Source organism: Sciurus carolinensis, chromosome 2 (assembly GCF_902686445.1).
Source record: "Sciurus carolinensis chromosome 2, mSciCar1.2, whole genome shotgun sequence".
NCBI classification, from domain to species: domain Eukaryota; kingdom Metazoa; phylum Chordata; class Mammalia; order Rodentia; family Sciuridae; genus Sciurus; species Sciurus carolinensis.
This window is the reverse complement of record NC_062214.1, coordinates 169224793-169296881: the sequence shown is the minus strand read 5'-3', so window position 1 is coordinate 169296881 and position 72089 is coordinate 169224793. Positions and strand designations below refer to the sequence as shown.

General features: G+C 39.1%; 2 protein-coding genes and 2 pseudogenes across 2 annotated transcripts; 1 reads left to right on the top strand and 3 right to left on the bottom strand.

Moving 5' to 3' along the window:
* Nucleotides 1-13819: 13819 nt before the first annotated feature.
* LOC124978032 (60S ribosomal protein L7-like) lies at nucleotides 13820-14575 on the bottom strand (annotated as a pseudogene).
* Nucleotides 14576-30638: 16063 nt separating this feature from the next.
* Nucleotides 30639-32819, top strand: Adam21 (ADAM metallopeptidase domain 21). The gene is given in 17 exon segments (XM_053743348.1): nucleotides 30639-30667; nucleotides 30669-30767; nucleotides 30769-30859; nucleotides 30861-31068; nucleotides 31071-31223; nucleotides 31226-31413; nucleotides 31415-31477; nucleotides 31479-31965; nucleotides 31968-32123; nucleotides 32126-32152; nucleotides 32155-32238; nucleotides 32241-32300; nucleotides 32303-32449; nucleotides 32452-32623; nucleotides 32625-32694; nucleotides 32696-32752; nucleotides 32754-32819. Coding segments are annotated over 17 exon segments (2157 nt in total).
* A 5477-nt stretch (nucleotides 32820-38296) lies between these two features.
* LOC124976621 (disintegrin and metalloproteinase domain-containing protein 21-like) lies at nucleotides 38297-69327 on the bottom strand. Its single transcript, XM_047539399.1, has 2 exons — nucleotides 67122-69327; nucleotides 38297-38484 (listed from the first exon to the last, which is right to left on the bottom strand). The coding sequence occupies exons 1-2, from the start codon at nucleotides 69325-69327 to the stop codon at nucleotides 38297-38299; spliced, it is 2394 nt and encodes a 797-aa protein (XP_047395355.1).
* Nucleotides 52329-52428, bottom strand: LOC124978394 (uncharacterized; annotated as a pseudogene).
* Nucleotides 69328-72089: the final 2762 nt, after the last annotated feature.

The following is a 72089-nucleotide window of genomic DNA, read 5'->3' as shown; positions in this document are numbered from 1 at the left end:
TGGTTGTGTGCAGCCTGTTCATTGGCCCCCTCTAACACGAAGGCTCTCCAGTCTAAATATTTACCCGGGGAAACACAAGCTTTCACTAAACTGGCCCACTCCGAGGGGGTCATGCAGAATCTATTGAGCCCCTCTATTTGGGCGATAGTAAAAGCAGCATCCACACCGTAAGTGCGGACAGATTCTGCTATATTCTTTATCATTTTAAATTCTATGGGTTCTTGATGTCTTCCCCCATCATTGTCCTGGAATACAGGACAGGCAAACCCCAACTCTACATGGGCAGCCCTCCAAGCTGCAGAGTTAAATGTTCTACCCGTGCTCGGAACCCCTCCCACATACGGGGGAGGATCATAGGCCAGAGCTGGCTTCTGTTCTTCCTCATAGTCCTTTTGTCTAAAATCTTTTTGCCTCTTAGTTCCCCCTTCTTTTATCTTCACCTTCCGTAAGTGCTGCGTTAGCTGTTTCACTTTCTCATCACCGTCTGATTCTGACTCCCCTGTTTCTTCTGGTGTTCTAAGGGCTTTTAAATCTGGGTACAGTCTCCTCTTTGGAATAGTTCCATAAACCTGCTCTCCTGCACTATGTTTCACTCCTTTCTCCAATTGTCCCTGCTCCTGAAGGAAATCCAAATCTTTCCCCAACTTATCCCAGCTGGCAGGAGTCAAGCTTCTGGAGACAGCAAACCATGGGGCTGCCTTATCAATTCTTACAAGGAATGTTTCTAAAGTACTGCGTTTAACCTTGAGCTCTTTAGAGCGCAACAAAAAATCTAAAGGCTGTACTAATGAACTAGATGGAGAATTGCCCATAATGAAAGCAGCATTCAGAGCAAGCAGAATGAAAGCGAAAACAAAATATTTTTCTTTGTTGATCGACGTCGATTAAATCTTTGTTGATCGACTATGCAAAGTCGATTAAATCCTAGTCCACAGACTAACCTTTGCTGATCGACTATACAAAGTCGATTAAATCCTAGTCCACAGACCCCACTTACCTGTGGTACTTACCGGTGCACCCCCTGACCACTGAAAGTTCTGATTCCCGGGTTTCGGCACCACTTGTCGTGTCCCTCGCCCGCAAGAAAGCACGACACAGGAATCTTCCTTCAGCAGTTTAATAAGGACCTTAATATTATAAAACCATGGTTTTTCTTCTTCTTCCTCTTGAGCCGAATTCATACACTTTTATACTCTTGCAATAGCCAATCTACTCCTGCCACTTGGCCTATGTTCATAGGTGCTCCCACTTGCAACAGTTGGCTTAACCAAATATGGGCTTGTTTTCCTAGAAAGCACTTCAGGAAACCAGCACCATCTTATCATGGTGGTGAGGCGGCTCGCCACAACCTATTCTTTGCTCTTGTGTGTAAGTTGCATTGTCTCCACTATTCTGAGATTAGAGGCTCGCTTTTAGTGGCTTCAGACTCTGATGCAGCTGCAGGGAGAGAACTGGCATAGGGACCCTCTTGCCCTGGCACAAGATGGGTGTTCTAGTGGTTAAAACTGCAATGAGTGATGAGTTGGGATAGTATGTCCCTGGAAAAGAAATTATTGGCAGATGAGATATGTGAAGTGTTTGAGGTGTTTTCACTGTTGTTTTTTGTTTGTTTTGTTTTATTGTTTTTTTTTTGTTTTTTTGTTTTTGTTTTGGTATGGGGGTTAAACTCAGGGGCACTCAACCCCTGAGCCACATCCCCAGCCCTATTTTGTATTTTATTTAGAGACAGGGTCTCACTGAGTTGCTTAGCACCTTGCTTTTGCTGAGACTGGCTTTGAACTCGCATTTCTCCTGCCTCAGCCTCCCAAGCTGCTGGGACCACAGGCATGTGCCACCATGCCCAGCTGTATGTTCATTTTCTATGCTATAAAATTACCACAAACTTAGCAGCTTAAAATTACATACATTTATTTCCTTACAGTTTCCCTGGGTGAGGAATCTGAGCATGGGTTAGCTAGGTCTTTGTCTCAGGGTCCTACAAGACTACAGTGAAGGTGCCAGCCAAGCCGCAATCTCAGCAAAGGCTGTACTGGGGAGATACCTACTTCCAAGCTAATTGCATGTTTTGTTTTCTCACAGCTATAGAACTCATGGAAAATGATTTCTTTAAAGCCAGAAACAGAGGACAAGTGCATGTTGCTTTAAGCCTCACCTCTGTATATTTTTTAGTCCACAGTGATGTTCTACTACTGGGAGATGGGACCTAGTTGAGAGTTTCTTAGTTCACTGGGGACATGCTCTTGGAAGGTAGTTCTCATAGGGTCCCTTGAGTTCTCATGAGAGTGTTGTTATAAAAGGATCAAGCCTGGTTCCACTGAGCTCTCTCTGCTCCTGGCTTAAGATGAAAACACTTTCTCGCACCTGAAACATGCTCCTGCCATTAGTGTATTCCATGACATGAGGTAATGCTGTTGAGTTGAGGCCTTGTTTGTGTTATACCATTTGGACTTTTCAGTTTCCAAAACTCTGAGCTAAAATAAACCTTTTTTCTTCCTAAATGGTCTGTGTCAGGTATTTCATTATAGTAATGAAAAGCTTATTAATATACTGACTCAGGAAAATCTTCTTTTTGTTTTCTACAAATATTTATTATTATTATTATTATTATTATTATTATTATTATTAACCCTATTAGTTATTAATGGATTTCACTGACATTTCCATACATGCATAATTGTGCTTTGGTTGTATCCTTCTTTTCTGTTATCCTTTCTTATTCTTTTCTCTTCCCCCTTCCTTCCAGTCCCCTTTGCCCTTCCCTAGTAGTCTGTTACTTGCAGATCATCTTTTTAAAATTCTAGATTCCACATATGAGAGAAAATGAGGTGATCTTCATTTTTCTGTGTCTGACTGTATTTCACTTAACATGATGATCTCTAGTTCCATCTATTTTTTTCTATGAATGACATGATATTCTTTTTTTAAAAAATATTTTTATTTGTAAATGGACACAATACCTCTATTTTATTTATTTATTTTTATGTGGTGCTGAGGATCTAGCCCTGTGCCTCATGCATTCTAGACAAGTGCTCAGCCACTGAGCTACAGCTCAGTGCCACTGAGCAACAACGCCTGTGCCCTTGTTTTATTTTTTATGATTAGATAATACTCCATTGTGTGTATATACCATATTATCTTTATCCATTCATTTGTTGACAGACCCCTAGGCTACAAGGTTATAGTGAATAGTGCTACAATAAAAGAGTATGCAGGTGTCTCTTTTATATGATGACTTCATTTCCATCAAGTGTGTATCCAGGAGTGGGATAGCTAAATCACATGGAAGTTCTATTTTTAGTTTTTTGAGGAACCTCTATACTCTTTTCCATAATAGCTATATTGTGGTTTGGATCTCCAATGTGCCCCAAAAGCTGATGCAATGTAGTCATTAATATTCAGCGGTGAGATGATTGGATCATGAGAATTCTGACCTCATCAGTGAATTAATCCATTTGATGGATTAGTAATTTTTTTTCAATTTTCTTGGATGTATTTGTTTTAAGAGCAGTGAGCCTAGTCATACTGTCAATAATCTAAGAGAAATGAATGAGTTTGGCTCTAATAAAGACCATAGTTTCACTGGTCATGGTGGTGCATGCCTGTAATTCCAGTAGCTCAGGAACCTGAGGCAGGAGGCTGTTGAGTTCAACACCAGTCTCAGCAACTTAGTGAGGCCCTAAGCAATTAAATGAGACCCTGTCTCAAAATAAAAACTAAAAAGGACTGTGGATGTGACTCAGTAGTTAAGCACCCCTGGGTTTAATCCCTAGTACAAACAAAACAAATGCAAAACAAAACACTATAGTTTCTAGTTCCATTCAAAGTTTGCAGTATGTCTCCCCATGAACATATGTCTTTCATGTGTCATAGTTGACATAGCAGGTTAAAAACCAGCTAACATCAGGTGTTTGGGTTTTTTTTATTGGTTCTTTTAGTTATACTGACTTTATGATGTCCACTGGTAAATAGATGATCTGGAGACTCATGCTAAGTGAAAGAAGCTAACCCCCCAAAACCAAAAGTTGAATGTTTTCTCTGATATGTGAATGCTAATACACAATAAGCAGAGGGGTGGGGATAGAAGTTCAGTGAATTAGACAAATGGATTAGTAATTTTAATGGATTTACGGGAAGGTGGTAAAAACTATAGGCAAGTGGAGGAGTGTCTTAAAGCGATAGATCACTTCTGGGAGGTATGTCCTTGGTCACTATATCTGTTCCTGTACCCTTCTTGTATCTTCCTGTCTCTCTTCCTCTCTCCTTCCTGGCTGCCATAACTGACTTTACTTCATTTGGAGACTTTTTATCATTACCTTAATCTTGTTACTTATTATCGAACTAGTTAGACTTTTTTATGTCCTCTTCAATTTTGTTAGGTCATATTGTCCAGAAATCTGTCCATTTCTTCTAGATTTTCCATTTTATTGACATACAGTTTTTCAAACTATTCCCTAATGATTCTTTGAAATTTCAGTCTTGTTTTTCATCTTTAATTTTATTTATTTGGATCATCTCTCTCTAGGTTAATTTAGCTAAGGATTTTTCAGTTTTTTTCATCTTTTCAAAGAACTAACTCTTAATTTCATTGATCCTTTGTATTGTTCTTTTAGTCTCTATTTCATTTATTTCTACTTTGATCTCCATTATTACTTCTATTGATTTTGAGTTTAGTTTGTTTTTGTTTTCCTAAGACCTTGAGATACATCAATAGGCTTTTTATTGAGACCTATTGTTTTTTTTTTAATGTATATACTTATTGCTATAAGCGTCCCTCTTAGTATTATGTTTGTTCTATCTTACAGGTTTTGGTATGTTATGTTCCATTTTCATGTGATTTCAATCTTTAAACTTTTCTAATGTTTTCTTTGATTCCTTTGTTGTTCAAGAACATTTTGTTTAATTTTAAATATTTGTTTATTTGACTTTTCTAAAATTCCTCCTGATTTTTATTTCCAATTTGGCAACCTAATGGTCAGAAAAGGCATTTAAAGATGATTTCAGTCATTAAAATTCTTTTAAGACTTGTTTTGTGGCCTAACACATGATTTTTCCTCGATAATGGTCTGTGTGTGCTTGAGAAGAATGTGTATCCTGTCATTTTTGAATGAAATGTTCTGTACGTGTCTAAGAGGTTCATTTGGTCTAAAGTGTAGTTTGAGACCAGTGTTTTCTTATTGATTTCCTGTATGGATGATCTGTTCATTATTGAAAGCCTCTATTATTGTATTGCCAATTATCTATCCCTTCAGATCTATTAATCTTTTAGGTGCTCTAATGTTGAGTGCATATACATTTATAATTGTTATCTCCTCTTGATGATTTAACCCTTTTATCATTATATAATAACCTATTTGTCTCTTTTTACAGTTTTTGACCTAAAGTCTATTTTACTTAAAAAATAAAAAATAACTACTCCTGTTGTTTTTTTAAAATGAGACTTATTTATTTTTAAAATATTTTTTTAGTTGTTGATGGACTGTTTATTCATTAATTTATATGCAGTGTTGAGAATCAAATCCAGTGCCTCACACATGCAAGGCAAGTGCTCTACCACTGAGCCACAACCTCAGCCCCTTGTACTGTTTTTAAAAATTTCCATTTACATGGAATATCTTTTCTGTTCCTTTGCTTTCATCCTATGCCTGTCTTTATAGGTGATTGAGTATCTTGTAGTCAGCATATAGTTAAGTTTTGTTTTTTTCTGATCTTTTCATCACCTGTCTTTGATTGAAGAATTTAATCCATTTATATTTAAGGTAATTATTGATAGGGACTTGCTACTGTCATATTAATAGATTTTTGGGGAGCTGTTTTATAGATCTTTTGTTTCTTTTTTTGTTTGTTTCTTTAATATTCCATAATGGTATGCTTTAATTTTTGTTCTTTCTTTCCTTTTTAATCACATACAATAACTACATCTATGGGTTACAATTTTTCCTATATTGTTCTCCAGCCTCTGATAACAACTGTTTTATTTCTACTTTTATGAAATCTTAGTTTTAGATTCCACATATGGGTGAAGTCAAGTAGTATTTGTCTTTCTGTATCTGGCACATTTCACTTAACATTTTGTCCTCCAGGTTCATCCATGTTCTTGTAAACAATAGAATTTCATTCCTTTTTATTGCTAAATAGTATCTCATTGTGTATATATAACAAATTTCTTTATCCATTCATGTGTCAATGGCACTTATGGTGATTCCATTTCTTGGCTATTGTGAATAGTGCTGCAATAAATATGGGAGTGCAGATATCTCTTCACCATACTGATTTCATGCCCTTTGGGTACATTTCTAGTAGTGGAATTGCTGAATCATATAATAGTTCTATTTTAATTTTTTGAGGAATTGCTGTATTGTTTTTCATAATGGCTATTCTAATTTGCATTCCAACCAGTAGTATATAAAAGCTCTCCTTTCTCCATATCCTTGATAGCATTTACCATTTGTCTTTGATAATACCATTCTAACTAGAGTAAGGTGATATTTCACTGTGGTTTTGATTTCCATTTCCCTGCTGACTATATTAAGAATTTTTAAGTACCTGTTGGTCATTTATATGTCTTGTTTTAAGAGGTATCTAATCAGATATTTTGCCTATTTTATTGTATTATTATTATTGTTATGGACTATTGAGTTCCCTGTATTCTAGATATCAATCCCCTTTTAGATGTACCACTTACAAATATTTTCTCCCATTCTGTAGGTTGTTTCCACACTCTGCGATTGTTTCCTTTGGTGTGCAGAAGTTTTTTTGGTTTAATGTGACCCCATTTTTCTATTTTTGTATTTGTAGCTTATGCTTTTAAGTTACTGAATAAAAATTCATGGTCTAGACCAATATCAAGAGCATTTCTCTTGTTTGCTTCTAATAGTTTTATTTTATTTAAAAAAATTTTAAATTGTTGATGGATCTTTATTTTATTCATTTATTTATATGTGGTGCTGAGAATTGAACCCAGTGCCTCACATATGCTAGGTAAGTGCTCTACCACTGAGCCACAACCTCAGCCCCTAATATTTTCATAGTTTGGGGTTTTACATTTATATCTACAATCCATGTTGAGTTGATATTTTTATATTGTGAGGGATGGAGTCTAGTGTTATGTTTCTACAAATGGCACCAGATATCTGGTTTTCCCAGCAACATTTATTATTTATGTGGGTTTTCCCAGATATGTATTGTTGGCACTTTTGTAAAAAATCATGGACTTAATAATGTGTGGGTTCATTTCAGGATTATCTATTCTGTTCAGTTTGTCTCTGTGTCTGTTTTCATGCCAGTTCCATGCTGTTTTGATTACTATAGTTTTGTAGTATATTTTGAAGTCAAGTATGATGCCTCCAGTTTTTTGCATTTGTTCAAAATTGCTTTAGTTGTCCTATTTTGGGACTTTTATGGTTCCACATAAATCTGAGAAGTTTTTTTTTTATTTCAGTAAAGTATGCCATTTTTTAAAATTTCAGTTTAAGTGTGGTATTTTGTTAGGGATGTGTTAGCAGATATCTTTAGGTTGAATGGACATGGGATGTCTTTCCACTTATTTGTATTCTTTTCAGTTTTCTTCAGTGTTTTGTAGTTGTCATTTTGGAGATCTTTAACCTCTTAAATTTATTACTAGTTTTTTTTTATAGTTAATGTAACTGTTTCCTTTTAAAATTTTCTGTTAATTTACTGTTTTTATATAGAAATGCTACTAATTTTTGCATGTTGATTTTGTATCATTCAACTTTATTAAATTTGCTGATTAATTCTAACAGGGTAATTTTTTATAGAATTTTTAGGGATTTCTACATGTAAGAATCACAATTAGAGACAATTTGATTTCCTTGTTTGCAAGTTTGATGCCTGTTGTTTCACTTACAAAATTTCACTGGGTAAGACTTCCAGTACTATGTTGAATAAAAGTGATGAGAGTAGGAATCCTTGTTTGTTCCGGATTTTGGGGAAAAAGTTTTCAGTTTTTCCCCATTGAATGTGGTCTTAGCTGTGGATTTGGTTTATATGGTTTTCAGTAGGTTAAGGTGTCTTTTTCTTCTATTCTTCATTTGTTGAGAAGGCTTTTGTTATTGCTTTTTGTTCCCAGGATTGAATCAGAAGTGCTTTACCACTGAACTACATCTCCTTATTATTATTATTTTTTAAATTTTGAGAGAATCTTTTTAAGTTGCTTGGGGCCTTGCAGAGTTGCTAAGGTTGGCCTGGAACTTGCAATCCTCCTGCCTCAGCCTCCTGGGTCACTGGGATTACCTGTGTCACCATGCCCTACAAGAGTTTTTAATTATAAAGGGATGTTGAATTTTATCACATGCTTTTTATGTCTATTGAAATGATCACATGGGCTATCCCTTCATTCTACTGATGCAAAATCAGCGTTTATTGATTTGCATATGTTGCTCTGTTCCATGGATTAATCCCATGTGATCATGATGAATCAGCTTTTTAATATGACATTGAATTTGGTTTGCTAGTGTTCTGTTGAAGATACTTTTGTGTTTGTATTCATCAGGGATATTTGCCCATAATTGTGTGTGTTTGTGTGTGTGTGTGTGTGTGTGTGTGTGAACTTGTCTGTTTTTGTTTAAGGGTGTTGCTGACCTCATATCATGAGTTTACTGTTCAACTGAAAAGAACTGCTTCCTTTACTGCAATTTCTTTTTTCTTTCCAATAGTTTGTGAAAATTTGGTATTAGTTCTTGTTTAAATGTTTGGTTGGATTCAGCGGTTGAAGCCCCAGGTCCTGGGCCTTTCTCTCAAGGAGCCCTGGTTTTTTGTTTGCTTGTGTTTCTGTTCATTTGTTTTGTTTTTGTTTATATCTGATGCAATCTTCTTACTCATGATTGATCGTTCAGGTTTTCTGTTTCTTCGTGATTCAATTTTGGTATGTGTTCAGGAATTTTTCCACTTGTTCTAGGTTTTGTAGTTGATGGCCATATAGTTATTCACAACAGTCGCTTATGATCCATATACTTCTGTATTATCAGTTGTAATGTTTCATTTTCCTTTATAATTTTTATTTTACAAGTCCTTTTTTTAAATCTAATTGTCAGTCTTTTCAAGGAACCAACTCTTGTTTTCTTGGTCATTTTGCATTGTTTTTTAAGTCTCTATTTCATTTATTTTTGTTCTGTTACTTGTTATTTCTTTCCTTATATGGATTTTGTTCTTGTGTTTTTAGTTCCTGGAGGTGCAATATTAGTGTGAGATCTTTCTGTTTTTTGATGTAGGCATGTAAAGCTATAAACTCCCCTCCTAGCACTGCTTTTGCTATATTCCATACATTTGAGCATGCTATGTTTTCATTTAACTTGCCTTAAGAAAATTTTAAAATTTTCTTTGTAAGTTCTTCATCAACCTATTGGTTGTTCCTTGATTTCCATGTATTTGCAGAGTTTCCACCATTCCTCTCGTTATTGATATCTAATTTTATTGCCTTGTGGCAGAAAAGTTGCTTTATAGGATTCCAATTTTTTAACACATTTATTGAGACTGGATTTGTGACAGATTTATCCTGGAGACTGTCCCATATACTGTTGAGAATGTGTACTATTTAGATTGGGGATGGAACATTCTATAAATGTGTATCAGGTCCATTTGTTTTACAGTACAGTATAACTCAGAAGTTTCTTTGTTGATTTTTCTGTGTGTATAATCTATCCATTGCTGATATTGAGGGCGTTGAAGCCCCCCATTATTACTGTATTGCTGTCTATCTCTCCCATGAAGCCTGTTAGTATTCAGTTTTTGTATTTAGGTGCTCTGTGTTGGGTGCATATGTATTTATCATTGTTTTGTCCTCTGCGTGTTTGACTCCTTTATCATTATATAATGCCCTTCTTAATCTCTTTTAATAGTTCTTTTGTTAAAGTTGGATGCATGTACAGCTACTCCTGACACTTTTGGGTTTCCATTTACATGGAATGTTTTTTATATCCTTCATTTTTATCCTATGTATATCCTTCTAGTGAAATGAGTCATTTTCTCCTCCTCTTCCTCCTCCTCTTCTTCTTTTCTTATTCTTCTTCTTTTTCTATTTCTTCTTCTTCTTCTTCCTGTTCTTCTCCTCCTCCTCCTCCTCCTCCCCCTCCCCCTGCCCCCTCCTCCTCCTTCCTGTCACTCTGTCTTTTAATTGGATAATTCAATTCATTTGCATTCAAGATAATCAGTAATAGGTAAGGACCTATTACAGTCATTTTATTACTTGTTTCCTAGTTGTTTTGAAGATAATATCCTGTTTTCTTCTTCTTTATCATGTTCCTTTGTGGTTAAATGATTTGCATTAGTAAGATGGTTTGAATTCATTTTATCTGCAGAGTACCTACGTGCTTACTTTGTGGTTAACATGAAGCTTACAAAAAAATCTTAAAACAAGTTACTCTAAACTGACACAACTTTGATAAAAATAAAGGACACAAAACTCAACAACATTTTGAATTTTTGACATATTAGTTTACATCTTTTAATATTGCTTGTCTCTTTGCAAATCATTGCCATTATATTCCTTCTCCTTGGTTTTGTGTTTAATGGTTACCATATTGGAGTATTCTGAATTTGTATACTTCAACCAGTAAATTTTAGTTTTGTTTTCATGTTACACATCAAGGCCCCTATTCTCTCACTTTGGAGAATTCCCTTTGACATTATCTTGTAGGAGGGTCATGTGATGATAAATTTCCTCCTTGTTTTTCTGAAAAAGTCTTTTATCTTTCCTATATTTCTGAAGACTGTATTTTCTGGACACAATATTATTTGTTGGCAGTTTTTTTTCCTTTTATCACTGAATATATCATCCCTTTCCCTATTGACTCACAAGGTTTCTGTGAAGATGTATCTTAACAGGCACATTGGGCATCTTTTACATCTTATTTCCTTCTTTTTATTTTGAGACTTTGAGAAGCCTCTCTGACTTGAAGTTTAGAAAGTTTGATTATGATATGTCTTAGGTTTGTCATATTGGATTACATCTGTTTAGTGACGACTTTTCTGTACCTGAATATTTAAATCTTTCTTTGTGTTTTATTTAATGTGGAAAATAACAATGTACTTTATTTATTATTATTATTTTTTGATTCATTGTACATACATGGGTTATAGCTTTTCATTTCTCTGGTTGTACACAAAGTAGAGTCACACTGTTCTTCATGTTTTGAAAGCTTTCTATATTACTTCCTTGAATAGTTTCTGCCATTTTGTCACTTTTAAAGTCTCTCTTGAACCCAAATGATCCTTATGTTTATCTCTGATGTGTCCTATAGATTCCATCAGTTTTGTTTCTTTTTATTCTCTTTTCTAGTCTGACTATGTATTTTCAACCTCTCTTCAGAATCACTGGTTCTTACTTCTGCTTGATCAATTCTGCCACTGAGGCTCTCCATTGCATTCTTCTTTTTGTTTACTTACTCTTCAGCTCCAGGATTTCTGTTTAATTTAAAAAATTTCAATCTTTTTATTGAATTTCTCTTATAAATTTCTGAATTATTTTTATGTATTCTTTTGGAGTTAGCTGAGTTTCCTCAAGCTGCTACTTATATTCTTGGCATCAAAGCACACATTACCATATCATTAGCGTCAGTCACTGGCACCTAGTTTTGTCCATTTGTTGAGATCTTGGTTCTCTCTTTGCTCTAAATTCTTATGTATACACATCTTTGTCTTCAAGAATTAAGTATTTATCCCATTCTTTGTTGGATAGCTTTGTTTATCTTTATCTTTCCAAGATTCATCTGTCTAGAGGACCTGTGTAGGTTAATTGTTGAGCATTAGATGACACCCTAATTCCAAGTTTGCTGTGGGGTTATACTGATTCTCTGTGGTGTTGTATTCAACCTGGGTGGACCTGAGAGGATCACAAATGGGTACCTAGACCCATTCATGGGAAAGCCTCTTAGTGATTTTTGCCAGCATCTGTGGAGCATGCAACCTGTTTTGTAGTGTTGCTGTTCAGCCTGATTTGGCCTCTTCTCTGACCAAAATAGAGAACAAGAGTGCTCTACACTGAGTGTTGTTAGCCCCACCAGTACTCTGTCTCTAGCTGATTATAGGAGTTTTTTTTTTTTATTGTAAACAAATGGGATACATGTTTCTCTGTTTGTACATGGAGTAAAGGCATACCATTTGTGTAATCATAAATTTACATAGGGTAATGTTGTTTGATTCATTCTGTTATTGATAGGAGTTTTAACCCTGTGAACATTCCTGATGCTTCCTATGGACTGAAAAAGGAATTTTTTTTGACAAAGTAATATAGGATGGTGGGTATTACTGCAGCCTACCTCAATCTCAGTTTTTCCAGTTTAGACACTGTGAGTACAAAGGGGCTTCTCTTCATGGTACCGTTGAGCTTTGAGAAGGTAGATAATGGTTAGAAAGATCCATTTTTCTTACCATCTACTTACAGTGTGTCAGTGCCCTGCAACCCAAGGAATCATCATAGCCTCAGGTTTGAGATCTGGGATTTCCAGATGATAACTGGGCCATTGGTAATTGTAATTGGTTACCTGTCGGGAAGAGTGAAGCCAGATAAATTTTATCTACTATTTTGGTGATAAAGCTCTCCTATTTTCTTATTTTTTAACTCTTGTTCATCTGCTGTAAGTTTTTGCTTTGTGGTTACCATGCGGCTTACATCAAACATCTTATAACAAGCTATTTTAACTGTTAAAACTTAAAGTTAGATTGCATACAAAATGCTAGTTTTACCCTCCTGTTTTATATTTTTATATCATAATTTATTAATTTTTGTATTATTTATCCTTTAACAAATTTTTGTAGCTTTTAATTATTGTAACTTTTTTCTCTTTTAACCTATATACTAATGATATATTTTATACATTAACATAGTAATATTGGAGCATTCTAAATTTGGCTATATACTTAATTTTGCCAGCAGTTTTATAGTTTAATGTGTTTTCATGTTACTAATTAGCATTGTTTTCTTTTAAATTGATGAATTTCCTTTAGCATTGCTTGTAAAGCAGTGCTAGTGATGGTGAACTCCCTCATTTATTTGTCTGGGGAATTCTTTCTACATGTTTTATTTCTGAAAGATAGCTTTTCTACAGGGTTTTTTTTTTCAATAATACTTTGAATATATCATTCCATGTTTTCTTGACCTGAATGGTTTCTGCCGAGAAATGTGTCTTATTGGAGTTGTGTTATATTTTATATGTCTTTCTTTCCTTACTGATTTGAGAATCCTATGTCCTTAATTTTTGACATTTTTATTATGTCTTGGTGTAGTCTTGTTTGGATTGTCCTGAATTGAGGACTCTGTACTTTCTAACTGAAGATTTTTATTATTTATGATGTCTATTCCATTTTCTTTCTTTGTTGTCTGAAATATCCATTGTGTATATTGGTTCCCTTGATCTTTCTTAATTTTTAAATTCATTTTAACTTTTGTTTCTTTGAGCAATTTTAACTTATCTTTGAGCTTGACAATTCTGCTTGATTGTGTCTCTGTTGAAGCTTTCTATAGAATTTTAAAAAAATCATTGTGTTCTATAACTCTAAAAATTCATGGTTTCTTTGTTAAGTTTCTAATTTTATTCATATATTATTTTCTTGTCTTTCATTTAGTTGTTCTTGTTTCATGTAGTGAACTGAACTTCTTTGAGATGATTCATTTTAATTATTTGTTGGGAAGTTTGTAAACCTTCATTTCTTATAGTTAATCACTGGAGTATTATTTTGTTCCTTTGGTTGTGTCATGTTTCCTGAGTGTTCATGATCCTTTTATTTTTTTTTTCTCACCAATACATTGAGAGCAGGTACTGTTTTATTAACTGACCAGATTACAAAAAATATGATGGTTGATATATTAGTTCATCCTTCTAAGAAGTCTGTTGATCTAGTCTTCCCTGTTGCCAGTATCTCCACCTTCTACAAAATGGGTGTTTTTTTTTTTTTTCTTCATTCCACCTCTTGGAGAAGATAATTTGAAGGGCCACAGGAAGTTATTTGCTTCTTTGAAGCATTTTCCAACAGTGTAGATCTCATGAATCAGATCCTCCATGCAGACGATGCCATATTTACCAAGAGATCATGCAATCAAAGTGTTATCTGTCAAGGCAATTTGTTTCTTACTGATTTTGCCATAGCCACACTTGTAGATTAGTTCATTCACTGACTTCAGGTTTGGGTACCCTCATACAATATATGGTTCCATGATCCTCAGCATGTTAATTGAAGCCTTGTTGAGCTTAATGAAGGTGCCATTGAAGATCTGGCAAAGGCCAAGAAGTTGCAACACCTTACGAACCTTTGGGTTCACACCATTGATACCTCTGATCCTGATGTCAAATGCCAGTTTGGGTTCTTCAGGTACATAGAAGTTGCCAGCTTTTCTTGCCATCCTAGTCATTCAAATCTCCATACTGTACATCTGCCTATGTTCATTGTGGTAATGCTTGGTTTTTTTTTCATAGATAAGCTTCTTCCTTGCCTTTTTAAGCATCTTTTGGGCAAACTTCTTCCTCAGGCACTTTACCTTCAGCTCTGCATAATTCCTTCACTTTTTCTTAAGGGTTTCTATCACAGAAGGAAACTTCTTTTTCTTCTCTTCGGCAACCTCCATGGTTCCGGCCAGAAAAAGAGGCTGTTCATGATTCTTTTGGCCAGATGTTGCTATCTGCACATTTGAAGTAAGGACTTGTTTAAATCTTTGCAGACTGGGTTTGGTTGGGAAAGTCTTTTATCATTTAGCCTGTTCAGAGATTCTGAGCAGTTCTTTTGGTATGGTCCATTGGTTGGCTTGCTGCTTAGTTCTCAGGTCTACTGGCCAGGTCAACAGGTCTGGGGATCATTGACCTTGATCCAATCCACCAGGGACAGTTCTTGAACTCAGGTTAGCAGGGATGGGCTTGGATATTGGGTCTACTACTATGACGTGCCTATAGTCTATATTCACATGAGACAGCCTGAGCCTGATTTCACAGGGGCTAACCTGGCATTTTATGGGTCTTAAGGCTGAGCACAGAGGCTGGTCAGGCACTGGGGTGGATCTGATGCTTGTTTTTATGTGGGTAAACTTAGAGTCTGAATCTATAGGAAACAACATGGTGTTGTGGTGGGCCTTAAAGCCTGGATCTGCAGAGGTGGTTCTGGAAACTTAGCCTGTGTGGATGGCCTGGTGCCAAAACCCACTAGGGTCCCTGGACCCTGGGGCTATGGGGACCAGCCTAGAGACCTGGTGCTTTCAGATAAAGAACTAAAAGGGATGACCTGGAACCTGAAGCTATGTGGGCTAAGCTGGAGCCTAGAGCCATGGGGTCTAGCTTGACTCTGGGGTGGGCCTCAAGGCTGGATCCATGTGGATGTGCTTGGTTGTATCCTGGGGTTACAGGGGCCAGCCTGGAAGCTAGTTCAACAATGGCAGTCCTGGAGCCTGGGTCTGTGGTAGCTATGCCTGTGATGGAGTCTATTAGAATGGGCCTTGACTCTGAGTCTGCTGTAACGGGCCTGGGAACTAGTTATTCTGGAGCATGGGACTATGGTGGTCTGCCTGACAGTGGAAAGACCTGGAGATATATCTGGAGGGTCTGGCTTAAAAGCTTATCTGCAGATGATGACTAGCACTGGGGTGGGGCTGGAGATGGCTTAGAATATGAGGCTTCAGGGGCTTGCCCAGTTCTGGAACAGACCTGAAGCCTGGGTCATGTGGGTTGGCCTTGTTTTCATTCAGTCTGGAGTCTGAGGTGGGCTTGGAGCCTGAGTCTGAGGTCTTGGTCTGGATTTGGGGGTCTGTAGTTGCCAACTTGGAGCATAGGTTTGTAGGGACCAGCTTGGAGCTGGGATGAACCTCAGGGCCAGGCCTGCGGATGTAGTTTATGAAGTCTGAGGCTAAGGGGACTGCCTGACAGTGGATTTTACTGGAGTGGGCCTAGCATTGGGATCTAACCCAGTCTGGTACTTGCCTCCCTCTCTTTCACCACTTGGAGGATTTTCTGCTGTCAGCCTGGGGCTAGAAAGAGGTGACATAATAATGTGAAAATGCTCCTTATACTTTCTTCTCTGTGTCTTCTTATTCTGTGCTATGCATATGTCTGTAGTCTCTCACCTTGTTTCCTTGTCTCCTGGATAGTTGTTCAAACTTATGTTTCTTAAAGGGATAGGCATTGGAAAATCATATTCCACCATCTTGCCGATGTCACTCTCAGATTTGTTTTTGATATTAATTCTTTTTTTAAAACTCTTTCCCACCTTTTGTTTCAGTTATGTTTGTAAATTGCTCATTAGAGCAATTTTATTATGTCAGTTTTAAAGTCGATTATCACCAGTATCTGTATTATCTCAGAGTCAGCATCTGTTCATTGTTCATTCTCATTTAAGTTGAGGCTTTCCTGGTTCTTTGTATAAAGTGTATTTTCCATTACATTCTGAATATTTTGGGTGTTATTAAACACCCAGATTTAATAACTAGGTGTTATTAAATTTTTCTTTTTATCAGTAATCCTCCGATGTTGCACTAGTAGTGTAAGTGTATGTCCTGATTTGCCACCTAATGTTTGTTGATATGCCAGGGGTTTGGGCCATCTCATATCTGCTGTTTATATGTGAAAGCTCAGACTCTCCTCTAGGTCTTTGATACCTAGCTGGAAGGTTCAAGGATGACTCATCAAAGCTGCCCTAATGCCCTCTACTGACACTGCAATGAGGACCTCATTGTTACATGTCAGGGATGAAAATCTCAGAGCTCTGTTCTGCTTTCTTTGACACCAGTCCGATTTGGGGGAGCAGAGAGGCACCTTTTTAAACTGGGTGAATTTGGAAATCTAACTCATGTATCTTTGCTTATGAAGGTACGTGTGGAGATACAATTTTCCTTCGATATTTGGCTGGAGAAGCTGGTTGTTTTCTAAATTTTCTGTCTTGCAAGACTGCTTCTTTTGGGGTTCTTTGGCAGGAGTAAGTAAACTTTGCTTAGGGATTTTTGGTATGTGTTGGCAACTATTACAAGCTTCTCCTGACTGCAATAAGGTTAAAAGAAAACCCAGAGAAATCACCAGTGTTAATCCTTAGCTCCCAAGGTACATAGCTTGTCTGCATCCTTTTCCCACCTTTCAAACCCTTCTCATGTTTAAGTTACAATATCTTTATCTGTACCTAGCAGGACTAATAGAAGTATGTCTACCATGTCTGGAACCAGAAGTCCTTTTTAAAATTAATGTTAAAAGTAAAAAATTCTTGAAAAAACCAAAATACTCCTTTCTAAAGTTAGAGAGATCAAGCCAAACATCTTTTGGAAGCGTTCATTGCTTCCAAAACCACAGTTCAGTTAGGCTAAGGTACACATGTCACTAGAAAGTTTTAAAAAAGTAAATGAGAGGAGATCCAAGATGGTGGACTAGAGGGAGGCTGTGTTCCTTGTCGCTCCATAACTCCGATGTCAAGCAGAGGATATCTGTTTCTTCGTTGTCGCCACCCGCAGCAACAATCCCGTGGATATTTATTACCACCTGCAGCAACAATTGCGCGGGTATTTATCGGAGGCGGACTGGGAATAAACTACTTCTATTTCTGTGCTGCTTCCTTGCTTGCTTGCTTATTCCCTAGCTTATTGAGGAAAAAGAGGCTTGCTTGATTTTAGAGGAAGAGAAGCTTTGAGAGAAAGATAGACTTCGCTTATAGAGAAAGTTTTAGAGAAAGACAGGCTTCTACGCTTATCAGAGATCTATTTCTTCTTAGAGTTCTGCTGCTTCTTCTTAGGTCCCACATCCTGTGAACTAGGTGCTATCTATCATGAGGTGCTTCTTAGTGGTGTGTCCCGCATACTGCGATCTGTGATCTATGACCTAGAGGTGTGTTCTCAGTTTTCCACTCTACGATCTGCCTTCTGCTGCTGCCTGCTGCTTACTGCTTGCTGCTTCTTTTCTCTGCTAGCTGCTGCTCCTTACTGCTGCTTCTTTCTCTGCTTGCTGCTGCTTTTCTCCTTCTACCTGCTGCCAGCTTATATTCCCTCCAGGAGGCAGAGGGCGGGGCCCCGCCAGTTGAGATCAGGTGAGGAGCCAGCTGCCCTATCACAGCAAAGGTTAAGATGAGCAGACCCGAGCAAGAGCACTCGGGAACACCTGTGCACGTGTTGTGTGCGTGGACTTAATTGGATACGGCCAATGATAAATCACGTGGGTGTGCTTATATTAATCAACCTCCTCACTGCCGATGTGATCAAAACAACCTCCGGCTGGCCACTAGGCGCCATCCCGGCGCAGCCCACATGGCACAGCCCCCAACACGTGGTAAGGCAGTTTTTGCTGCTTATCGATCCCCTGCTGTTTACCCCATTTGTTTGCTGTGATCACCTGCAGTCTGCCAGCATATCGACATGTTTTTTGAGTGCAGATTGCTCACTGTCAGTCTCCTATCATTCGCCACTTGCCTGCCTCTCACCTGTCCATCACCTGCCTTACTCCTATCCATCACCCAATGCATGCCGACCACCAGTGGAGCACCAGCTGCCTGCTGTTGCCTGGAAGTTCACTGTTACAGTAACTGCAGGTTTGATTACATGTGGCTGCCGCCATTTTGAGACAACAGCCAGGCCCCATAGGACCCCTGGCCAGGCTGACTGAGCCTGGTCTCCAGGATCCCTCAGCCCGACCGATCACTCCCTACCTCTGGGGCCCTCACATCGACTGACTGCTCCCTGCCACCAGGACCCCCAGACCAACTGACTGCGCCCTATCACCGGGATCCCAGACCAACTGATTGCACCTGGCCTCCAGGATGCCACAACCACACCAAACACACCCGACCTCCAGGATACCTGCCTGACCAACTGCATCCCGCCTCCAGAACCTCCTGCTGACCACAGCCACACCCTGAACTGCAGCTCCCCATTTGCCAACACATTTCGAAGCCAGAGCAGCCATCTTGGATAATCCTGGAAGCTAGAGCTCCCATCTTTAGGTGGGGCAAATCCCATCCTGAGACGCCTGCTGGAGGCTTGAAGCTCATTGTCAGGTACCTTTCATGCATCAGGCTACTGAACTCTGGGAGGTTTCATTACTATATGTCTGTTATACTGTAGATTTTCTTTTTTTTTCCTTATTGAAAAAATTTAAGTTTTTATTTCTTTACTTTTCTTGCTCTTTTCCTTTTGTTTACCTGTTCCCTCAGAGTATCTTTCTCCCTTTTTTGCATGCTAACATCCAATTTCTTTTGGTTTCATTCTTACCCTTTCTATTATCTAGAACTTCTGTATATTTTTGCTTATCTCATTAACAGCCACATTCTATATTCCTCTGCATCCTTTTTGTCCTCCATTTGAAACTGCAGACCTTATTCCAAATTTGTTTGTTTTACTGTAGATAATATTTGAACTCATTCTGTTTATTATGACAATTTTGTTATTGTCCTCATAGAGGCTAGGATTGCATAGTGTCTGAATTGGGCACTGCTAATATTGATCTCCCCTTAAAGAAAGGGTTTTGGAAACCTATAAGGGCCACTATAAGCCTATAGGGGGAAATCTGTAATACCCCAGATCTGCACTGCTAGAGGGGAAGATACATGAACAACATGAAAAAACAAGGGAAGAAAATGATCCAAACAAATCTAGATTCTATATTAATACAATCCAATGACAGTATGGTAGAAGAAATGTCAGAAAAGGACTTCAGTTTATACATGATTAAGATGATTTGCAAAGCAAAGGATGAGGTAAGAGAGCAAATGCAGGCAATGAATGATAATACCAATAAGCTGAAAGAACAACTGAGGAAGCAAAAGATCATTTCAACAAAGAGATAGAGATTCTCAAAAAAAACCAAACGGAAATCCTTGAAATGAAGGAAACAATAAACCAAATAAAAAACTCAATGGAAAGCATCACCAAAAGACTAGACCACTTGGAAGACGTAACCTCAGACAATGAAGATAAAATATTTAATCTTGAAACTAAAGTTGCCCAAACAGAGAAGATAGTAAGAAATCATGAACAGAATCTCCAAGAACTATGGGACATCCTGAAAAGACCAAATTTAAGAATTATTGGGATTGAGGAAGGCACAGAGATACAAACCAAAAGAATGAACAACCTATTCAATGAAATAATATCAGAAAATTTCCCAAACCTGAAGAATGAAATGGAAAATCAAATATAAGAGGCTTACAGAACACCAAATGCACAAAATCACAACAGATCCACACCAAGGCACATTATAATGAAAATGCCTAACATTCAAAATAAAGATAGGATTTTGAAGGCCGTGAGAGAAAAGCATCAGATTACATATAGGGGGAGACCAATACAGATAGCAGTCAACTTCTCAACCCAGACTCTAAAAGCTAGAAGGGCCTGGAACAACGTTCTTCTGAAAGAACATGGTTGCCAACCAAGAATCCTATACCCAGCAAAACTAACCTTCAGATTTGAAGAAGAAATAAAATCCTTCCATGATAAACAAAAGTTAAAAGAATTTACAAATAGAAAGCCTGCGCTACAGAATTTTCTCAACAAAATATTCCATGAGGAGGAAATGAAAAACAAAAATGGAGGTCAGCAAAGGGAGGAACTACCTTAGAGAAAAACCACTCAAAGGAGAAACCAAGACAAATTAAAAACCAAAAATAAGCCAAATGACTGGGAATACAAATCATATCTCAATAATAACCCTGAACATTAATGGCCTAAACTCATCAATCAAAAGACATAGACTGGCAGAATGGATTAAAAAGAAAGACCCAACAATATGCTGCCTGCAAGAGACTCATCTCATAGAAAAAGACATCCACAGACTGAAGGTGAAAGGATGGGAAAAAAAACCTACCATGCACATGGACTCAGTAAAAAAGTGGGGGTTTCCATCCTTAAATCAGATAAAGTGGACTTCAAGCCAAAGTTAGTCAGAAGGGATAAAGAAGGACATTTCATACTGCTTAAGGGAACCATAAAGCAGGAAGACATAACGATAGTAAATATTTATGCCCCAAACAATCGTGCATCCCTGTACATCAAACAAATGCTTCTCAATTTCAGGAATCACATAGACCACAACACAATAATTCTGGGTGACTTTAACGCACCGCTGTCACCACTAGATAGATCTTCCAAACAAAAACCAACCAAAGAAACCATAGAACTCAATAACACAATCAATAATCTAGACTTAATAGACATATATAGCATATTCCATCCATCAACCAGTGGATTCACTTTCTTCTCAGCAGCACATGGAACCTTCTCAAAAATAGACCATATGTTATGCCACAAAGCAGCCCTTAGGAAATGCAAAAAAATAGAGATACTGCCTTGTGTTCTATCAGATCATAATGGACTGAGAGGAGAAATCAATGACAAAATAAAAAACAGAAATTACTCCAACACCTGGAGACTAAATAATATGCTATTGAATGAAACATGGATAGCAAAAAACATCAGGGAGGAGATAAAAAAATTCTTCGAGGTCAATGAGAATGACGATACAACATATCAAAATCTCTGGGACACTATGAAAGCGGTACTAAGAGGAAAATTTATTGCATGGAGCGCATTCCAGAAAAGAATGAAAAGTCAACAACTAAATGACCTAACTTTAGAGCTCAAAGCCCTAGAAAAAGAACAGAATAACAGCAAAAGTAGTAGAAGACAGGAAATAATTAAAATCAGAGCTGAAATCAATGAAATTGAAACAAAAGAAACAATTCAAAAAAATGACAAAACAAAAAGTTGGTTCTTTGAAAAAGTAAACAAAATAGACAAACCCTTAGCCACACTAACAAAGAGAAGGAGAGAGAAGACTCAAATTACTAAAATTTGTGATGAAAAAGGAAATATCACACAGACACCACTGAGATATACAGAACATAATGAGAAACTACTTTGAAAATCTGTATTCCAACAAAATAGAAACTACTGAAGACATTGACAAATTTCTAGAGACATATGCTCCTCCCAAACTGAACCAAGAGGACATACACAATTTAAACAGATCAATAACAAGCAATGAAATAGAAGAAGCCATTAAGAATCTACCATCCAAGAAAAGCCCAGGACCAGATGGATTCTCAGCCAAGTTCTACAAGACCTTCAAAGAACTCATTCCAATACTTCTCAAAGTATTCCAGGAAATATAAAAGGAGGGTACCCTACCGAACTCATTCTATGAAGCTAATATCACCCTCATACCCAAACCAGGAAAACACACATCGAGGAAAGAAAATTTTAGACCAATATCCTTGATGAATATAGATGCAAAGATCCTTAACAAAATATTGGCAAATCGTATACAAAAATATATTAAGAAAATCGTGTACCACGATCAAGTGGGGTTCATCCCTGGAATGCAAGAATGGTTTAACATCTGTAAATCAATAAACGTAATCCATCATGTCAATAGACTTAAGGATAAGAATCATATGGTTATTTCAATTGATGCAGAAAAAGCGTTCAACAAAATACAACACCCTTCATGCTCAAAACACTAGAAAAAATAGGGATAGTAGGAAAATACCTGAACACTGTAAAGGCTATTTATGCTAAGTCCATGGCCAACATCATTCTTAATGGAGAAAAACTGAAACCATTCCCTTTAAAAATGGGAACAAGACAGGGATGTCCTCTTTCACCACTTCTATTCAACATTGTCCTTGAAACTCTAGCCAGAGCAATTAGGCAGACCAAAGAAATTAAAGGGATACGAATAGGAAAAGAGGAACTTAAGCTGTCACTATTTGCGGATGACATGATTCTATATTTAGAGGATCCAAAAACCTCCTCCAGAAAACTTCTAGGCCTCATCAATGAATTCAGCAAAATAGCAGGCTATAAAATCAACACACATAAATCTAAAGCATTTTTATACTCACGTGATGAAACAGTTGAAAGGGAAGTGAGGAAAACAACTCCATTTGCAATAGCCTCAAAAAAAAAAAAAAAAAAACCTTGGGAATCAATCTAACCAAAGAGGTAAAAATCTCTACAATGAAAACTACAAAACATTGAAGAAAGAAATTGAGGAAGACCTTAGAAGATGGAAAGATCTCCCATGTTCTTGGATAGGCAGAATTAATATTGTCAAAATGACCATACTACCAAAAGTGCTATACAGATTCAATGCAATTCCAATTAAAATCCCAATGACGTACCTTACAGAAATAGAGCAAGCAATCGTGAAATTCATCTGGAAGAATAAGAAACCCAGAATAGCTAAAGCAATCCTTAGCAGGAAGAATGAAACAGGGGGTATCGCAATACCAGAACTTCAACTATACTACAAAGCAATAGTGACAAAAACGGTATGGTATTGGCACCAAAATAGGTAGATCAATGGTACAGAATAGAGGACACAGACACAAATCCAAATAAATACAATTTTCTAATATTAGGCAAAGGTGCCAAAAATATGCAATGAAGAAAAGATAGCCTCTTCAACAAATGGTGCTGGGAAAACTGGAAATCCATATGCAACCGAATGAAACTAAACCCCTATCTCTCACCCTGCACAAAAATCAACTCACAATGGATCACGGACCTTGAAATCAGACCAGAGATCCTGCATCTTTTTTTTTTTTTTTTTTTTTGAGATTCTGCATCTGATAGAAGAAAAAGTAGGTCCAAATCTTCAACTTGTTAGCTTGGGATCAGACTTCCTTAACAGGACTCCCATAGCACAAGAAATAAAAGCAAGAATCAATAACTGGGATAGATTCAAACTAAATAGCTTTCTCTCAGCAAAGGAAACTATCAACAATGCGAAGAAAGAGCCTACAGAGTGGGAGAAAATCTTTGTCAATCATACTTCAGATAGAGCACTAATCTCCAGAATCTATAAAGAACTCAAAAAACTCTACACCAAGAATACAAATAACCCAATCAACAAATGGGCTAAGGATATGAACAGACAGACACTTTACAGAAGAAGATCTACAAGCATTCAACAAACATATGAAAAAATGTTCACCATCTTTAGTAATAAGAGAAATGCAAATGAAAACTACCCTAAGATTCCATCTCACCCCAATTAGAATGGTGATTATCAAGAATACAAGCAATAATAGGTGTTGGCGAGGATGTGGGGGAAAAGGTACACTCATACATTGCTGGTGGGGCTGCAAATTAGTGCAACCACTCTGGAAAGTAGTGTGGAGATTCCTTAGAAAACTTGGAATGGACCCACCATTTGACCCAGCTATCCCACTCCTTGGCCTATACCCAAAGGACTTAAAATCAGCATACTACAGAGATACAGCCACATCAATGTTCATAGCTGCTCAATTCACAATAGCCAGACTGTGGAACCAACCTAGATGTCCGTCAATTGATGAATGGATAAAGAAACTGTGGTATATATATACAATGGAGTATTACTCAGCCATAAAGAATAATAAAATTATGGAATTTGCAGGCAAATGGATGAAATTGGAGAATATCATGCTAAGTGAGATAAGCCAATCTCAAAAATCCAAAAGGCAAATGATCTCGCTGATAAACGGATGATGACATACAATGAGGGGTGGGAGGGGGGCAAGAATGGAGGAAGGAAGGACTGTATAGAGGGAAAAGAGGGGTGGGAGGGGTGGGGGGAAGGAAAAAATAACGGAATGAATCAACATCATTACCCTATGTAAATGTATGATTACGCAAATGGTATGCTGTTACTCCACGTACAAACAGAAACAACATGTATCCCATTTGTTTACAATAAAAATAAATTTTAAAAAATAAATAAAAATAAATAAATAAATAAGTAAATGAACTTTGTAAGGGTCATAGCAGTCTGTTGATCCATAATTAGCTTTTTATTTCTGTTAATTCATTTAAACTGTATAATGTTTATCACTTGTCACTTGAACATTAATAACTTCACAAATGGACATTTTTGAAATGTTACTTTATTTATATGTAGCATAAATAAAATATTCCATAAATTCTTAACTACCCATTTAAGCATATTTTTAAAAAATAGTCTAATGGGAGATGCAATTTAAAAATTTGTATATAAAACAGAAAGTAGCAAGTTTTCAGATTTTATAATACAAAATGTATTGAACCTGATAATTACAAAGATGGTTAGAGGGTATTAAGTATTAATGTCTATATTATTTCTAAAAAGATTTGATGATAGAGTTGGAATTTGATCTTGCTCTAGAAAATTATAATTTCTTTCAATAGTGAAAAATAATTAGTCTACCCCAGTGTAATAATATGAACAAATTTATGAAGCATAAGTGAATCAACACTCTAGGGGAACATAAGCTGAAGTTAAGAAGGCTATCCAATTCTAATAGTATTGAATTCAGAAATAAAGTCCTATAGAAATGGTAGAGCCAGAGCAAGATGTCAGGTTTTGCTTATGTAGTAGTGAAAAAAAATCCTTGTGGCTAAGCAGCTGAATCTAGTGCTTAATCACCTGAGAGTTCTCTGTGGTCTCAGTTACACATCTTTGTTCATTGACAAGGATTGTATAAATCACCTAGACAGAGAGGACCATGGAAACTACTATTTTTTTCTACTGGTAAGTCATTCATAAGTTTGGCTCTATGCATGAGTTTGGTATCCAGAATAGAGCATTGGATAGTGTGAAAATTCTTAATTTTTTTTTGATTTCCTTTTTAAAGAAGTAGATAACTTGACCATGGATAGCTTTTATGTGGGACTAGAAAAAGTATGTAGCCAGAATTATGCCCCCAAATTTGTAGTATGAGTCTGTGTATTAGACAGTTTTCCATCACTGTAATAAAATACCTGAGATAAGTAACTTAGAAAGAGAAAAGGTTTATTTTGGCTCACAGTTTTGGATGTTTATTTCATGATCAGGTAAACCCACTGTTTTAGGCGTCTGGTGGGCATGCCAGATGGCATTGGCAGGAAGCACACAGCAGAACAAAACCACAAGCCAAGGAGTGAAGAGGACGAGAAAGAAGATAGGCTAGGGTCCCACAATCCCACATAAGGGCAAACCCCCCGTGATCTAAGGACCTTCCTGTAGGTCCAATCTTCAAAATGTTCACAGCACCTCCCAATAGTGTCATCCCGGAGATAATACCTTTAAAACATAAATCTTTAGGGTCATTCAATATCTAAACTATAGCAGTAAGACTTTAGGGGGTTAGAGATTTTAGCATAGTGGTTGAAGTGATGGAACTGGTAACTTCAGCTCGAGAAGAATAGAGAACAAGTGCACGAGATTGAGAGACATGAGAGAAATGAAAGACAACTATTTGAGGAATAGGTAATTGCAGGAACAAGGGAGAGTAGATAGATTTAAATTGTTGGTAAATTGAATAGAATATAAGAATTTCATTCAGGTGTGAGAGATTGTAGTTGTGAGCAAGTAAACTAAAAAGCACTGAAGAAGATTTGAAAAGGTTAAAATGAAAAACTTGATTTTCAGACAAATTGTTTACTTGTGGATATTAGCTAGGATAAGGGTAGGATTTTTGGTGGAGAATAATTTTATCAGTTTAGTGTCAAAGCCTATGACATTTGTGCCAGGGTGATGGGGTGGTTGATGGGAAATGTAAAAATAAGTGTAGTCAGGTGTCAGAGGACGAATGATGTGGTATTGATTCTGTAGGCTGTGGAGGACAGGAGCCTAGACTCCAGATCTGTAGTGTGTGGGCCTCTGGGAATGGGTTTTCTTTAGAGTGAGTCTTCAGGTGAGCAGTAATTTCTACTGAAGCTTCAGTTTAATACATTAAGTAGATGTAGGAAGCGTTCCATAAGGAGGTTGAGGATGAAGTTTGGTCTCGTACTCTCCTTTATTCTGTCTCCCTTCCTCTCTCTCTCTTTCCCTTTGTCATAAAAGGAAGTCTTCAGAGGGCATGGGGAAAGGTGTATGGCGGTGTAGAGGATGTTGAGTCAGGGTAAAGGAAGCATTGCCTAGGAATGGATTCAGAGTCCAGGAGTCCAGGAGCTAATTAATACTAGGTTAGTGACCTTCCTTTTTCATGTATCCTGTTCAAGGCTTTCAGACTGATGTGATTATAAGATGCCATAAGAAACTGTGCTGTGTTCTTTTCATTAAAAATTCTTTGTAGTTGTAAATGGAGAGAATGCCTTTATTTTATTTATTTATTTTTATATGGTGCTAAGGATCAAACCCAGTGCCTCACACATGCTAGACAAGCATTCTGCTGCTGAGCCACAGTCCTCTCTCTTTATATCTTATTTTATTTGTTCTTTTTTAGATATACATGACAATAGAATGCATTTTGGTCTACATACATGGAGTATAACTTATTCTAATTAAGATCCTATTCTTGTAGTTGTACATGATGAGGAGTTACCCTTGTCATATATTCAAATATAAGTATAGGAAAGTTACGTCCAATTAATTCTACTGTCCTTCCTTTTCCTCTTCTCTCTTCCTTCCCTTCATTCCCCTTTGTCTAATCCAATTGACTTCTATTCTTCCCCTCCCCACCCTCTCCATTGATGTGGGTTAGCATCCACATAACAGAGAGAACATTTGGCCTTTTTTGGGGGGGGGATTAGTTTATTTCACTTAATCTCCATTTCTATCCATTTACCAGCAAATGCCTAATTTCATTCTTCTTTATGGCTGAGTAATATTCCATTGTGTGTGTATATACACACATACACACACACACACACACACACACACACACACACCCCACATTTTCTTTACCCATTCATCTGTTGAAGGGCACCTAGGTTGGTTCCAAACTTGGCTATTGTGTGGCTATATCACTGTAGGATGCTGATTTTAAGTCCTTTGGGTATAGACTGAGGAGTGGGATAGCTAGGTCAAATAGTGGTTCCATTTCAAGTTTTCTAAGAAATCTCCATACTGCTTTCTAGAATAGTTGCACCAATTTTCATTCCCACCAGCAATGTATGAGAATACCTTTTTCCCCACATCCTCACCAACATTTATTGTCACTTGTATTCTTGACAACTGTCATTCTGACTGGAGTGAGAATGGAGTCTCAGTGTAGTTTCAATTTGCATTTATCTAATTGCTGTAGATGTTGAAGATTGGTTCATATATTTTTTGACCATTTGTAGTTCTTCTGTGAAGAAGGGTCTCTGGTCTAATACCTAGGTCCTTGATCCACTTTGAGTTGAGAAATCATGTTCTTATGAGAAACTACACTTAACATCTGGCAATAGGTTTATCATAGGAATGGAATCAAGTTTTGGACTTGACCTATCTACAGGATGGGGTGCCCACACACAAAAAAAGACCACAAAATTGCAAATGTAAAAATAATTTAGCAAATAAACATTTAGTTAGCATAAGAAAAATCACAACAAATTATGAATTTAAAAATTTGTAAGGTTAAAACACCATAAATTATCACAAAATTTGAAACTCCCCCAAATACTTACATTAATTCCTGACACATTTCTATATATGCTTTCTTTATACTTTTAAATTATGTACTTAATTGCTTCCCTTATGAGAAGTGCTTTGCTATATTCTCTGTGACACTGTTATATATTAATATAAAATTATTATATATTATATTTTCACTTAGCATGATATTCTCCAGCTTTATCCATTTGCTTGCAAATGACATAATTTCATTCTTCTTTAAGGCTGAGTAATACTCCATTATATATACATACCACATTTTCTTTATCCATTAATTTGTTGAAGGGCACTTAGTTTGGTTCCATAGCTTGGCTATTATGCATTGCACTGCTGTAAACACTGATGTGGCTCTGACGCTGTAGTATGCTGATTTTAGATCTTTGTATATGTACTGAAGAGTGGGATAGTTGGGTCATATGGTGGTTCCATTTCTGGTTTTCTTTTTTTCTTTTTCTTTTTTTCCTGAGGAATCTTCATACTGCTTTCCAGAGTGGTGGCACTAATTTGCAACCACCAGCAATGTATGAGTGTACCTTTTCCCCCACTTTCTTGCCAACACTTATTATTATTATTTGCATTCGTGATAATTGCTGTTCTGATTGGAATGAGATAAAACCTCAATGTAGTTTTAATTTGCATTTCCCTAATTGCTAGAGATGTTGAACATTTTTTCATGTTTTTATTGACCATTTGTATTTCTTCCTTTAGATGTCTGCTTAGTTATTTTGCCCATTTATTAATTAGATTATTCATTTTTTGTGTTAAGCTTTTTGCATTATTTACATATTCTGGATATTAATTCCCTATCTGAGGTACAGGTGGCAAAGATCTTCTCCCATAACGTAGGTTCTCTGCATATTATCATTTCCTTTGCTGGGCAGAAGTTTTTTAACTTGATGCCCTCCCACTTATTGATTTTTTGTTTTATTTCTTATGCTTCAGGAGTCTTGCTAAGGAAGTCAGTTCCTCTGCCAAAATGTTGGAGTATAGGCCTTCATTTTATTGTAGAAGTTGCAGGGTTTCTGGTCTAAGTCTTAGATCTTTGATCTACTTTAAGTTGACTTTCATGCAGGATGAGAGACAGGGGGTCAATTTTCATTCTTCTACATATGGATATCCAGTTTTCCCAGCACCATTTATTTAAAAATGCTATCTTTTCTCCAATGTGTGTTTGGGCAACTTTTTCTAGTATCAGATAACGTACTAATCTCTGTATTCTCTTCTCTTCCAGTTCCAAGCTGGTGTTGCGATAGCTTGGTGGTATAATTTGGGGTCTGGTATTACAATGCCGCCAGCATCGATCTTTTTGCTCAGGATTTCTTTGGCCCGTTCTGAGCATCTTATTTTTCCAAATGAACTGCTTTTTCCAGTTCTGTGAAGAATGTCATTGGTATTTTGATGGGAATTGCATTGAATCTGTACAATGCTTTTGGTAGTAAGGTAATTTTGATAATATGAATTCTGCCTAAGAACCTGAGAGATCTTTCCATCTAAGGTCTTCTTCAATTCCTTTCTTCAGTGTTCTATAGTTTTCATTGTGTAGGTTCTTCACATCCTTCATTAGATAATTCTCAAGGTTTTCTTTTTTGAGGTTATTGTTAATGGAATAGTTTTCCAAATTTCAACAGATTCATTATTAGAGTATAGGAAAGTGATTGATTTATGTATGTTGATCTCGTGTCCTGCTACTTTACTAAATTTATCAGCTCTGGAAGTCTTCTGGACTTTTTGGGTCTTGTAAAGATAAGATCATGTCATCAGCGAACAGATAATTTGAGCTGTTTTAATGACTAAGGAAAGTTAATACACCTGTAGTCAAGGGCCTTGTAGTCTGATAGAGTTATGAATAATGGAGAATATAATAAGATTCTAAATAAAGGAGAACAGTGTTAATCATAAGGCCATGTAAACCAACATAGAATTATTGTGATTGTTTTTGATGTCTCCAGTTTTGTTGTAAACAAATTGGGACACTATCAATAATGTCCTGCATGAGTACAACGGATATAAACCAAATGTTGCACAATTTGAGGTAGAGTCTCTTTATTTTTTCTATTTTTACTGACATTTTCATACTACCTATAAAGATTGAGATAATCATGTAAGTTCCCATCTTCTAATTTCAACCATTGTCAATATATGGCCAGTATCGACTTATCTCTACCCTCCAACTCTCTAATTTCATTTTTTAAAAGCAAATCCAAACCAGTATCCTGATTCATGACTCCACTTTTTTCTTTCTGCTAATCCATTCTTTTTTCTCTCCTGATTTCCTCACCCAGTCCTACCACTTGCCCCAACCTTCTTTTCTTTTATTTATTTTATTGTTTTTATTCTCGCTTTCAGCAGTGCCACCTGATGATCCAACTCTGCCAGGACACGAATCCGGAAAGGCCAGCCCTGCAGGCTGAGAGGCTCCGGGGGAGGAGCCAGACAAGCAGTGCCTCGCGTTCAGTCCTTGTCTGCTCCCGGCAGATGGCTCCGTAATGGTGGGGGTGGGGGATGGAGCATCCATGAGAATCACTCTTCTGCTGCTGTGGCTCAAAGTGTCTCTGTGCCCTTCTGACCTCTCCCAAGCTGGGGCCCACCCAACATCTCAGTTCCCCAGAGGTGGTGATCCCCTTGAAGGTGACCAGCAGGGGCAGAGGTGCAAGGATTCCAGGATGGCTTTCCTACAGCCTGCTATTTGGGGGCCAGAAACACATTGTCCATATTAGGGTCAAGAAGCTCTTGGTTGCTGCACATCTTCCTGTGCTCACCTACACAGAGCAGCATGCCCTCCTGGAAGATCACCCCTCATCCCGGATGACTGTTACTATCATGGTTATGTGGAGGGGGCCCCTGAGTCTCTAGTTGTTTTCAGTACCTGTTTTGGGGGCTTTCGGGGAGTGTTACAAAATAATGACCTCACTTATGAAATCGAACCTGTTAGGCACTCTACCACGTTGAACACCTAGTTTATAGATTACACAGTAACAAGACACAGTTTCCACCCTGTGGTTTAACAGAGAAGGAAATAGCACGCCAACAATTGGAATTTGAAATGATTGAGAGCTCATATCCGAAACAAAATTCTACTGGGGTCTGGTGGACCCACACATGGTTTCTGGAGCTGTTTGTAGTGATAGATCATGATTTCTTTCATTTACTCTCAAAGCAACTTGTCAAAGGTGCAAGAGGATGTAGTTCTTATTGTCCAATTTAGTGGATTCTTTGTATCAGCAGTTGAGCACTTATGTAATTTTGGTTGGCATTGAGATTTGGAATCAAAGAAATGCTTTCCCAATGAAAAACATGAACAGGTTTTAGAAGATTTTCTCAGTGGAAAAAAAGTCAGTCTTTCCCCAGCTAAAGCATGATGCTGCACATATTTTCATAAAAAACTCACATATAACTATACTTGGTCTAGCCTATGTTGCAGGAATATGTCATCCTCCTATTGATTGTGGAGTTGATAATTTCCAAGAAGACCCCTGGTCTCTCTTTGCTAACACTGTGGCCCATGAATTAGGCCACACTTTGGGTATGCAACATGATAAGGCATTCTGTTTTTGTGGGGAAAAAGGTTGCATTATGAGTGCTTTCAGAGTACCAGCAGAGAAATTCACCAACTGCAGTTATACTGATTTTATGAAGACCACTTTAAACCAAGGATCATGCCTGCACAACCATCCAAAACAAGGGAATTCTTTTTGCTGAAGCGCTGTGGAAATGGTGCAGTTGAAAAAGAAGAGGAGTGTGACTGTGGATCCATACAGCAGTGTGAGCAAGATCCTTGTTGTCTGTTGAACTGCACTCTGAGGCCTGGGGCTGCTTGTGCTTTTGGGCTTTGTTGCAAAGACTGCAATTCATACCATCAGGGAGACTCTGTAGACACAGGTCAATGAATGTGACCTTCCAGAGTGGTGTAATGGGACATCCCATGAGTGCCCAGAAGATGAGTATGTGCAGGACGGGATCCCTGTAGTGACAGTGCCTACTGCTATCAAAAGAGATGTAATAACCGTGACCAACAGTGCAGGGGATTTTTGGCAAAGGTGCAAAGAGTGCATCTCAGAATTGCTACCAAAAAATCAACTCCCAGGGAAACCAGTTTGGCCACTGTGGTATAAATGGCACTGTATACCTAAAATGTAATATGTCTGACATCTTTTGTGGAAGAGTTCAGTGTGAAATGTGGACGACATTCCCCACCTCCAGGATCATCATGTTTTGCAGCACACTGACATTGATGGGGTCACCTGCTGGAGTACAGTCCATCATTTAGGGGTGGGTGTACCTGACCTTGGTGAAGTGAAAGATGGCACTGCCTGTGGGACAGGAAAGATCTGCATCCACAAAAGTGTGTCAGTTTGTCTGTCTGTCACAGGACTGCCTTCCTGAGACCTGCAACATGAAGGGGATCTGCAATAACAAAACATCACTGCCACTGTGGTTATGGGCGGTCCCCGCCCAACTGCCTGCATAGCGGCCTACGGAGGTAGTGTTGACAGCGGCCACCATTTGAAAAAAGAAGAGTTTTCGTACCACAAATTGTGATTCTTTTGTTGTCTGTTTTGATTTTTTCTGTTGACTCTTAGGCTTTACATGTCTCCTCGAATTACATTTGTAGTCCCAAGGAGACTAATGCCCGCTCATCAAGTTAAGAAAAGGTCTCCAATTGATGTCCCACACATTAAGTTTTAGTTTCTTGCAGCAGAAATGTTAGCACATTGCCTGAAACTGAGCACATTCCCGAGAGTTTCTGGAAGCATTGTCGTTAAGTATAGGTAATTCCTGACATGTTCTTACCTGCTGTTCATTATTTTAAGCAACAAATAAAGCTCCTGTCCCTCCCACAGGGAACCAAATTAGTCCTTTTTGTGTTTTTTCTCTGCATTCTAATTATACATTTAGAGTTGTACCCATAGATGGGATTTGTTACATATTCACACGCGCACACACTATAACAATATAATTTTGCCAATATCACTCCTCAGCATTTCCCCCGCTACCTGTCTGCCTCTTTTGATTCATGGAAAAGGCAAGAGATAGACATCATTGTGCCCAGGGGTGAGTCTTCCTCTCTGCTGCCATTTAGAAATTTGGGCAAATTATTTAAATTTTCTGGTATTCCGTTTAAAAATCTGGAAAGAGGGATGGTAATAATTGTCCCAACTCATTAGGTTTAGTTGATAACCAACAGGGAGAAGTGAATTCTTATTAAATATAAACAAATTGTTGTTTATTTAATAAAAGCTCCTGACCTTGTTTCCTGTGTGCTTCCTAGACAAGCTTGCCTATTCTTTCTCTTTGCCTTAAGTCGGCAGTTTTGGTATCCTTTTGGAGGATTTGCTTTGAATATCAAAGTATAAACTCCTCAAGGGGTTATTTTAATTTGTTTTACTCACTATCATATCCCCAACGCCAGAATCAGTGCCTAATACACAAATATTCGAGTGAGGTCATGAATTTAAATGGAGTATGAAATTAGGAAAAGTAAAAATAATGCTTTATCTCCCCACCTTAGAGACATCACTCTAGTCCTCTTTCCAAACTACTACGCTTCAACTGTGATTATTTAAGATACACTCATTTAAAATGCTCCCATTTGTACCTGATAAAATTTGCTAGCTGTTTTGTACCCAATTTGTCTTCTCCTCAGTCTATCATCAGCACTTTTTTAAAGCCTACCTTTTGAAAACATAAATCTAATCAGATACCCTTCTCATTAGCCAGATACCTTCTGAATGGCACTCTGTGAAGTGAGCCAAGTGACCTTTTTGGTAGACTTTCCCATTGCACTTCACCCACTTTGCATCTCCACTTGTTTTCTGTTTAGGCTGTGTTTGGCTGCATTATCCTCTGCAAATTTATCTGTACGCCCAATGGCCATTCTCAGACTGTTGTTCACGATTCTCCCCCACTCCTTGGCCCTGGAAAATTCCTGCTTTTGTCTCCATAGAGGTTAGATGTCATATTTGGGAGAGAGTGTTTTCTTTATGCAATGCTAATTGTTCCATAAATGTGCCCCTGTCACTTTGTGGTCACTCTTATGGTTTGAGGCACTGTAGGAAAGACTGAGGAGAGGGCCTAACAATGTACCAGCCAGGGATAGAAAGAAGGAAAGAATTAGGAGTGAAGCCATAGAAACAGGGCAGAATGGGTCAAGAAAATAATCTGATTAAGCTGGGCCCTAAAAGATGCTTCAGAGATTCACATGCTTTAAGTGTGTTTGTATGGAGACAAAAGATCAGTGCTCCAATTGGTTAATTCTTTTTTTTTTTTTAATTATTTGTTGTAAAAAATATTTGAAGTTGAGTTATGGTCAGATTTATCCAATCTAGTCTACTTTCATATTTTCTGGGTTTTTATTTCTGCTTGAGATTACTTTGAAATAATCCATTTTTCCCTTGGGATAATGTTGGCTTCAATCTTTATGCATAAATTTGGAATTTACCTTGCTATAAGCAATGAGGCAGGACTCTAACCACATACTTTTCCAAATCAGTAGTCAGTTTTCCTAATACAACTTATTTAATAAGCCATTTTTCATGGATTTTTCTGATAAATTGGAATTTACTGATAATTTATTAGAATCAATCATTTTACTTGTAAACTTTTATAAGATGCAGCACATTTTGTGGGTGTGTACTTATTTGATATTGGTTGAGTTAATTCAGGCTAGATCAATTTTATCAAGATTACTGAGTAGAATTAACTTACTTATGAGAAACCTTGGGGTCTAATCTACTGCTTTAATTTGTATTCCCCCCAAAAGTTGACCCAGAGACAAGGATTTAGGTAGAGTTAGTTTATTTGGAAATCACACTATAAGATTATACAGGAGAAAACTTTTAAATAAGGGATCACTTAGGATTTAACATCTTTACAAAGATGCCCTGAACTTATCCTAACATGATTCTGAAATTATTGAATCTTTGAGGCTTAGCTATGTCAATAGATTGTAATCATCGAGGTGAAGTTGCTAGAACTCTTTTGGCCCAAATATTATGGAGGTCAGAATACTCAGGGAGGCAGACATTTTAGAATAGATTTATTACAAAAGACTAAAGAAAGGACTACTGACTCTCTTTCTGGAGAGGCACTACTTAGGGGGTACTCTTAGGGGCACTACTGTAAACATTAAGAAATGAACTAGGAAGATGGGTACAGGTATCATTAGGAACCTTATATCACTGTCTTTATCGGCTAGGAATTTTGAGAGGACATGTGTTATAGAACTAGGTTTCCTAGTGTCAGTGGAGGTGATAACATTCCAGAATAGTAGAAATAAAGCTAGTAATCCTTATCAGAAACAAGATGGACATAATTACTGTAATGGGCAACAAGACAGGAAAGGCAAACACTAGGCCCTGACTTAAATGTATTTATGGTCATGCCTTAAAAATTTTGGTATTCCTAGAGTTGAGACGGATGGCCAGACAATGAGAACATTTTTTTTTTTTTTGTCTTTTATAACCAAAATAGTTAAAAAGCTTATGATCAGTAGACTGATGCTACTTTCTGCCATGGACATCTCTTGCCCATTTTTTCAGTCTGAGATCAATCACTGACCTATTGCCTATAGGATTTTGAATGTTTTCCCCTCAAAGAAATGATCAGTGTTTGAGGATTTATCATGTTAAATATTTGAGGAAATAAAAAGAACCACTAGTATTCAATCATGGTGCCTTTGTTCTGATGACCTCATATAATCCTAATCACTTCCCAGAGGACCTACCTCTAAACACCATAGTTGGATTAAACTTCTACCTTCTCAATATCTTACAATGAGGATTAAATTTCAACATGAACTGGGGTCAGAAAAAATAAATAAATAAAAAATAAAAAAAAAGAAACTGGGGTCAGTGGCACATACCTATAATTCCAGTGGCTTGGAAGGCTGAAGCAGGAGGATCGTGAGTTCAAAGCCAGCTACAGCAACTTAGCAAGGCCCTAAGGAACTTGGTGAGACCCTGTCTCTAAATTAAAACAGTAATAATAATAATAAATGGACTAGGATGTGGCTCAGGTGTTAAGTGCCCCTGGGTTCAATCCCCAATACCTAATAAATTTATTTCAACATGAGTTTTGGAGAGGACAGATCACATTCAAACCATGGCATTTGGTTCCTGCCCCACCCTCAAATTCATGTCCTCACATGCAAAGTACAATTGTTCGATCCAACAGTCCCAAAGTATTAGCTCATTTTAGCATTAATTTCAGACTCCAAAATACAAAGTGTCATCTGAGACTCAAGGCAAACTCCTCCAGCTCTGAACCTATATAATCAAAATTACCTACTCCCAATGTACCATGGTGGAACAGGCATAGAGTACACATTCCCATTTCAAAAGGAAGGAATAGGTAAGTACTAAAGAGTAATCAGACCAAAGCAAGATCCAAACCCAATAGGGCAGACATTAATATTTTTTAATATATTGTGTGGGGTTTTTTTCTGATAAAATCTTAAGGGTCCACGTTAGGCATCCTGTGCACACTGCAATGGGAGGTGGGCCTCGAAGGCCTTGGGCATCCCTGTCCCCATGGCCTGGCTGTCTGCATTCCACATTGCTGTTCTGTGACTTATGCCTGTGGCCTTCCAAGGCTGAGGTGGGATGCTTTTGAATACTCTACCTTCCTGAGGTCTCAGGAATGGCAGTCCTACCCACCATGGCTTCACTAGGCATTCTAGTGGAGAACCTCTGGACAGATTGGCCCATATACTGTGTCTCTGCATGGCCTCCCAGTCTTTCCTTTGAAATCTCATTGGAAACTGCCAAGATCCCACACCACTTGCATTTTGTGCATCTGCAGAATCAGAACCCTATGAATGCCAAGGTCTGCCTCTTGCTCCCTTCAAAGTGATGACAAGAAGCCATTTCTAGATTTGTTGAACCGCAGCTGGAGTAGTCATGGAGTAATTTTGTAAAGCATGGAGGCAAATCCTGCTGGCAGAGTCTGAAGTTAATTCAGGGCATTGTGTTGTTTATGGAAAAATACAGAAAGTTATGGCACTGGAAAGAGACAAGCGGCACTTGAAGATATAGAAGAACAAGGTTTATTTCACACTGGTGTGGGTTCAACGGAGTCTCCTCCAAAAGTTGAGTGCAGTCCTTTGTTCTCAGTATATTTTATATAGTACAGACTTCTGGGATTCAAGACTTTCTCATGCAAGTAGCTGTGATTCCCCCCACCCCTTATCTCCAGGCAGCTCGGGTTCCTGCCACAACTGCTAAGCAAGCCCAATTACAGAAGCAGAAACTAGCAGGTTGAAACTATTCACAGAGATAAAAATAAACATCTTAGGAAGGAGTTGAGTTGCCGCCTCATTCCTCCACTTTTTAAAAATATTTTTAGTTGTAGATACCTTTATTTATTTTTATGTGATGCTGAGTTTCGAACCCAGTGCCTCACACATGCTAGGCAGATGCTCTACCACTGAGCCACAACCCCATCCTCCATTCCCCGTTCTTGATGCTCAGGATGCATCTGCAGCCTTCAGAGAGCATCATTTTCTATTTATTGGCATCCTCTCATGAGTAATAGATGAGAGGTTTTCTCTTTTTTAACAACTGTTTTTACTAAATTCCTTATGATGCTGATTAGAAGGAGCAGGAGGAAAGGAATAAGTAGATACCCAGAAGATATAGCCCAAATCTCCCCCATTGTTGTCTTAGTTCCTGTCTAAAAGACCCATTCTCCAAAGAAGTTATCTGTGTCCCTTTCTTTCCAAGTCTGTATAGGCACATGGGCAATTTTCACCATACAATCTGTGATCTCTTCTCTACCTTTCCCTGGGTCATCTATTTGTGAATAAGTTACTCGGTTCCATGCACCTCCCTGGTCGGATCCAGTTACTCGGATATGTGGGTCGCATGAGGAGGTGGAATCTGGTAGGACTGTGAGGGACCAAATTAATAACAGCAAACAATAGCTGTAAGCATACATACTGAGAATAGGAAGACAGTATATAATAGTAAGGAAATATTTGTAGAGAATAAAACAGTTCATTTCTTTCACCAGTCAGTTCCTCAAGCTTCAGCTGCATGTTGACTGACCAGCTTCCAGTGTGACCAGAGCTTGGCTTTGAGATCTTTGTCTCTTGTTTGTAGCATCAGGTGCAGGGGTCTCTCCAGATTAAGGACTGTCTTCCATTTCCCCTGATCCTCAGTTGGGCCAGTGGGTTTGACTCTGGAGTGGTGGATCCAGGTATCTGTTCCTGTTAATTTGAGAGCAGTAGGGGTGGTTAAGATTACAGTGTGGGGCCCCTTCCACAATGATTTTAAGGACTCCTTTTTTCAGTCTTTTATCTGTATTTGGTCCCCAGGTTTATGAAGGTGAAGAGTTATGCCCAAGGATATGGGTATTCTATCTGTGACCCGCTTACGTATTTGTAAGATAGTGAGCCCTAATCTTTGTAGCTGTTTATGTAAATTTAAGTCTCCTGAATCTTTGGTGTCTCCCTTAAGCTGACCAGCAGAGGTGGTTGCCCATACAGGGTTTTAAATGGCAAAAATTCTATGCTTACCTGGGGCAAACATCTTATTTTTAAGAGAGCGATGGGCAGCTCTTTTTTTTTTTCCACCAAAATTTTAAAGCCCTCATCACCTGTTGTATTGTCTTAGCCACGAATGCTGGTCCATTGTCTAACCCTATAGTTAGAGGCTCCCATATCTAGGAATAACGTCCCTCAAAAGAACCTTCGTTACTTTTTTGTCTTTTTAGTTAGGGTTAAAAGACTTCCATTCATCTGAGAAGGTGCAGATGAAAACTAATAAGTATTTATATCCTCGGCTCAGGGTGAGTTCAGTGAAGTTCACTTCTATATCCTCAAACAGGGACAGTCCACAGTGCTGTGTTCCTGCTGGTGTATTAGGTCCCTGGTGAGCATTGTTTTGTAAGCGGATCGTATAGCGCTGGGAGACAGAGGAGCAGAGTGTTGGGAGACGAGCAATGAGGTAGAACTGGCCTAATAAGGTTCCCATGGCAGCTTTCCCCATGTGGGTCAGTTCACGTTGGTGGACCAGTCTGTAAGCTAGTTGTTCTGGAATATAAACTTGGTGGTCTCATGTGAGCCACCGTCTTGTCTTGGCCTTGTTGTCTCCTTTTTTTAAAATCTATTTCCCTTCCTAGGGAGAGTACCTGGGAAGAGCTAGCATTTTCTGGTGGTAGCAAGACTTTGGATTTTTTTTTTTTTTTTTTTTTTTGGTGGCAGCATCAGCATGGAGGTTCCCTTTTGTCACTGGGTCATCTCTCTTTTGATGACACTTGTAGTGGATAACTGTCACCTCCTTTGACTCCCATACTACTTCTAGAAGTTTCAGATTTTCAGCTTGGTTTTTTTTTTTCGGCAGTGCTGGGGATTGAACCCAGGGCCTTATGCTTGCGAGGCACGCACTCTACCAACTGAGCTATATCCCCAATCCTCAGCTTGTTTTTTGATTCCTCTCCCTTCTGCAATAAGGAGTCCTCTTTTCTTGTGTAGGTCTCCAAGGACATGTAGAGAAGCAAAGGCACAACATGAGTTGGTTTAGATGTTGACCCACTGGTCTTGGCTGAGTTCTAATGTCCTAATTAATGTCCATAATTCTGCTCTTTGTACTGATCATCCCTAGGGAAGTGCCTCTGCTTCCACCACGTTAGAGTCAGACACACAGCATACCCAGTCATCCTCTTTTTATTTTCCATAAAACTACTTTTATCAGTAATCAGGATCAAGTCTGTTCTAGAGCAGTCTGTCAGTCAAGTCTGATCTTTTGGAAAATATTTTTTCCAGTCCTTTTAAATAGTTATGGTCAGGGGACCCTGTTTTGCCAAGCAGGAAGGTAACTGGGTTTATAGTTTGTACAACTTCCAGTTTTACCCCTGGATTTTTATATAGCAACCCTTAATATTGAGCCATTTCTGCATTTGTGAGCTAGTGGTGACCTTCTGTTGTTCATTAGGGTTACAACTGAGTATGGGACTTTAACACTGAGGTTTTGTCCCAGTGTTAGGTTGTCAGCTTCCCTTATCAGCAAGACAGTGGCTATCAGTGCTCTGAGGCAGAGCAGCCATCTGGCCATGACAGAGTCAGGTTAAGACTCCCAAGGCTATTCCTTTCTTTTCATGAACAAAGAGGTTGAAAACTCTGGTTACATTGGGAAACCCTAGGGTTGGGACCTTGGAGACTTTGGCCTTGATTATTTGAAACATCAACTCCTAGCTTGGTCCTTTTTCTCTCCTTTTCCGTCATCATACAGGGGTCTGGCCAAGTCCGAGAATCCAGGGACCCATATTTTGCAGAACCCTGTTGCTCCTAGGAATTCTTGGACTTTTTCATGCGTGGTGAAGGTAGGGATGCCACAAATTGCATGTTTTCTTTTAGTCCCCGCATGATGTTAAAACCTAAGTATTAAACCTGCCTCTGACAGATTTGTGCCTGTTCTTTGATACTTTTCTTTTTCTTTTTCTTTTTTTTTTTTTGTGGTGCTGGGGATCGAGCCCAGGGCCTTGTGCTTGGGAGGCAAGCACTCTACCAACTGAGCTATCTCCCCAGCCCATGTTCTTTGATACTTGATAGCCTGCCTACCTCTTATAGCAGGGAAAATGAGGGCCTTTGTTCCTTGTAGGCATTGAGACTGTGTTGAGCTGGCCAACAGAAGGTCATCAACCTATTGTGTAAGACACAGTTTAGTTCCTGACCTGGAAACCAACTGAGTCAGTGGCCAAGGCTATGCCGAAGAGTGTAGGGGAGTTCTTGAACTCCTGAGGGAGTCTCCTCCAAGTGAGTGACTTCTTAGTTCCCATGAGTGGGTTTCATTTGAAGGCAAAAAAATGTTACAGCTGAGTTGTGGAAGGGTCACATTGATACTGATGGCATCATGGTATCTTTTTTGTGCTTTGAAGAAATCTCTACCATATTCCCCCCGATGTTCAGATCCTTTTAGGGTCAAAGTGCATCATCCTGATTTAATGGTTTATATTTATATAACATCATGAGCAGTCATTTTTCCTTTACTTAGAACCTCTATGAAACTAGAAATAGATCCAGGCAAGGCAGGAGAAGGCAGACCCCTAACACAAAAACCACAATACTTATAAGACTCTTGAATTTCCCCAAAAGTTGGAAACCATCTTCCAAATAATTTCTTGGGGTTTTAAAACTGTTCAGGTCTGAACTGGGATGTGGGTGACCTTTTTAACCAACTTGTAGGTCCCTGAGATAGTTCCCCGGTAGGAGAAATGGGTATGATAAAGAAGGGTTGTGGTGATACCTTGGCCTGATCAAGTCACATGAAGACATGGGTTCACAAGGTGAGAGAGTCAGGTCCACAATAGGTGCCAGATCAAACACAACTAATAGTCACAAAGCATCCTGTCAAAAGGAGGTAAAGTTCTGCTAGTAGAAGCTTTTCAACCCAATGCCAACCAGCTGGGGCAGATGCTGATAATCCTAAAGTGAAAACTAAGGTTAAAACTGTGGCAACTGAGATGTGTAAAGCATGGCAGTGTCAAAACATCACAGTAAATAGACAAATATAGAGTAGTCTATTTCTTCCAGTCAACAGTTGCTTTTTCAAGCTTATGCTCTACGTAGATTGGTCAGCTTCCAAAATGACTAAAGCAGGGCTGTTGTCCTCAGGGGCCTCTGGGGTGTCTGTCTCGGGCTAAACCTAATCCTTAGCAAAGCAGTTGACAAAGCTTGATCTAGTGTAGGTGGGTTTCCTAACACAGTTTGCCTAGTTGTAACTTCCAGATGATCTTCAACCCCTTTATCACCAATTGTGTCACTTTAGAATGAATGCCAACACATGTACACCTGTACTTTGGATTTAACTCTCCTTCCAGGTGTTTAAGACCAAGTTGGTCATAATTGACCTTGTTCCTATCTACTGTTAAAAGTCAGCTAAGATCCTTCAGGGGATTTCTCTTGGTGACTAGTGAGAAGCTTCTCAGCTCCTTTATTTTTCTCTACTAGTTGTGTTATCAGTCAGGATCTCAAGGTCTTGTTAACCACATGTGGTTTCTCTTGGAAGCATTAGGGACATTTTCCTTTTTTATTTACCAATTTATGAAAACATATATAATACTTAAATATATTATCTTATGGAATTCAAGAAGTCAGGAGTACTGGAGTTTATATTTAGCAATTGATATTTTAGTATTTTAACCTGTCAAATTAACTAAATGTCTCCTCTAACAAACACATTTAGGAATACTAAACCCTTTTATGTTTAATTTACTTAATTTTACTTTAGGCTACCATAAAAATGAAGATAACAGACAATGTAGCTAACAGTACAAACCATCTGTTCCTGCTAAAGAAAAATCCTAGAAGCAATGGATATTACATCTTTAAACATTTTATAGAAACCAAACACTCTATTGATTGATCACCTAGAAAAATATGTGGCTTTGTAATTTTAAAGACATTTTTATTCTTATCTGTTTAACCAATTTAAACTGAATTTTTTCTTAAATGTTTAAGTCATGTGGACGAAGAAGTATTTGGATCCTTTTATTAAATTTATGAGTACTCATTTATCTATAAGTCAATTTTGATACATATACATGAGATATATATATCAACATATATTATATATAAATTATATTATATATATTATACATATATATATATATAGAGAGAGAGAGAAATATAATACACAGATGTACACAAACATATAAAACCATCAGGAACAAAGACTTTATATATTTTCCTTGAATAATTGACCTGAACAAAGACAGCAGGAAAAAACAAAGGACTAAAAACTCAAAACAAGACTAATTGGAGCAAAACATATTAATTTAGGTATGCAGGACCAAATGTGAATTTATCACAGAAACCATGAGCTTAAACAAGACAGGTTTTGAGGGAAAAAATGGCATGACCATAATTACTCCCAAACTGTTTATTGTTGTCCTCCAAATCATTTCTTGTTCTTCCCCTGAGATAAAATCTGAAGAGTCTTTTGGCATTGCTTTAATTCCTTCCTTAGCATGAATGGGGAAGGAGACAGGGCAGGTGGAGGAGAGGAAGCCACTGTAGCCGGCTCAGATTTTTTTCCCCCTCACTGTTGGCATCAACCCTGAAGGCAGAAGTCAGGGAGTTTTGGCCTTCAGAAGGCCTAAAGTTTGAGTCAGAATACTGATGGCTTTAAGATAGCTTCCTGAGTCCAAAAAAATCAGTATTCTATCATATTTTGGGTTCTTTTTCCCTTTTATCCTAGGACTTTTTAAAATAGTTTAACATAAGGCTCAGAGGGATATCTACAGGAGTTTTGGTGTCTTTTCCCCTGCCAGCATCCTTTTTCTCTAGACTAAAGGTTTTGAAACTGAGCTGCCCATGATGTGAACGAGGGGGGAAAGCATACCTTCCTCTGCCAGGCTGCTCTCTTCACAGAGATTTAGGGGCCTCTTAGCATCAATGGCAGGTCAGTATAAGCCGCTGACGTGGACCAAAACTTCAGGAAGGGACTCTTGATCCCCCAGGGGTTGGCACTGCCTTAGGCCTTATAAGGTCACCACAGAATAGCAGGTTAGGACTCACTCAGACTCTGTAGACCGAAAATAGTGGAACAGGGACTCTTGTTCACTCCAGCCCCTGCCCCCTTCCCACTATACACACACAATAGAATTGACAGACAGACCTCCTAAGGAAGCAGACCCTGTACTGAGTGACATTCTGGTCACTGGGAAATGATCAGTGTCGGGGTCTTTAGCCCCCTTGCTCTTCTCACCATCAACAAGGGAAGGGGACACTCCCCAACAAGGTCAAACCGCCCCCCAGTCCTCTGGGCGGAGGACAATCAGATGCATCAGGGAGACCAGTCACAGCAGGAACTCTTTTATTGAGGAAGTCACATAGCTTTTATGTAGGGTGGAGGCTAGATGGGAACCAATCAGCTTAAAGGTCAGCAAGGCAGGGGGGTTCCCGCAGGCGAGATTCCCATAGGACTATATGGCAAGCACGAGCTGATCACGTTCGCAGAACTGTTGTTAACCAATCCCTGACAGTGGTCCTATTTATCGTCATTAACTTTTGAAGCCACCTTTGAGGCCTTGATTTTGCTTACTCGCCAGGGAGTAAGGAGTCAGCCAGAGTTACTTAATGTGTCATTAGTCCCAACAATCAGTTCACCTTCCACCATAGGGTGGGACCTGAGTTAGGCAGATGCCTCCAGGAGATTCACCATTTTGATGTCCTGTCCTGACACCTGCTTTTGTTCTGCTTCCAAGTTTGTTCAGAAAGCAGTGGGAGCTGGGGCCAGCGCCGCTTGAGAGTCGGGTTCTGGCAAGTGGCTGGGTGGCACCTATCCATCTGTCACCAGTCTAGCAGCCACAGCTTTCTCCAGTTCCCTGACCATGGTTGTCAGATTCCCAGCCAACACACCAAAAGATGTCAAGGAAAAATATGGAAAATTATGGCACTGGAAAGAGGCAAGCAGCACTTGAGATGTAGAAGAGCAAGATTTATTCAGCATGGTGCGGGCTCAGCAGTCTTCTCTGAAAGCTGAGCACAGCCCTTTGTTCTCAGTATCTTTTATAAAGTACAGACTTTCAGGTTTCAAGAATTTCTCATGCAAGTAGCTTTGATTTTTCTCCCCATCTTCAGGCAACTGTGGTTCCTGCTGCAGCTTCAAAGCAAGCATGATTACAGAAGCAGAAACAAGCAGGTTGCAGCTATTAACAGATAAAAATGAACATCTAGGGCTGGGGCTGGGGCTCAGTGGCAGTGTGCTTACCCAGTATGTGTGAGGCACTGAGTTTGATCCTTAGCACCACATTAAAAATAAACAAATAAAGGCATTTTTTCTTAAATGAACATCTTAGGAAGGAGTTGATGCTTCAATGGTGCTTACAAGGGATGTGGTCTCTCCCTCTTATAAAGCTGCTAGTATTCACTCATGGGGACTTTTAATGACCATATCTAATCCTAATTACCTCTTAAATGTCCCACCTGTGAAGATCAGAGATTAAGTTTCTACCTTCTTAAAACCTCACAACGTGGCTTAGAATTCAATATGGGTTTTGGAAGGAACAAAATATATTCAAACCATACCATTCCTGAAATTTTTGCCATTATGTTATCTGGGAGAAAATCCAATCTTGTTGACAAGGGCATGACAAATTTGTCTCATACTTTAGAAATCAACTATAAACCACTTTTAGGCAATAAGGTTAAGTCTTACAATTATATCTCTAGTGAGGCCTTCATCAACTGTACTTCAGGTCTAAAGCCAATATTAGATACTGTTCAGAAACATAAAATAAGCCAACTGACCATATCCATTCTCAAGTTTCAACATTTATTTCACCATTTTGAAGAGAGCATGACAAACAAAGAAAAAACAAGAGACTCTTCAGGAATATAATTCAGATCAAGAGGAATGCATGCAGATATGGGAAGGGTGAGAGGGGAAGGGTGGAGGGAGGAGGAGAGGCCTAAATAGACCCTGTGCTCCTAACTGTCCCAATAAGCCACTCAAACACAAAGAAAAGACTTCTCTATTATGAATGCACACTCTGGTTTCCACAATTGTTTTTGGATTACCAAGAAATAACCCTGTCTATAAATGGTTATCTAGCATGGTTCTTAGTATTGGTACCAAGTGCACAGGCAGCAGCCATGGTTTTACAAGGGCACAGTTAACAGGGGCTCAGACTTGTCATGGATGAAGATCTAGGTTATTTTCATAGATATACAACCTGAATACAAGAGAGGCTGGATCACAGTGCTCTATAAAAGATGAATTGTCTTCACTCTCATAAATGGCAAACCTATTCTCTGCTTCTGCATCCTTTATCTGCCCCATGTTGGCTACCTGTAAGCTGACTCCAAATTTCCAAAAGCAGAGTTGATGTGAGGCTTGAGATATTAAACAGCATAAATCTAACTCTATTATTGTGCACTATTTCTGATGTATTATCTTGCTGTTTCCTCTTACCTAAATTTTTGTGCCATTACTTATATTAGATAGTTATATATACTATGTAATTAATAGGCTATGCTTTGCCAATATTTGCTAAGATTTTAAACAAGTGATACCATGACTTAAATAACCAAAAGAATTAACAGATCTATCATTGACTAATTTCTCCTTATTGTGATAGTTTTATAATGTAGACAAAACTCCAAAAGAAATTATAGTAGGCATATTCAAGGTTTAGCACAATTCAAGAATAATAATGCAAATAATTATAATGATGGTAGCTTGCATACATTAGGTGCCTGAATGTTCTGGGCTCTGCTTAGCTGTTTTCTTTTGACTGTCACGAAAACTTTAAAAATTGCATTTCATCCCTAAATGTAAAATGTGGACCTTAAAACTCTAAGACTACATGCCCTTCCAAGATCATACAGTTAGCAGGTAGAAGAACCATTGTTGTAATTTACATCTCTATGACATAATTTTTGATCTTTCTACTGTGTCATGTTGCAAAATGTTACTTTTATGCTTATTCATTAAATTTTAACAATACAATGAATAATTAATAAAAATCTGTCACATCACCAATTGGAAAATAAGTTCTTAAACCATTGAAACAAGTGCATCAGTGTTTTATTCTTCAAAAGGATATTCATATAAAGTTAAGATCAAATTTTAAATCAGCACAGTTCCCTTTTTTTACTGAATCTGCACTTACTATGACTTTGGGGAAAAAAAGAATATGAACAGATGTAAAGTTTTAGTTAAAACAGAAATCCTTGGAGAGCTGAGAAAAAGGAATCAAATATTTCAAGAAATGATGACTTTACCAATAGGGCAGGTGAGCAGACTGAACAGAAAGGAGATTTAGATATAGCATCATAAGACTGCATGGTTGAGGAACATACCTGTACTCCCAGGCAATTCCCTCGGAATTCAGTGAGAACTGGGAAGGTGAACCTCTTAAAAGGGACATCATGGCAGCCATCTAGGCTGTCTGCATGGGAGATCAGAAATCCCTGCACTTTAAAAAAAAAATATTCCTTATTTTTTTGTATCCCCAATAACCAACACATCCTCCTTTTCCTTTGGTTTTTGATTGACAAGTGCCCTGACCAAAAAGAACCCCAGGCCCATAAAGTGAGATTATGGCACAAACTGTTGGAAACTCTAGACTGTGACAGAGTGACAGCAGGACCTTTGAAATTGACAGTTTAGATCTACAAGGGCCTGTGCACATTATCTGCAGTCTGGAACTTTTAAATCTGTCCAGAACTCAAGCAGTGGGATTTGTTGCAGAGCTTTTAGAACCACAAATGCTGCAGAGGAGAAGGGCAGGGCTAGTTAGGTACTGTGAACCCTGGGGTGACAGGCAAGTGCACAGGTGCACACACATCCCTGCAGCAGTTTCTGGGATTCATGGCCAAAGCTTCAGAGCCATCTCTGACACACTAAAGAAGGGCAGGCTAGATAGCGACTGTTGGCCCTGATGTGGGTGTGTGAACACCTGCCCCAGTTGCTGGGATTCAGAGTGAAATAAGCCAGAGTCAGAAAGACAAAGCTCATATGTTTTCTCTCAAATGCAGAAGCTAGAAAGAAAAAAAAAAGAATCTCATGCAAACAGGAGGGAGACCAGTAGGGTAGAGAAAGGAATGGGAGAGGGAGACGGGGAGGGCAAAGGGAGGTAGTGGGGAATGAAATTAATCAAATTATGTCATGTGCATATATGAACGTGCCACAATCCAACTTATTCTGTACAATTATTATTCACCAATAATTTTTTTGAAAACCCAGAAATCCCATTTTAATTACCAAGACATTTTATTTCAAGCTGACAACCTCAGAGTGGCTAAAGGTTTATGTGATTATCAAAGCGACTAATGATCCTCCCCCTAGGATTCTTCCCCTCTAATAAGTGGTCTTCCATTAGCATTTAAAAGACATACATGATTTTTCTGACTTAAAGGATTTTTTTCCTGAGGGTCTTTAAGTTTCATTCATTTTGGAAGTTTTTCTGTTTTTTCTCCTAACGTTTCAGTTTATCTGAATGTTTTCTACAATGGTGGTAACTATATTTATATTCATCAGGGCAACAAGAAAAGGTGAAAACAGAAACAGTTAAACAGAAATACTGTAAATAGTAAACCTGTTAAAGATTTTAAACCATGGACCACATTGAATCAAATGCCATGTTATCTGTTGGTAGGAGGCCACTGTCTATACTACCCCGTCACAAAAGGTCAGTCTACGACCATGAAGACAGCAGCAATTTTATTTCTTGTTACATACCCCACTGAAATTGCTTCAGTTCACATCACAGTAACACCCTGTATCTTTCTAATAAATACAATTCTGTTATATATAGTTTTTTTTTCTGGGCCAAATATTACGCCATCTACTCCTTTGCTCATGGGGCCTGCCTGGGCTTAGTGCTCTGGGAACTTCTGTCCCCTGTCTGCCGCTCCCGTGTCCCACCACGAGAGCACTTCTCTTCCTCTGTAATTCTGGCCCCCAGGACGGTGTCCCACGGACTGGGTGGAGTGAGAAGTGAGCCGCCAGACCAGTTCTGCCCCAAAGGTGTGCTTCGTATCCAAAACATTTTTCTTCTTTATTGTCTTGTACTAAAGTAATTAAAAAAGAATAAGTAGTGTGCTCACCTTCCCTAGGAACATGTGTGACACTACCACAGTGCAGCACTGGACATAAAAGACGAACACTGTCACACTTTAGAGTGCTCATCCTTTCAGGGCCAGCGTCGCTTCGCAGTTTCCACATTGATCTCCCATTGAACTAACTTTGCAAGAGTGCCGGTCTGCCGTCCTTCATTCTCTAGTAAAGGAAGACTAACAGGCACTTCATGATCACTGCAGTTTCTTTTCACACACCTGAGGCTGAACTGGAGTCTCCCCCTAGATATAAAAGCCTGTGGGCACCTCAGCGTTCTGGAGGATCACAAATGCAAACTGTGTCTCTGCAGCTCGCAACAGGGAAGACACGACTTTGGCCCGTGCAGCAGCCTTCCGTTTCACATGACAGTGCCAAGGGTGGGGCACCACGGGTCTCCTGTCACTCACAACTAGTATATCCTTTTAAGAAGCCATAGTCCTTTTTTCCCATTTATCGTCTTGTCTTTACCACGAGGAGCCACACAATGAGTACCATTGTATGGAATATTTGACTCACGCAAGCAGAGATCCCAAGAATAAAGCTTATCCTGCAGTTTGTCAAAAGAAAAATTTCTCAGCATAAACAAAAGAACAGACACAGGGTCCACGAAATAGATGCCTGTTCAAAACAATAACAATGAAGTTCATCATGTCTGAAGCCAAGGACATCTGTAGCCTGTGTTGAAAGACTTCAGTCAAGAAATAAATGAGACCTTGATTAAAAACATAGATGATACTTGTAAGTTTGGGCTGCATTCTCCAAAATGATGAAAAGAAAGTGAGACCCCTAAGATTCCATGCCCTTTAAGAAGCAGTGAAGTATCATGAAGAATCGATCCAAAACATCCTTAATATTTCCACAAAACAAAAGCAATTATAGATATCGAACTCTATCTGCATACAACTTATTTTTGCAATCCAAAAAGCACAGGAGATATATGTAAGCATTCACACAAGTTGTGTAGCAAACAGAATACATTTTGTAGTTTATACTCACTACACTCTATATTATATGTGTGATATTTGTTATTATGTGCAGTGAGTTAGAAAGTGTATAATAAAGCTTGAATGTTTCACGCTTGCCACAAATGAACTGTGCTTGCTCTAGGACTTTCGGTAAGTTTTACCTTCTTTAAATGCTTGATCTGTCTTTTCCTCTTTAACGTCACACCTTTCAGCTTCTCTCTTCTGACACAAGCAGAGAAACCACATGCTCAGATTTGGAAGGAGCCTCCAGTGGTTTGATTTGAAAAGCAAAGTCATCCACCTGCAGCATGCCACACAGACCTCCATCGCAGGTGTCCGGTGTGGCTCTGGACCCAGGAACTCTTTCCAGGTAGCGACAGTCTTGAGGGGCAAGGGGTAAGTCCTCCTGTGTGGCCCCTTGGTCATCATTAGTACAGGGATCATGTCTTTGGCCCCAGAAGCAAATGCTATAGGGGAGATGGTTTTAGGATCCCACTGCTACGCAATCTGTGGGGCACCTTCCAGGGAATCACAACCTCAGCGGAAGTGAAGCACCCCCCTGATGCAGCAGGGAGCAGCAGACAGAGGAGAGGAGTCCCCAGAGAGCGGGCAGCCAGAGAGTACCTGTCAGAGGGTTCAGGCCCCACGAATGAGGGATCTGGGACCCGAAAAATGCAGCCAAGTGGGAGGCAGGCAAGACTATTCTTGAAACACCAGGTTTCATGATAAGATGGTCTTGTGGAGGTCAGAGAGAGGGCATAGGCTTCGCACCCCCTTAGAGAAGAAGGGGAGGGCTAGGCTGTCACCCAACAGCTGTGCTCCTCAGGGGAGGCCGTGCTCTTGAGCTGGATACCCTAGGGCAGAGGCCCTAGAGAAAAGAGAGAGAGGAGGACAAAAAGAGGTATTCGGGAAAGTTAGTATATCCCTGGGCTATAAAGTCTGGTTGCAAAGAGAAGTGATAAGTAGGGGAATAATAAATGAGTTTAGTGTAATTTTAGGATAATTCATGATTTTATAAAAAAGAAATGAATCAAGGGATCGTTTGTAAGTAAAACACACCTGTAATTAGTAGCAAGGAGAGTATACACTCCTCTTCACAGAAATTTTGAGAGGGGAGAATTGGAGTTTGTAGAAATTGAATGGTGTTGGGGCGACTGGTGAAATGTTCCATCTGGGAAATGAGGGTGTATAACAACACCCTAGTGTCCCTAGGGAGATATGCTGTTAACACAGTCCAGACACAATTGTGTCCTTCTGTAACACAGAGTGTGAATGGGTGGGTTCTTTGTCACGTGATTTTTAAAAAATTGGTTCTTCTTATACATGACGGTAGACTCCTTTTTGATAAAATTATACAAGCATGGCATATATCTTATTCTAATTAGGACCCCATTATTGTGGGTAGGCACAATGATGGGATTACTTAGGTATTTTCAGATGTGCACATAGGAAAATTATGTTAAATTTACTGTCTTTCCAATTTCTATCCCCCCTCCCTTCCTTTGGTTCCCATTGTTCTCCCCCTCCCTTTTTTGTGGTTTAGCTTCCACATATCAATGAAAACATTCAACCTTTGGTCTTTTGGGATTGACTTAGTTCACTTAGCATAATAGTCTTCAGATCCATCCATTTACCAGCAAATGTCATAAAGTCATTCTTCTTTATAGCTGAGTAATATTCTATTGTGCCTATGTACCACATTTTATCCGTTCATCTGTTGAAGGGCATCTAGGTTGGGTCCATAACTTAGCTATTATGAATTGAGCTGCTATAAACATTGATGTGGCTGTGTCACTATAGTATGCTGATTTGAAGTCCTTTGGACATATGCAGAGGAGTGAGATAACTGGGTCAAATGGTGATTCCATTCCTAGTTTTCTGAGGAATCTCCATACTGCTTTCCAGAGTGATTGCACCAATTCGCAGCACCACCAACAATGTAAGCATCCCTTTTCCCCCACTTTCTATTGTTACTTGTATTCTTGATAATTGCCATTCTGACTGGAGTGAGATGGAATCTCAGTGTGGTTTTAATTTGCATTTCTCTAAATGCTAGAGATGTTGAGCATTTTTTCATGTATTTGTTGATCATTTGTATTTCTTCTTTTGAGAAGGGCTGTTCAGTTCCCTTGCCCATTTATTGACTGGGGTGTTTTTTGTGGGTGTTTTTATTGTTGTTGTTAAGCTTTTTGAGTTATTTGTATATCCTGAAAATTAATGCCATATCTGAGGTATGGGTGGCAAAGATTTTCTCCCATTCTGTAGGCTCTCTCTTAGCGCTCCCAATTGTTTCTTTTGCTGTGAAGAAGCTTTTTAGTTTGATTCCATCAATTCATTGATTTTTAAATTTTATTTATTATGCTTTAGGAGTCCTGCTAAGGAAGTCAGTTTCTGTGCCAATGTGTTGAAATGTTAGGCCTACATTTTCTTCTATTATGTGCAGGGTTTCTGATCTAATTCCTATGTCTCTGATCCACTTGGAGTTGATTTTTATGAAGAGTGAGAGATCAGGGTTCACTATCAAAACTATGGAGCACTTCATGAATTTGCATGTCATCCACACACAGGGGCCGGGATCTTCTCTGTATCATTCTAATTTTAGTATATGTGCTGCTGAAGCAGGCGCTGTCTTGTGAATTTGAAGAATGAAATCCATGGACACCCCCCCGCCCCCAAAGGAGAGAGGAGTCGGAAGAGAGAGATGCCAAACCTTGTCTGTTGTCTGGGGGTTATTATACTCCGTTGATGAGGAACTAACCTTTCCGCGAAGTCTCTCTTGTTTGTTCTCTTTTTGACTCAATTGAAAGTGTGCAATTTGAATTTCTTATTCCTATCTTGGGATGGTTTAATGTCTTTGTTTACCTGAGTTTGTCCTGTACTTGTTCCTTAAAACAAAGGAACTTCTTGAGTTAAAATCAACTCTTTGAGGTTGACTAATGTTAGGGTAGTCAAGAAAACATCATTACCACTGTATCCTTGCCTTCCTGGGCTAATGACAGAATGTACCGGTACCCAGGTGGGAGTGGAACTTTCCACTCAGGCAGCTAAAAACAAAAAACAAAACAAAACAAAACAAAACTAGCTTTAGCCTTTAGCTTTAATCTGGTGTGGTGGGGCCCCTATTCGCTGAAGTCCCCATTTCCATCTTCCTGTGCATAATCTAGCTCTTGCCTCACTTCCACAATGTCAGAATTTATTGAATAACAATAAATTCGTCAGCTATATAACATTCATCAGCATTTTTTGAGAAGTGAGTTTGATGTTAGGTCGGTTTCAGGCGCTGGCGCATGCTTGGAGGATCAATCAATCAGGCACTGACAGATAAACCCTACTGGCGCATGGCAACCGCCTGTCAGTCAGCGCGATCTCCAGCCAACCCCAGGAGGACACGAAACCCTCAAGCTTCCCGCCTATCCCGCACTACAAAAGCGTCGCCCAGCGGAGAGAGCTGAGAGCCCATCCCAATAAAACTTTGTTCAGCCACTTTTGATCTGACTCCTTTTGGGCTACCCACATCTCATCTTACATTTCTGTATTTTTGAGTTTATCAGTAAAGAATGAAAATAATAATTAACATTAAGACTACATGAAAAAAACACTACATAGTTAGAAATTGAAGGTTACAATTTATTAGGAAGGAAAATGAAACAAACCTATTTCGTCCCCCCCCCCCTTTTTTTTTTGTAAAAATAGTTTTTTCCCCAAAACCGAATGGGATATTGGTTACTTGTCACACAGGCTGGTAAGAAAATCACAACAATTAACAATAAATAATTTTACAATAGCCCACTACTCACAAAACAAGCTATGTAAATATTAAACTTTGTTGTGGGGTCAGGTTATCGATGCATAGTGAGACCACCAGAGACTATAGAAAAAAATTTATTTTGGGGAAAGAGAAGAAGCAGGCTGATGCATCAGGGCAACAGCTCCAAAGTAAGGGGGAGCAGTAGCCTCCAGCGACTCCAGCAGGCTGGTTTTAAAAGTGAAAACCACAAAAATTTTGGCAGGCTTACAACAGGGGTCTTTTTTCAAGAAATGCAAACAGCAAGCTTCAGTTTATCTATTTCAGGCCCACCTGGCGGTTAGCAGCGAGGGCTAGGCGGGGAGCCAGGCTGTCCGTATCTGAAGCCGGCAACTTCTGGGGCCTCCGGAGGGATGGGTTGTTTCACAGAAACGGTCACAGTGACCTTAATTCATGGCCGCATTATTTTTATCTCGGGTACTGTCCTTGTATTTACCACAGTCAGCACAACTCAAAGATTTTATTTGCACCCATTTTGGCTTGGCTAATCTTAACTAGATATATTTGTTTTATATCAGAGGGTCTCTACCTTTTTCTTTTTATAAGGGGGTCTCTACTCTTTCACAACCTAACACCATCTTAGAAACACACTTTATTTGGTACAGGGTCTCTGGTCTAATTCCTAGGTCCTTGATCCATGTTGAGTTGAGTTTTGTGCAGGGTGAGAGATAGGAGGGGTTTAATTTCATTTTAATGCATATAGATTTCCAGTTTTCCAGCACCATTGTTAAGACTTTCTTAACAGGACTCCCAGAGCACAAGAAATGAAAGCAAGAATCAATAAATGGGATGGATTCAAACTAAAAAGCTTTTTCTCAGCAAAGGAAACAATCAATAATGTGAAAAGAGAGCCTACAGAGTGGGAGAAAATCTTTTCCACATGTAGTTCAGATAGAGCACTAAACTCCAAAATTTTTAAAGAACTTAAAAACCTTTACATCAAAAATACAAAGAACCCAATCAATAAATAGACTAAGGAACTGAGCAGACACTTCACAGAAGAAGACAAACAAGTGATCAACAAATACATGAAAAAATGTTCAACATCTCTAGTAATTAGAGAAATGCAAATCAAAACCATCCAAAGATTTCATCTCACTCCAATTAAAATGGCTATTATAAAGAATATAAACAATAATAGGTGTTGGCGAGGATGTGGGGGAAAAGGTACGCTCATATGTTGTTGGTGGAGTTGCAAACTGGTGCAACCACTCTGAAAAGCAGTATAGAGATTCCTCTGAAAACTAGGAATGGAACCACCATTTGACCCAACTATCCCACTCCTCAGTTTGCACCCAAAGAACTTAAAATCAGCATATTATAGTAACGCAGCCACATCAATGTTTATAGCAACTCAATTCGCAATAGCCAGATTGTGGAACCAACCTAGATGTCCTTCAATAAATGAATGGGTAAAGAAAATATGGTAGATATACACAATGGAATATTACTCAGCCATAAAGAATAATAAAATTATGGCATTTGCAGGTAGATGGATGAAGTTGGAGAATATCATGCTAAGTGAAATAAGCCAATCTCAAAAAACCAAAGCCCAAATGTTTTCTCTATAAGTGGATGCTGACACATAACAGGATGGGGGTGGAGGAGGTAAGGGAAGAATGGAGGAGCACTGGATTGTGAAAAGGGACATGAGGGGAGCGGGGATGGAGGTATGAAAGATGGTAGAATGAGATAAATATCATTACTCCATGTACATGTATGAGTACATGAATGGTATTAATTCACAGCGTGTACAACTATAGAAATGAAAAGCTGTACCCCATTTGTGTACAATGAATCAAAATGCAGTCTGTAAAAATAAAAGAAAAAATAATGAAACACACTGTAATTCACCCAACCCACATATAGAAAGAGAAAAATTGTACTAACTCACTTAAGAAAAATCACAAAAACACCCCCTACTATTAAATCCATCTACTATTACTTAAAGATTATGTAATCTTATTTTGCAAAAGAAGAAGAAATCAAATGTACATAGATGTCCCAGGACCTTAGATGAAGGCCAGTGTTTCTGTGGGAGTGAGAAGAATTCACCAAGACAAAGGAAAGCAATTAAAAGAGTTTATTGGCAGGAGATATGCTGCACCAGCCACAATAGGTGAGAGAACAGAGATGTCTGCCAGCCCATTCAGAGTGCAGGCTGGGCTTATATATGCTTCTGAGTTCTTTGTCTTCCGTGGGCTTTGTGCTAGGAGTGGTTTATGCTGAACAAGGGATGATTGACAGATTCCTGTGCCTTGCCCAAAATGCTTGTTGTTTGTGCACCAAAACCCGCTTCCCTAGATTTACCTAGATGTATGAGATGCAAGTAATATGCATCAGGTCTTAAAGGGGGGGCTCTCCCTTATTAGGTACCTCTAGACCCAACTTGGGTTTCTGAGCACGCTCCTCACAGTGGTCAGGCAATCTTGTTGAAAAACAGTGTCTTGCTGTTTACATTTTGGGGACTATAGCTCCTCTGGTAACAGCAAGCAGGCAGGGTGGAAGGGAGGTCCTTAGCCTCACATCGGTTCTGCTAATCAGTGGGGTTGGGGCCTGAGACAAGGCTAATCTTCCTACCTTAATAAATTCATATTAAAAACTAGCCACAGTAGAACATGATATATTTATAACTTTTACCATATTTTTTCATGTTGCAAATTTTTTAGGAAATTACACATGAATTGGTTTTTAATAGGTTTTTTGGTATTACTTGCATGGATAAAATCTCTCTCCAGTGTGATTTTTCATGGGACTTAAAATATTGGTTAAAATGAAAAATGTTCCTGCTTTGGAAAAATTAATAATGTTTCCATAATCTGTGTAATCATATATTTTTGTCAGGATGTAGCCACCATAAGTATTGACAAACTGTGAATATTCTTGGAGGCTCTCACTAAAGTGATTGCTTTTATGACTTTGAACTTTTTTAAGGCTTTTTCACATTTTGATATTTATAGGATATCTGCCCATTAGGCACCTTTCTCTGTACAAAAAATTCTCAGCTCTGACCCAAACCAGCCAAAGTTGATAGAGGAGTCTTCATGCAGTCACGAGGAAAATGGATGGAACTGGAGAACATCATGCTAAGTGAAGTAAGTCAGACCCTGAAAGTCAAGGGTTATAAGTCTTATTGCATATATAGAAGCAGAGCAGGGGAAAGACAGTGGGGAAGAATTTTAAAAAATAGAAGGGAGACAAGTAGAATAGAGAGTGGGGATTTGGGGGAGGAGAGATGAGAGGGAAAGGGGAGGCAGAGGGTAATGAAAAAGACCAAATTATGCTGTGTGGAGGTAAGAATACATCACGATTAAGACTGTGTTATGTATATTACAATCGCATTATATATAATTAGTATCATGTGTAATTACAAATTCATATACACATATGAATATGTATGTGTGTGTAAAAGTATACATATGGGTTTTGTGCATGCGTGGGGGGCAGTACCGAACTTTGAAGCTAGGAATGCTTTACTACTGAGCTACATTCCCAGCCCTTATGATTTCTTATTTTGAGACATGTGTTGGGACTAATGACACGTTAACTAACTCAGACTGACTCCTTACTCCCTGGCGAGTGAGCAAGATCAAGGCTCAAAGGCAGTTTCAAAGGTTAATGACAATAATGGGACCACCGTCAGGGATTGGTTAACAACAGTTCTGCGATCATGATCAGCTCGGGCTTGCCATATAGTCCTATGGGACTCTCGCCTGCGTGAACCCCCCATGCCTTGCTGACCTTTAAGCTGATGGGCTCCCGCCTAGCCTCCACCCTACATAAAAGCTGTGTGACTTCCTCAATAAACGAGTTCCTGCTGTGACTGGTCTCCCTGACGTGTCTGATTGTCCTCCTCCCGGGGAGGCTGGGAGCGGGCGGTCAGTCGGCCCTACCTATCCCGGTCTGACCTTGTTGGGGAGTGTCCCCTTCCCTTGCCGCTGGTTGAGAAGAGCAAGGGGGGCTTAAGACCCCGACAGACATGGTCTTGCTAAATTCCCAAAACTGGTCTCAAACCCGTAATCCACCTGCTTCAGCCTCTCTGGTTGCTGGGATTATAGGCACACACCACCATATCTGGCAACAATAAAAATATTGCTTTTAAGTAAGCTAGAATCACTGAGATCTTTCCTACATTCTTTATATTCATAGGGTTTCCTCCCCAGTATGAGTCCTGTCTGCCATAAAACTGAACTAGGAGAATTAAAGGCTTACCCACAGAAGTTCCATCTCCAGTGTGCAATATCATGTACCTTTTAAAACTTTCAAGAGAAAAAGTTGATTCCGCACTTCCTTATGATCATAGAATTTCTCTCCACTCTGTTCTTTCATGCCTTTGAAAGAAGTGAAGATCACCGAAGCCTTCCCGCATTTCTTAGTTATATGTTCCTGAGTTTCATATAGAGCATGTCCAGTTTCTATCAGCAAAGTGCTTCCTATTAAGGGATGAGTGACACATGAAGAATATTCCAGGTTCAATGCATTCATATCATTTTACTCCAATAGGACTTCTTTTGCTTAGATTAGGATTTGGAACCTGGCTAAAGATTTCTCCACTGTGATAATGGTCTTTACTTCCACAGCTTTCTCTCCATTGTTATTACTGTAAAACATGAGAACTTAAACCACCCTGTCCTGTTGTTGTAGTAATCTTCAAAGTTCTTGTCTTTATACTTTTTTTTCTAGAAAGACCTCGTTACTGAAGGTTTCCCGCATCACATCTCTGTAGCATTTCTTCTGGGAAGGGTCCACCAGAGCCCACTCCTCCTGGGTGAAGCCCAATGACCATATCTTCTAAGGCCACCAAGCCCATTCCAGGGTGTTCTGGTGTCCTCTCTACTATTCCCTCAGTTACTGCAGGTCACTGCCTGTCACAGCTTCACTGGCAGAGCCGCCTCAGGTGGTTAGAGTCAACTGAGATGCACTGACAAAGGCAGTTTTGAGCACATTCTTGGGTTTTAATTCTCTGACTCCTCATAGTTCCCTTGGTGTCATGACTATGGCAATTCTAAGTTCTCTTATCTCCTTCCGATCTTCATTACTAATACCACAGTTCATGAGGCACAGTTTACAAAATGATAGATGCGTCAAGGTGTGACTGTGAAAGCGATAATGGTGACCCTGGGACTTGAAGACAGAACCAAAAGCAAAGGCAGAGCACGGGGAGGGGTGCAAAAGAAGGTGGCCAAATAAGGGACAGCGCCGCCAGGGACCTTGTGGAGGGCATGGAACTTGTCGAGGGGCAGAGTTTTCAAGTGGAGAGCTGCTGGAGGGAAGGCCAACTCCTGCAGCAGGCAGTTGGGCAGGCAGTGGTGATGTCGGCCAAGTTCAGCAGGGAGGTCGAGCTGAGAGAGGCCCCAGGCTCAGAGCCAGCAGTTCACGACACGTTCATCAGGCCGACCGATAACGTGACAGGTTGGTGTGTACCACTGCCTTAAGTGCCTGTCCTTTACATTTCAGGTGAGAGGGTTTCACCATTCAGTCTTCTGGTCTGTTTGGTAAGCTGGCAGCCCTTTCTCTGATATGAGTTTGATATACCCATGTATTCATGTGCTTCTGGTTTAATTTTATAAGTTCACAGGTGGTCATTTTTTATTAGCATGATTCATTGATGAGTTTGTGTCTAATGATTGTGCTGTGCAGTTGGTGGTTATTCCTTTTGACATGTTCTGTATGTCCTGCATCTTGCAGGTTATCCGCTTACCCATACACGTGACCAAGTCATTCAACCGTAGTACTTGCGCTCCGTGGAGTAACACAGGGCAAACTACTGCTTTATAAAATGGAGTAATTCAGGGATCAGTGCAGCCTAAAATCTGCTTTTCTGTACAACACAGAGTAATTCAGAGCTGGGCACAGCCTGCTCTCCACTAATAGATGTTTGTATCAAGTAAAACCAATACCTACTCTGTGATCTGCAAATTTCAGTTCTTAGAACATATACATGGAGTCTTGTCTATGAATGTTCACATCTGCATTATTCATAAGTTTATTCCACAAACTAAGCAAAAAAGTGGACCAGATTAGCATGATAGAAAGATATAAAATAGAACATCCCAAAGTCAAAATGGGCTGAGTACTGGAGTTTGAATGTATGAGTATATTTTCTGTTTTTTTATGCTTCTTTTTGAATCTTTGTGATTATGATGTTTCTATCATTTCCGAATAGGTTGTTGCAATTCAAAGATTTTTGTAAGGTCTATGATAATCACAAAGCAAAACTTTATAATAGACATAATAATAAGCAAGTCAGATATTAAATGTTTTTTCTCATATGCAGAATCTTCAGAGAAAGAAGGAATAAAAAGGGACCTCATGAAAGTAGAAGAGACAACAGTAAAGAGGGAAATCGAGGGGGAGGGAAGAGGGGATGGGAAGGGAAGAAATTGTGGAATGAAATTGACCAAATTATGCTAAATCCTTGTGAGAATATTTCACAATGAATACCATTTTCATGTATAATTATAATGCACCAATTTAAAAATAAATAAAGAAGACCATTATAGTAAAGAAAGGGAGGAGAGGGAGGAAAGAAGGGAAATAGGAAAATACTGAGGAATGAAATGGATCAATTATGTTATGAATATACATGAATCCCACTACTTAAAAAAATTAATTTGTTCTTTTTGGTTATAGATGACAGTAGACATACATACATGGAGTATAACTTCCAATTCTATGGTTGTACATGATTGGAATTATACTAGTCATGTATTCCATATATGAACATAAGAAGTTTATGTCCAATTCATTCCACTGTCTTTTCTATTCCCATCTGCCCTCTCTTCCCTTCATTCCCCTTTGTCTAATACAGAGTACTTCTGTTCTTTCCCCCAGCTTATTGTGTGTTAGCATCCACTTATCAGAGAGAACACTTGGTCTTTGGTGTTTTGGGATTGGCTAATTTCACTTAGCATAATAGTCTTCAGGTCTATCCATTTACTGGTAAATACCATAATCTCATTCTTCTTTATGGCTGAGTAATATTCCACTGTGTATATTTACCATATTTTCTTTACCCATTCATCTGTTGAAGGGCACCTAGGTTGGTTCCATAGCTTAGCTACTGTGAATTGTGCAGCTTAAACATTGATGTGGCCGCATCAGTATAATATGCTGATTTTCCATCCTTTGGGTATACGCTGAGGACTGGGATAATGGGCTAAATGGCGGTTCCATTCCTAGTTTTCTGAGGAATCTCCATACTGCTTTCCAGAGTGGTTGCACCAATTTGCAGTACCACCAGCAATGTCTGAGAGTACCTTTCTCCCCACATCTTCACCAATATTTATTGTTGCTTGTATTCTTGATAATTGCCATTCTGACTGGAGTGAGATGGAATCTCAGTGTACTTTAATTTGCATTTCTCTAATTGCTGTAGATGTTGAAGATTTTTTTATATATTTGTTGAACAATCATATTTCTTCTGTGAAGTGTCTGTTCAGTTCCTTTGCCCATTTGAGTGCATTAACCCCACTGCACAATTATAATGCACTAATAAAGAAATAAATAATGACCAATAAATAAAAATACATTACTGAGTATGTAATTTAACCACAAAGTAAGTCTGTAAGAGAGGGAGAAAGTTTGGAACTATGATTAATCTAGTTATTACTTACCAACAATTAAACTAAATGAAATGGATTGAATTCTCTGATAAAAATTCATAGAACAACTGAATGAATAAAATTTATAATACTTAACTATATGTGGCTTAAAAGAAATTCCAACTCTGAAGACTTGTGTAAACTGAAAGTGATGGACAGAAAGATATGCTAAGTGAACGTGAATCTATGAAAAAGCATTAGTAGCCATACTTACATTAGAAAACATAGACTTTTAATCAAAAGCAGTAAAAAGAGACAAGATCATTATATAATGACCAAGGGATAAATTTGGCAAGAAGAAATAACAATTCTAAATATATATGCACCCAATGTCAGAGCACCCAAATATTTTAAAGCAAATATTAGCTGTCCTAAAGGAATGCTAAGTTGCAGTTGGAATAGGGATTTTTAAGAGCCTACTTTTGTCAATGGACAGATGACTCACACAGAAAAGAAACATAGAAACAGCAGAGTTAAATTGCACTTACAAGAAATGGTCCTGGGCTGAGGAGATAGCTCAGTTGGCAGAGTGCTTGCCTGTGAAGCACTAGGCCCTGGGTTCAATCCCCAGCACCGCAAAAAAAAAAAAAAAAAAAAAAAAAAAAGAAATGGTCCTAAGAAACATCAACAGTATATTCCCTCCAACAAATTGAGAATATAAATATATATATATATTCCTCATCAGCACATGGAATATCCCCAGGATAGAGCATGTGATAGGCTACAAAACAAGTCTCAGGGACTTGGGAGATAGCTCAGTTGGTAGAGTGCTTGCCTTGTAAGCACAAGGCCCTGGGTTTGATCCTCAGCACCCCCCCAAAAAAAAAAAAGTCTCAATAAATTTTTTAAAATTGAAATCATCAATCATCTTTTCCAACCACGTTGAAATAAAATGAAAAATACAAGGAAAGCTTTGGAAATTATACAGATATACGGAAATTAAAGCTTATTCTTTATTTCCATACTTTTATTGGTGCCTCATAGTCAGACATAACAGTGGGATTCATTGTTACATATTTGAACATGCACACAATTTAACAATATGATTTGGCCAATATCATTCCACAGTATTTCCCCATCCCTCCACTCTTCCCTTCCCTGGCCCCTTTTTTCTACTCTACTGATCTTCCTTAGATTTTCATAAGATCCTCCCACTTTCTTTTTCCTCTTTAGCTTCCACTTATGACCCTTGACTTTCTGAATTTGGCTTATTTTGTTTAATATAAGGTACTCAAGTTCCAACTGTTTTCATTCAAAGGACGTAATTTCATTCTTTTTCATGGCTGAATAAAGCTCCATTGTGTATGTAAACACTACATTTTCTTTATCCATTCATCCAATGATAGACATATAGGCTGGTTCCATATTTTGTCTATTATGAAACGTACTGCTATACACATGGGTATGTATGTATCACTATAGTATGTGGACTTTAATTCTTTAGGATAAACTTCAAGGAGTGCTATAGCTAGGTCATATGATATTTCCAGAGGAAACTCCATACTCAAACTCAGAGTGTTTATACTAATTAACAATCCCACCAGCAGTGTGAAAATGTCTTTTTCTTCACATCCTCTCCAGCATTTATTATTCTTTGTGTTCTTATTGGCTGCCATTCTAACTGGAGTGAGGTGGAATCTCAAAGTAGCTTTGATCTGCATTTTTCTAATTGCTAATGATGCTGAACATTTTTTCATATATTTGCTAGCCATTTATATTTTTTCTTTTGAGAAGTGTCTGTGTAGTTCATTTGCCCATTTGCTCATTGGTTATGGTTGGTTTTTTGTTTGTCTGTTTGTTTTTCGTTTCAAGCTTTGAGTTCTGGATATTAATCCTCTGCCAGAAGAGCAGCTAGTGAAGAATCCTCCCCATTCTGTAGGCTCTTTTCACATTCTTATTTGTTTCCTCTGCTGTGAAGCTTTTTAATTTGATGCCATCCCATTTATTAACTCCCGGCATTATTTCCTGAGCTTTAGGGGTTCTATTGAGAAAGTTGTTATCTGTACCTCCAGATTGGAGTGTCAACCTTATGTTTTCCTTCAGGAATTGCATAATTTCTGGTCTAATTCCTAGATTTTGATTCTTTTGAGTTGACTTCTGTACAGGGTGAGAGAAAAGTTGTCGGCTCATTATTCTACATATGGATAACCAGATTTCCCAGCAACATTTGTTAAAAAGGGTGCCTTGTCTCCAATGTCTATTTTCGACATCTTTGCCAGGGATTAGAGTGCTGTATCTGAATGGGTTTGTATCTGTGTCTTGCTGTTCCATGAATTTACCTGTCTGTTTTAATGCCACTATCAAGCAGTTTGTTACTATGGCTTATAATATCACTTGAAATCAGGTATTATGATGCTTCCAGCACTACTTTTTGGCTTAGGATTGCTTTGACTATTCTAGATCTTCATTTTTTCCCCCCAAACGAATTTTAGGATTATTTTTTCTAGTTCTGTAAAGAATGCCATTGGTATTTTGATGGAGATTTGCATTGAATCTGTACATTGCTTTTGGTAGGGTTATGGTTTAAATATGTTGGTGCCTCCCAAAAACTCATGTATGAGGCAGTGAAAGAAAATTTAGAGGTGAATTGTTTGAGCTATGAATGCCTTAACCTAAGCAGTACATTGGCGCCCTGATAGGATGGCAACTGAGTGGTAATTGTAAGCAGGTAGGGTATGGCTTAAGGAGGTGGATTATTGGGGGCAAGCCTTTAGGGTATATATTTTGTTAGCTGAACTTAGTCTCCCCTCCCTCCACGCTCCCACCCCGCTTCTTGGTATCCTTGTCCCCAGTTGCTTTCCTCCACCACACACTTCTGCTATGATGTTCTGCCTCATCTCAGGCCCCAAGGGATGAAGTTGGTCATCTATGAACTGAGAACTCTGAAACCATGAGCCCTGATGGGGGTTCATCACAAGTGATGGTGGTTCACTTGGCATGACACCTCATTTTCTCAAATGAATTAAGCCTTTAACTTCTCTGTGGGAAACTCATTATTGAAATGCAGACAAACCCCTAAAACGGGGAGGTTTGAGGTCAAGAACAGCATGTATCAGAGAAACATGAATTGCTTCAGTGGAGAGGTCAGACCTGCTGCTGTTTGCAGATTATTTTCACAACAAGGAGATTGCAGGCTCTGATCATTTTTGGTCAACCTTTCTTTAGACCAAATTCAGTATTTTACATTTGTTTTTAGGAGTTCTTTGGATGAGCAGAGAGTTTAGGTGATTTCCCTAAATTCAAAGATTAGGCTCTCTTGCTATCTCCAACAGCTTGTACCATAGAAATTCCCAATCAACCCAATCAACCCAATCTCCCAGCAAGATCTGGGCTAGACATATGTTCTGGCACAAAGTTTGTAGTTCTGATCACTTTCTTCTCCCTACATGGCATGATTTCAGACAGCACCATGGTGAACTCCAGCACACCTTTGGTTATTGGAGCACAACACACTGTGCATTCCTGTAGCGCCTCAGAAGGGTAATGTGGTAGGTGACTCACCATGGACAGCTTATTTCAGTTGATAGGAAGGAACCAAGCCAAGAAAACTTGGAGACAGGCTCTGGTCTTTGGAGGCCTCTTTTCAACAAGTTTGCTATTCTATCCCTCCCAAATACCTGTCCTCCTCTATCTACTTTGTTTCTTTCTCTTACAATCTCACTATTCCCACAGGAATAAGACCTGATCTTGGTCTTCTTTTTGGTTCCTTGCCATATCCCTATTATACATTATTAGTATTATCATTGGACCTAAAACTTGAACTCCCACTGTACATGACAGGGTCCTAGAAATGGGGTGGGGGAGTCCTGTAAAGGCTTATTCTGAAGTTTCCTTCCTTTGTGTTGACTAAGAAAATGAAAATGTGTTGACAAGGGTATGATAGATAGGTCTGTCTCAAATCCCTGACACCAATCAGATCCCGCTTTTCGGGACTACTCAGGTAACACCTCATCTGATACTGTTGCCTTTTTGGTTTATGATCTGTAAACTGAATTATCAAATACTACTCAGATATATCAGATACACTGCAGATCACAGCTGCCCCTAGGTACAACAGTTTGCTTACTATCTTGAAGACTACACGATAAACATCAAGAAAACCATACTGGCACAAACTTCCCATACTACAGAGTACAGTAATGGCTTGAGGGAAACAAGGAGGCCTTCGTAAACACAAACCACATCAATAAAGATATCAGGGGCTGGGTCTAGCTCAGTTGGTAGAGTGCTTGCCTTGCACAAGGCCCTGGGTTCAATCCCCAGCACAGAAAGAAAGAAAGAAAGAAAGAAAGAAAGAAAGAAAGAAAGAAAAGAAAAGAAAGAAACCAACCCATATGGAGAAAGAGGAAAGGAAGAGATGAAGGTGTCTAGGCCCACAGTTATGCTTTGGCAAACAAGAGGCTCAGACAGAGCCTACATGACTGTCCTTCTAGGATGACAGGCTCTAGTTTCATTTATTGCCTTTGGATCAAGAAGAAACATCCCTACTTTGCAAATGGTCATCCACTCTTGCTTTCAGTAGGCACTGGTGTGCAAATGTGGCTACTGATATGTGAGAAAGGCTCAGTGAGCAGGGACTCAGCCCCTTCTTGGAAGGTAGCATCCTGCTTGCTCTACCACATAAGCCACCTGGGCAAGAACTGCTGACTGACAGAACTCTAGAAAGATGGACAAACCCTAATGTCACCATAGCAACCCCACTGATTCTCTCCTTCTGCATCCTTCTTCTCCCCTCTGGTGGTCACCCTAATCCAGATTCCCTGTGAAGAGGACAAATTTGAAATGAGACCCTTGTCACTTAAAAAGGAGGAATGTATTACCCTGACCACTGGCCAGACTCCAAACATGTGCACTGTTTCTGAAGTGGTTCTTTGTGCCCCATGCTTAGTTGCATCCTGCAATTTGTAGACAGGCCGTTTTTTTGCAATCCCTGGCATTTTGTATGTGCCAGCCTATGACTTCAATCATGAGAAGCATTAAGAAGTGTTCTATTATGGCCCATGATTTTTCATGTGATTGTTATCAATAAAGTGTCAAAGACTTTAGGCGCAGAACATCACAGGTTGAGCACAAGCTAAGAATAAAAATAAAAGGATAATGAGACTGATGGCCACTGGCATGTACTCAGTGCTAAAATGCTCCAGGCTTTACTTAGGTGCCATCATCCCTTTTGATTGCTTATGGAGAAGTACATTTCATGTCTCTATGTTAAATGTAGTCCTCAAGATTCTCAAAGATTAGCACTTTCTCTATAATCACTTCGTCAGCAGGTATCAGAACTGCTGTTGAAATTGATGATGCCTGTAACACATGTTTGTTTTAGTCTTCCCTCCAGATCTCTGACAAGTCTTATGCTCACTGGTTTTCCACTAACAATAAAAATAACGAAAACCCAATGCTTACCAATTGGAAACAGATTGTTACAGTGGGAAAACTAGAACATCCTAGCATGACCAGGATTCAGAATAGGCACATATAGGAAACCTTAGAATCCACATCTTCAATAAGTTTCTCTTTCTAGTGAACCTAAGAATTTGTTTCACCTTTAGGAGTATTAAGGATATGGCCTTGTTAGGTGGGTGTGCTCAGAGGTCAAGCTCTTGCCTGGTATTTGCAAGGCACTGGGTTCAATTCCCAGCAAAACGCACATTCTCTCTCTCCCCCACCCCTATCTCTCTCTCTCTCTCTCCCACTCACTCACAAATATGATCAGACATGAAGTATTAAGTGAATTTAAGCACAGAAAACCATTTTTAATTTTCCAGTGGTTTTATTTCAAGATGTCAACTTCAAGATGATAACCTCAGAATGAAAAAATTATGAAGTTGTGAGAGTGATCATTTCTTCCAGCAAGTGCCATTGTAAGTCTCTCCGTACAGTGAGTCCCATTAGTATTTATTTTTTACCTTTGTCCTTTCTCTCATCTACAACTGTTACTGCTTTTGAAGCTACACCAGAGAAAATTGCAACAAAAAAAGCAGTGATACGAGCAAGGGCTAAAACTAATACCTTGTTTATACTGAGATGCATTTTGGTACGCAGATCTAATATTAAGTCTGGTGCAGGGCCACTATCTACACTACCACCGACTCCTTTCTGTTCACAATTTGGTGGTGCCCAACCATACAAACAGTGGCAGTTTTTCAAATTGTTGCACACACCTTTGTAATTGCATGTCTTCACATCACAGTTAAAAGGCAAATCTTGAAAAAAAGTACAGTTTTTTTGTAAACAGTATTGTGCTGGTCCACAGGTTGCACCATCCACTACAAGCCCTATTTCCGGTAGTTCTTCGCCATGGTGTGTATCAAATCCAAAACACGATTCCACTTTGGTGTCACCTACTAATATGTGATGAAATGTGGTGTGCTCATCTGCACCAGGAACTTCGTGAACATCAGCGCAATGCAACATTCCACATAAAACATCATCTGATTCACATTTCATAGGTTTACTTCCCCCTCTTACCACCTTAAGTCCACAGTTTCCAAATCGATCGCCTTTTATATTCAATTTTTCATAGCATACAGGCGAACCATCTTTTACTCCGTATCCAAAAAGGGCTTGACACTGCATATCCCGGTCACTGCAGTTTCCTTTCACACAAACAGCCAATGGTGAACATGGGGTTCCATCCTGGACGTAGTAGTCCTCTGGGCAATTCTGTGTTTTCCCATCACAGAACTCTGGAAGGTCACAGATACCAAGTATGTCTCTGCAAGTCCTTCCCGCGCGAGCGAATTTACAGTTTTCGCAGCAAGTTCCTGTATTACACGTACTGCCAGTAGTGAAGACACAGTTGGTAGCACAACAGGAGTCATTGGCACATTCCTTAAGGGAGCCACAGTCGCATTGCTCATCCAGAGTTACAGACTTGTCGCCACAACGATTAGACTCATAAGGAAAATTTTTGTATGGTACATTAGTTGCACTGTGGCAAGGATCCCATCTATGTATTTGATGATGCAATAGATCATAAGAGCAATTGCTGAACATATCTAGAAGACCAGGCGTAGGATTCATAACACAAGAATGTCTTCGAAAACAAACACAGTCACGGTGGTCGTGACCTAAGCTCATGCCGTGACCAATTGTATGTGCTGTAAGAGTCGCAGCCACAAATATGTGATAATTTGAGATATACACATATGCTGCTCCCCAGTTGGGGTTGCATACTCCTCCTTGGGAGGCATAATAACTTGCACCTGTCAACCGAACTGCTGTATAAATTATTGAAGTGTCATGTCGAACAAATTTCCACACGTTATTAAATTTCCATAAACCAAACTCATGCGTAGCTGCAGTAGAATGGCCTCTCAAACTATATGAATCTTTGTTCTGCCAAATGCACAGAATACGTATGTAGACATGAAAACTGACGGGTTTGAAAATGGAATCTAGGATGTTATTTATAATCACTACATTGTCTATTGTCTTGGATTGATTTGGGTTCAGTTTATATAATGAGGAAGTAATTGTGTAATGAAGTTTCAAGTGTTTCATGTGTAACCGCCACAAATAAACAGGGCCTGCTCTAGCACTTTCAGCTAAGTTTACCTCTTCAAGTACTTCATCTATCTGTTCCTCTTCTATTGTACACCTTTCATCTTCTGATCTGTGTTCTGAGACAAGCAGAGAAACCACATGCTCAAATTTGGAAGAAGCCTCCAATGGTTTGATTTCATAAGTGAAGTCATCTATCTGCAGCATTCCACGAAGACCTCCATAGCAGGTATCCAGTGTGGCCATGGACCCAGGAACTCCTTCCAGGTAACTGTAGTAGTAACAATCTTGAGGGACATAGGGGTAGTCCTCTTGCATGGCACCTTGGTCATCATCAGTAATAACAGGAAAATGTCTGGGCATCAGGTTCTTCTTGAGCTTCATGTGGATCACATGTCTTTGGCCCCGGAAGCGAATGCTGTAGGTGAGCTGGTTTGGCATTTTAATTTCGCCCCTCCTGTGTGGTACCTTCCTGGGAATCACAACCTCAGATGATGTGAAACGCCATCCTGGGAAGACATGGAAGCAGCAGACAGGGGAAAGGAGTACCCAGAGGACATGCAGCCAGAGAAGTCCCATCAGTGGTCTCTGGGCCCAGGCAGGCCCCATGAATAAGGAAGCTTTGCCCAAAGCCAATAAGGTCAAGTGGGAGGCAGGCAAGACCGCCTCTAAGGTATCCAGTTTGCTGTGAAGGTAGCTAGGAGGACAGCAGTGACTCTAGGCCTGACCAACCCTGAGAAGTGTTGGGGAGGGCGAGGCTATTACATAACAATGCTGTGCTCAGTGACCTACTTACTCTGAGGATTGAGACTTCTTGGGAAGGGGAAAAAAGTGGGGCTGTATTTGGAAAAAAGGTAATGTATATCTGAGCTGAAACATCTCCAATTCTAAAGGGAGTTCATAAGCAGGAGAAGAATAAGTTGATTTGGTGCAATGTTTGTACAGTTATCGGCTTTCTCCCAAACTAAAATGAACCGAGTGATCACTGTAATTAAAAAAGTGAACCAGTAAACAATAAAGTCATAAGTGGGGGAAGAATACATGGATTTCGTGCAATTTTGGTACAAGACATGAAGTTTTTCAGACCTGTATGAGTTAAGGGTTCAACAGGTAATTAAGTCAAGAATCTTAAAAAATGGAGAGTAGATGCTAACTGAAAGGTTATGGAAAATAATATTCCCAAAAGACAGTTTCCCAAGAAAAATGAAGGGATTGGGTGGCTCAGGAGGAGGGAGGGGAAATTGGCCAAACATTAAACCTCTCCCAGTGCACCCTTTCCTAATAACAATGGGCCCTAAACTTAGACCTTCCCCCATTGCAAATTAGCCCTAAATGGAGGCACAGCAAATACTGAAACTCTGGGAAACAATGGATCCCAGAGTAAGAATAATGAGTTTCAACCTTTTTATAACCACCCTCCTGTGATAAGGTTTTAACCTGCACAACTAGCCCCTGACGGTCAAAACTGCACGTACACAGCTCCCAATGATTGCATCATCGTACCCTATAAAACCAAAATCCTCTCTGTATCTGGGGGCCATTTTCCCCATCCGGAAAATGGGTCCCAATGGCGCTTGATTCCGTGAAGGAATAAAGGCTTCTCTGAATTCATCAGGGTCTGCCTCCCGTCCTTTTGCGCTTACCCTCATCTCTTCAGGATTTTAGAGGGAAGAGTTAGCGTTCATGGAAATTGAATTGAGTTGGGGGTGATTGATGCAGTGTAAGTGTGAGCACATGTCAGGAAATGAAAACATATAGGATGTGAAACAAGTTTCTTATCAAATTCAACCTTACCTACAAAATGATCAAAAAATTCCAGTCCTGAAAGGGTGACTCAGTGGAATCCATTTTGTTAACACCAATAATTAGTTGTTTCATACCCAGTGTGTAAGCCAAAAGGGTATGTCATGGGTCTGCCCATTCTTGAAGCTACCAGCTTCAAATTCACCAACACTAGCAGCTTTCAGCAATCAGCCTGAGATGTGCCTGTCATTATGTTTTTGATAAAGTCTCTGTGTCCTGGGGCATCCATGATAGTCACACAATACTTCCTGGTCTCAAATTTCCACAAGGAAATGATAGTGATTCCATGTTCACCCTTAGCTTTCTACTTATCTAAGACCCAGGTATACTTGAAGGAGCCCTTTCCCATCTCAGCAACCTCCTTCTCAATTTTTTTTTAATATTTCTTTTGGGTGATCCCATCACATTCATAGATCAGATGGCCAGCAGTGATAGACTTGCCCAAACCTATGTGTCCAATGACAATGACATTGAATTTTCTACTTTCCCATTTTGGCTCTGATTTAGTGATAGTTTTCTTAGTGGTGTTCTGGCAGCAAACTCACTGCCAGCAGGCGGCAGGGTGACTTTTTCATGTGTCTTGAAGAGCGTTTTGTGGTATCATTTACAGATTCACCTCACTTTCAGTGGTCTCTTCGTGTCCTTTCATATAGATGTATTCAAGAAGTCTCCTAATAATGAACTTTGAGCTTACTTCCTATTTTGTTTGGTTCTTACAAACTACTGTGAGAACATCCTTGTAACATATATTTTGGAGTATAGTAGAAAGTATATTCATAGAAAAAATTTCTAACAGTGAAATTGCTGTATTAGAGAATTTGGAAAACAATTTTCCATACTACTGTACTAAATAAAGTTTTGGTTCTATTATAGTTTAGATCAGTGTCCCCAAAAGCTCATGTGTGATACAATTCAAGATTTGGAAGAGAAATGATTGGGTTATGGCCTTAACCTAATCAGTGAATTAATCACTGCTGGGATTAACTGAATGGAAACTGGAGGCAGGTAGGGTGTGGCTAGAGGTAGTAGCTCATTGGGGGTGTGGCTGTGGGGTATATATTTTGTATCTGGAGAGTGGAGTCTCTCTCTACTTCCTGATCATCATGTGAGCTATTTCCCTCCACCACACTCTTCTGCCATGATGACCTGCCTTACCTCAAATCCTGAGAAATGAAGTTGGCCTTCTATGGACTAAGACTTCTAAAAACATGAATCCTGAAATGAATGTTTCCTCCTCTACAATTGCTCTGGTTGGGTCCTTTAGTCACAGTAGGGAAATAACTGACTAATACAGGTCCTATTTTAAAAAAAAAATTCCAGACCTAGGAAGTTACACACCTAGTCTTGCCTATGGTGCTCAAAGTCTTATTACTAGGCAACACAAGCTCCCACCTGGGAAGAGGTAAGCCTGCTCCAGAAAAATTCAGAATAGCCAGTTTTGAATGAAGATGGAAGAAAAATGTTTCAAAATTTCCATGTCTGAAATCCTGAAAATTAGACCCTTAGGGCTCAAAAGTCTTTGGGCATGTATGAAGATAGGTCTATGGCCATTGGCTGGTTGGTGGTAA

Bases quoted from the DNA above. Each gene is read 5' to 3' on its own strand.
- LOC124976621 (XM_047539399.1), bottom strand. From the start codon at position 69,327: ATGGGGCCTGCCTGGGCCCAGAGACCACTGATGGGACTTCTCTGGCTG. The intron at 38,485-67,121 runs GTAAAAAATAAA...TCAAATTAACAG, and splicing joins AGATGAGAGAAAGGACAAAG to GAACAGATACCTGGATCCAC.